The sequence below is a fragment of the Maylandia zebra genome, linkage group LG1 (genome assembly GCF_041146795.1).
Source record: "Maylandia zebra isolate NMK-2024a linkage group LG1, Mzebra_GT3a, whole genome shotgun sequence".
In the NCBI taxonomy this organism is placed as follows: Eukaryota; Metazoa; Chordata; class Actinopteri; order Cichliformes; family Cichlidae; genus Maylandia; species Maylandia zebra.
In genome coordinates this window covers 44,775,749-44,847,837 of record NC_135167.1, presented here as the reverse complement: position 1 = coordinate 44,847,837, position 72,089 = coordinate 44,775,749, and the positions used below count along the sequence as shown (strand labels likewise).

The 72,089-nt window shown below is 42.0% G+C and overlaps 3 protein-coding genes across 3 annotated transcripts in view; 1 reads left to right on the top strand and 2 right to left on the bottom strand.

Moving 5' to 3' along the window:
- Window positions 1–25,892: 25,892 nt before the first annotated feature.
- snrpa1 (small nuclear ribonucleoprotein polypeptide A') lies at window positions 25,893–36,882 on the bottom strand. Its single transcript, XM_004568700.3, has 9 exons — window positions 36,682–36,882; window positions 34,695–34,842; window positions 31,872–31,950; window positions 31,494–31,540; window positions 31,302–31,404; window positions 28,108–28,187; window positions 27,850–27,922; window positions 26,608–26,701; window positions 25,893–26,256 (listed from the first exon to the last, which is right to left on the bottom strand). Exons 1-9 carry the CDS (start codon window positions 36,761–36,763, stop codon window positions 26,096–26,098), a joined length of 867 nt encoding a protein of 288 aa, XP_004568757.1. The 5' UTR covers window positions 36,764–36,882; the 3' UTR covers window positions 25,893–26,095.
- A 16,094-nt stretch (window positions 36,883–52,976) lies between these two features.
- selenos (selenoprotein S) lies at window positions 52,977–68,105 on the bottom strand. The gene is made up of 6 exons (XM_014411405.3): window positions 67,823–68,105; window positions 67,431–67,556; window positions 65,139–65,245; window positions 64,960–65,049; window positions 62,507–62,579; window positions 52,977–53,624 (listed from the first exon to the last, which is right to left on the bottom strand). Exons 1-6 carry the CDS (start codon window positions 67,914–67,916, stop codon window positions 53,545–53,547), a joined length of 570 nt encoding a protein of 189 aa, XP_014266891.1. The 5' UTR covers window positions 67,917–68,105; the 3' UTR covers window positions 52,977–53,544.
- Window positions 68,106–70,742: 2,637 nt separating this feature from the next.
- chsy1 (chondroitin sulfate synthase 1) overlaps window positions 70,743–72,089 on the top strand; it is a 30,013-nt gene continuing 28,666 nt past the window's right edge. The window contains exon 1 of the mRNA XM_004568699.4: window positions 70,743–71,483. Within this exon, the coding sequence (XP_004568756.1) occupies window positions 71,161–71,483 (323 nt within the window). The 5' untranslated portion in view covers window positions 70,743–71,160. The remainder of the gene's footprint in view (window positions 71,484–72,089) is intronic.

Here is a 72,089-nt window from a genome sequence, read left to right as displayed (position 1 = left end):
ATAAAAGCATGGATTACTATTTCAAAATGCGGCCTAAAAACTGGACTTGACAGTAGCCCTAATATGACTGTCCAATTAAAATCAGTGTCCGTCTTGGTCAGGTGCAGCTTCTTTTTCTAAACACATTTCTTAGTGTGGGCTATGAAATGTCACTTCAATGTTGACAGTTTCTGCAGACAGCTTCAAGCTTTACTCAGCTTGTTTCCCCCTTTCAGTCTCATATTTCAAACACTTTATGAGCCAGAGAAAAGTTTCTCTTGGTGCTTCTTGACTGCTGGATCTTGCATAGCTCCGAAGAATACTAGCGACAACTTGGTCCTGCTCTTGATTTAGCTCAGTGTCTGCGATGGATAGCAGTTGATCTTGCACATTCCATCATTTAGGAGCAGGTTTTGGCACTGGATCGCTCCACATGGGCTGTAGGATCTGCACTAGATTCAAGGGCTGTTGGATGTGTCGTTGTTTGGCTGTCTGGAACAGTCTGTTTCACTTCGTTGTCCCCTCACACCCGTGATCAGATTGCCGGCAGCTGCTCCAGGACCTCTGCATCTCCGCCTGTTATTCAGATGCTGTTTCTACCTGTAGAAAAATACCCTTGCAGACTGCATTAGTTGTGTTCACAGTTCCCACTGTACCTTTACAGGCACTTTATGAGGGCTTATCTATGGACCTCTGTGAGTATCCCATGCAGTGTTGCTTTAGTCCTGTTAGTTCGTGACTGCATGCACCTTAGTACCAAAGTTAGTATTTGTACCCAATCGACCTACTCATCACTCTGCTTAGCAACGTCACCAACTGCTTTATTTGGTGAAGGCCTTTGAAATGTTTGTCCCAAAAGCTGTTATAGATAGAAAACTTTACTAGATACCTCCTAAACTGATAGCTACGTAAAGAAAAGTAAAGCTGCCACAAGAGTACCTGGAGTAGCTCACTTAGCTAGCTTGTCTTTATTTAGCTGTTAAGCTGTCAGTTTCCTGGTGACCTGGACATTTAATCACAGTCACAGCACTAGGGAGCTTTAGGGCAACTACTTGCTGAGTACTTGTCTCTTTGTTCCTAAATACTATTAAGGCACATGTCACATATACAGTGGGGCAAAAAAGTATTTAGTCAGCCACCGATTGTGCAAGTTCCCCCACTTAAAATGATGACAGAGGTCAGTAATTTGCACAAGAGGTACACTTCAACTGTGAGAGACAGAATGTGAAAAAAAAATCCATGAATCCACATGGTAGGATTTGTAAAGAATTTATTGGTAAATCAGGGTGGAAAATAAGTATTTGGTCACCTCAAACAAGGAAAATCTCTGGCTCTCACAGACCTGTAACGTCTTCTGTAAGAAGCTTTTCTGTCCCCCACTCGTTACCTGTATGAATGGCACCTGTTTGAACTCATCATCTGTATAAAAGACACCTGTCCACAGCCTCAAACAGTCAGACTCCAAACTCCGCCATGGCCAAGACCAAAGAGCTTTCGAAGGACACCAGGAAAAGTATTGTAGACCTGCACCAGACTGGGAAGAGTGAATCTACAATAGGCAAGCAGCTTGGTGTGAAAAAATCAACTGTGGGAGCAATCATCAGAAAATGGAAGACATACAAGACCACTGATAATCTCCCTCGATCTGGGGCTCCACGCAAGATCTCATCCCGTGGGGTCAAAATGATCATGAGAACGGTGAGCAAAGATCCCAGAACCACACGGGGGGACCTGGTGAATGACCTGCAGAGAGCTGGGACCAAAGTAACAAAGGTCACCATCAGTAACACACTACAACGGCAGGGAATCAAATCCCGCAGTGCCAGACGTGTTCCGCTGCTGAAGCCAGTGCATGTCCAGGCCCGTCTGAAGTTTGCCAGAGAGCACATGGATGATACAGCAGAGGATTGGGAGAATGTCATGTGGTCAGATGAAACCAAAGTAGAACTTTTTGGTATAAACTCAACTCGTCGTGTTTGGAGGAAGAAGAATACTGAGTTGCATCCCAAGAACACCATACCTACTGTGAAGCATGGGGGTGGAAACATCATGCTATGGGGCTGTTTTTCTGCCAAGGGGACAGGACGACTGATCCGTGTTAAGGACAGAATGAATGGGGCCATGTATCGTGAGATTTTGAGCCAAAACCTCCTTCCATCAGTGAGAACTTTGAAGATGAAACGAGGCTGGGTCTTCCAACATGACAATGATCCAAAACACACCGCCCGGGCAACAAAGGAGTGGCTCCGTAAGAAGCATTTGAAAGTCCTGGAGTGGCCTAGCCAGTCTCCAGACCTCAACCCCATAGAAAATCTGTGGCGGGAGTTGAAAGTCCGTGTTGCTCGGCGACAGCCCCAAAACATCACTGCTCTCGAGAAGATCTGCATGGAGGAATGGGCCAAAATACCAGCTACTGTGTGTGCAAACCTGGTAAAGACCTATAGTAAACGTTTGACCTCTGTTATTGCCAACAAAGGTTATGTTACAAAGTATTGAGTTGTATTTTTGTTGTTGACCAAATACTTATTTTCCACCCTGATTTACGAATAAATTCTTTACAAATCCTACCATGTGGATTCATGGATTTTTTTTTCACATTCTGTCTCTCACAGTTGAAGTGTACCTCTGGTGCAAATTACTGACCTCTGTCATCATTTTAGGTGGGGGAACTTGCACAATCGGTGGCTGACTAAATACTTTTTTGCCCCACTGTATATGCTGAATCTGGATAAACATTAAATCTGTTACATGCTGCTAATTCATAATTCATCATTAGTACTTTTAGCTCTAGATGTTGTGTTGCTGGCTGAATGGCTGATCAAACTCCCACTCCTCTATAACAGCAGAATCTGACTTTTCAAAGTTAGACAATGCCACATAGACCTCACAGTTCTTCAAGTTGGCAGTAGTTAAACCATCACTCAAAAACCATCTCCTGACCAGTGGTCCTAGCCAACTATAGGCCAATCTCCAACATTCTTTTTATCTCAAAAATCTCAACTGGAGCAGTTGTATAAAAAAAACGTAAACATCTGCAAAGGAAATGCTTAATTTAAAGATATTCAGTCAGGTTTCAGAGCTCATCACAGCACAGAAACAGCTTTGGTGAAAGTTAAAAATTATCTTCTTAAGGCTTCTGACCATGGATTCATCCCTATGTTCGATACTGTTGACCATAATATGTTATTAGAGTGATCAGAGCATCCTGCAGGCATTACAGATACTGCCCTGCAGTGGTTCAAATCAGACTCCAGTTTGTTAATGCAAACACAGAATCCCCTCACACACACATGACTAGCCATTGAGCTTCACAAGGTCCTACTCCAGGACCAGTTCTGTTTACATTACACATGCCTCCTTTAGGTAACACCACATAAGGCACAACATACCTCTGCAATACTGATGACACCCTCCATCTCATCTATGCATGAGAGGTTCACTGACAACACACACCAGTCAGTCAACCTGCAGGAATGCCTCCAGAAAACAAAGATATGGATGACCACCTTTTGCTCCTAAACGTAGATAACACTGAGTTTATTGTACGCTGTCCTAAAAAATCTTAGACATATATGGTAACTAACCAGATACTCTGGATGGCATTACATTGGCCTCCAGTAACACTGTGAGGTTTCTTGGAGTCATTTAAACCACAGTATGGACTCCAATGCACATATTGATGATTGCCTTCTTCCAATTCTGCACAAGATAAGATAAGATAAGATAAGATAAGATAAGATAAGATAAGATAAGATAAGATAAGATAAGATAGAACTTTATTAATCCCTCGGGTGGGTTCCTCTGCACTATCACTACACTTAGAAACATCCTGTCCCAGAGTGGCGTTGAAACATGAGTTCATGCATTTATTACTTCTAGGCTGACCAACTGTCCTTTGTTATTATCTGGATGTCATACAAACTCCTTGAAAAGCATTTAATTGATTTCATTTGTTATAGCATAAACATTGATAGGAACTAGAACAATAGAGTATATTTCTGCTATTGGCTTCTATTCACTGACTCCTTGTTAAATCTGTAATTTAATTTCAACATCCTGCTCCTATAGTACTATATCTCTCCATTATAACACTTCACCCTCAAACTTCAGGCTTACTAGAATATTTAAAAGTAGAATGGGAAGATGGGCCTCTAGTTTTTAGGTATCTCTTTGGGGTTATTATTAGTTATTATCAATCTCTGGTTCTCTTCCACAGCATCTCCTTCTCATTCTCTTCGTTTGCAGCAGATGGCCACTCCCCCCTGTGCCTAGTTCTGCTGGATGTTTCTTCCTGTTAAAATGGAGTTCCTTCTTCCCCCGTTCTCCAAAGTTAATGCTAATAGGGGGTCAGAAAATTGATTGTGGTTTTTTAATGTTTTATTATTGTAGTTAACCCTTGCATTATAAAGCGCCTAGAGATGACAGGTGTTGTGACTTTGTGCTGTTTAACCTTGAGTTGAATACAATACAACATGACACCCTTTGTTTTTAAAGTAAAGTAGCCATAGAAAAGCTAAAATAGCTGTGTTGCACTAATCATACAAATGTTCTCAGTCATTTCAGTTTATAGAAAATAATCATGGACCTTGTTATATATTTGGGCGGTGGACTCCAAGGCAGACAAATTACTTCACACCCCATTTTCCTCAACTTGAAATAATACATGTAATTGCTTTTATGTTTATAATACACCTGGATGGCCATGATAAACACTGAGACCTCCTGACAAACAAATAGTACAAATAGCAGGGTAAAAAGTCTACTTCAGCAGTTTTTGTATTGTAATAGGTCAATAGCCGCTCACTTATAGAGGTTTAATCATGCTACATTAACCCTGCCTTACCTTAATCTTCTCAGTTTGCCCCATACCAATGAAATGTTCTCCCTTTCCTCTTGATTGCCGAGTGCCCGGTCAGACTTCATGTCCCTCAGTGGTTCAAACTCTACCTCTGCACACTGTAACTAGAATAGAGTTATTTAATCAAGCAGATTTTGATACAATATGCATTTGGGCAATTTATGAAATTTCCGCTTGTGGGACTAATAAAGGTATATCAAATCAAATCAGTCCACAGACAACTGGACCCTGCAACATACGGGAAAGAAAATTTAGGCCCTGTTTTTCTAATTTGGGGATTGCTCACAGTTTTTATATGGGAGGAGCTTTTGGCCTCTTTCCCTCCAAATTGTCTGAATTTAGATTTTATCCTAAATTGTTTTGTTGGTTTATTTGTTGGCAGAGTTATCAGTTTAGCTCTGGTAAGCTTGATGTATCCCCCATTTGCTAATACAGTTAAGATAATGACAATATGCTTCTCAGTTTCTTTCACCTCCACACTGCATTCATTGATCTTTTTTCTTCCTTTTGAAAGGAACTACAAATTGCTCACACACTGAATTACAGCACTGTGGATGGTTTAGTGCTGCAAGTAGCATCCTATTAACTAATGCTTTCTATTAGCATCAATACATGAGCAGAGGTAGCTGCCACTACTCTAAATGTAGCAGCACTGAAAAAGATAAAAGATAGATTATTTGACATATCTGTATACAGATTCATACCTTTGCACACATTTACACCCACCCCCAAGAGAGACATACCTGGGTCAGAAAGAGCAGATGTCTAAATTTCCCATTTCTTTAGAAAGTATGGTGCTACTGGGGGTCCTGAGTTTCATCAGTACCCCAGCTTTTAGTAAATCCCCATGTGTACGTCTCATCCCTTCAATAATGCGATGTTCATTAGGTGTCATTTCTGGATTAATACTTTCTTTAAGTTTAGTTTATACAACTATACTAATTTACCTGCCCCGTGTCTAACTGGGGTTTAATCCTGTCTGTGTATTTGTTCTAGTGTCAATAAGAGGCATGTCTGTGCCTTTTACCTATTGAACTGTTCCTAAACCTTCAATAATATTTTAATGTAAGAGTGTTAGTAATGAATATGTCTTTAATGATCTCCTGTCTAATGTTTACATCTGGCCTAATTCCTATTATTTGTGTTCTTTTCCTATTGGGAGAGTAACACAAGGGGTGGAGCCCAGGGATTTAAACGCATTCGTTTGTTGGGAGCATTACTGATGTAGTTGTTTCATTTGGTCAACTGCAGATATCACACATAGTTAGGTGATAGTTCTTCCCCCTTTAGTCTGCAACTTATTTGTCCATGCTGACTTCAGAGCATGTTGATCCTTTTTCTGAGCAAGAATCCTGACATTCCTTCACTGTCCAAATGTGTTTAACTTTTTTTGGCAGCAATAAACATGACAGTTTACTTCTTTTAATTTAAGACATGTTTTATTTTAATTAAGTGTAAAACTTTTTTATTTAATGCAAAATTATATTTTGTTTTAATTTACTTTCAAATTCTTCAGTTGCTGAAGGGGCTGCATAGTTTTCATATTGCATAGTTCAGAATAGCTATAATTGTACCAGATGGTTGCATTCAGTTAAGTTGGACTAGACTGTAATACAAACCGTTCAGTTTGTCAACAATAAAACTGAAATGAGAGAAAGACTGAGTGTGAGACTTTGATATTAGATAAAATGAATATTGATAAAGTTTACCTTTATGGACAGAATCTGAATGTCGCAAAATATTTTTTAAAAATTGCAATAATATCGTATTGTGTGTTAAGTATTGTGATAATATCGTATCGTGGGATGTATGGTGATTCCCACCTCTACCGAAGTCCATGTACTGAAGATTTCTCTTGACAGTTGTTATCGTGCTGCCCACATTCAGAGGTAGACTGTGCTGGCTCTTAGAGGACACAAAACGTTGCTCCGCAGCTGGTTAATGAATACGTCAGCTAACTAAAAGTGTGTTTTCATACACTTTTCCAGCCCTCGGCCGTTACAGTCTTTCATTAGCCTCAAGGAGATGGAGCAGCCTCTATCTCAGCTTTATGTGGATCTTCCCTTGGACGTCCCCTTACTGCATGAAAGCCCAGGAACTCTCTGAAATTCCTAGGCTTTCCTGCATGACAACCATTGGATGTCGTCATCTGGCTAACTCCTCCACTCCACCTTTCCACAGGCCTTATTGGTGGCATAGGCCTTCAGAGTGCCAGTGTTGCTCCTTTCCACAGGCTTTTGGCCTGCTGTCTTTCACTGGTGATCTGTGTTTCTCCCCCTCAGTTGGTGAGCTCCTTCATCTGTGAGGAGTTATTTCTTTTTCTTCATAACAGGAGAGTCATTGTTTTGAGTGTGTGCATACATCAGTTCGTAAGTAACTGTTTCATTTGTTCCAGTTTTTCTTTTCTGAGCTTGACCTCATGTTACTGTCTTTAATCTTATCCTCTTCTTTGAATTCGCCTATATAGCTTACTATATAGCTAGCTCTCACTTACAGTTTTCCCTCTTTCACCCACAGCTTTCTTTGTCCCACACACTTAACAGCTCCTTAAACTGACTTCCTACATCTCTGACTTTCTCATGTTTTACTTTCTTCTTGTCTAAGCCATAATCACTTTTCTGATATCATTTTACTTCCAAAGGCTCAACTTTAGATTTTTGCATTTTTGATCCATGTGTTTTATTTTTAATTACCAGCTTTTAGTGGAAAAAAGGCTATGTCATCCCCTCCAAACGCTGTTCTTGTGTACCTCCACCAACTGCACGATGCACACTGCTTATTCAGGGAACTTTGTGTGTTTTTTACTGGCAGCATGATTTATACCATATCTGCTGAATTTAATTTTTCGTTTAGGATCAAACAAGATGGTAGGGGCTTTATTATTATAAATAATGTTCTGCTTTTCTGCTGAACTTTCTCGTAAAGTGACAAGATGCAGCTGACCCTGTAACCATTCAAAACCCTGATTCCTGAAATAATTGCAGAAGAATTGCCATAATACGTATTGAACTTGACAAATTAAAAGAAATAATCATTCAATAGTAATTTTGCATATGTGAGTTTTAATTGCATTGGATTTGCTAAAGACAGCATTTCACAAATTAGTCCTTAAACATATAAAGTGCTATTTTTTTATTCTTTTACTTTCTTGGCCATTAAAAGTCACTCTGATATTGCTGGACTCAAAAATTAAACACTTCCTCCTTCATTCGCACTCAAATAGATCAGCTAGCAACATGGGGTTAGTATCTTGCCCAAGGATACTTGGCATGTAGATTAGAGCCAACCGGGCTCAAACCACCAACCCTGGTTGGTAGGTGACCTGCTCTACCACCTGAGCTACAGCCACTGTTAAGTCTAATTGTTGAATGTTGCCATTGTGTTTCTTAAATTTGTACAGTCTTAGTTCAAGCAGTAGGATCAAAGCCATTCCTTTGATCCTGACCACCTCTCCAACCACTCTGTGCTGGGGGAGGTTTTATTGTAGATACATCCTATCTGAAAGATCTGTTTCTTTTGATGTAAACTTCCTGGGTTTACGACCCTTTGGTCAGCAGGAGGTCTGACACACACACACACACACACACACACACATTCTCACATAACACACACACACACATTCTCACATAACACACACACACACACTCTTACAGAGGTTCACACATATACATACAAATGCTTTGTCTCAGAACCAAGGGGGCGTGGCTTTGTTCTGACGTGTTTTGTGTGAACTGTGTCTCAATAAAAAGGGCAGCAAGGGAGGTCGTGGTCGAGGTCATTTTCGTGGTGGACACAGGCAAGTGTTTGATCGATCGACTGTCTTGTTTTCTTCATGATGAATAAGTCTCTAGAATTAGCGGGGCTTGTGGAAACACAGACCCAACACCACCCACTTTGGCAAAAAAATGTCGGCTTTCATTCATCTAGACTGTCTTTGCCGGTGGACCCTCAGATTCCCACTGGGAATCCCAAGTCCCCGCGTTACTTGCTAGGAATTTATCACCATATATCCCAAAGGCCTAAACAGCCCATCTACCTTGTAATTCATTTGGTTAACCTAGTTATCCTTTGTCAATTTATCAACCTGAATGAATGACTAGGTCTCCAGCCATATCCACCTAAAGGGGCCTACGTATACCTTACTTTTTGTCACTTCATCACTTCAACTTCCTCTACTTCACAATGCCTATTCTTCAGCCTTGACACTTTAGAATAGCGGGAAAATAAAAAACAAACTCCCCCAACACAGCCCTGGAGTCCAACTCAAGCACAGGGCAGAGCAACCTTTACACAGATACCCACATTCACACACACAGCGCTCACCCGCACTCCTCAGCGGTTCACACAAGAGCTAGTTACAGGAAACACACACACACACATATGAAGCAGCATTAAACTTTGCTCATTCAGTTTCTGCAACTAACATTATTTATTACAGTGTAACACTTTTTTTTAAAATAACAGTGACCCTTTGATTAAAGTCCTTTTCAAGGGTAGGTGTAATCTACTTGGTGCCTAGGTGGGAATCCCCCTTCTGCACTCAGACAACACCAACATTCTGCAGAAAAAAACTTTGCTTACGTTACGTAACGGCCACGTGGTGTCCTTTGATGCGCAAAAGCTTTTGACGTTCCAAAAGGCTCCCAGCAATCACCTTAATTCCTTGTCCCTTCGTGGTCGCCAATTTTTGTTGCAAATTTTAAAGCCAACATGACAACCTCATCCCACCAACGATGTGGAGATCCAGCTTTTTTAGATCCAACTGAAATCCTTCACTCAAAAAGAAACTCTGGAAAAGAGTAGAATTCTTGGAATAGAGTTTAATACACTGAATCGTATGGACAGCAAGAAAGTACATACAAAGAATAGCAAGACAACACTTAGCAAAGCAAGCAAAGTAAACCCCAGGTTGTAGGGCCTTAAGCACAGACAGCAGAGGCCTACAGAGAGAGATGGAAAGAGAAAAGCCCTGGGGTGTCCTCTGGTCCCTTAATATAGGGACCAATAACCCTGCCCCCTGCTGCTGGGTAACTTTACACTTGTCCTCCAGCCAAAAAAAGGAGGTGCAGGGTCAGGTACCAGCAAAAGGTCCTGGCCCGGGGCCGGTCAGGACTCTGGCTAATGGCCATGCGTAGAGGGGCACCCTTTGATTAAACCCTTGCGTTGGCTTATCACAATATGTAATGACACGGGCAAACGTTGCATTGTGTTAGTCCCTGGAGCGAAGTGAATTATTCAGGAGAACTCACCCCAGCATTAACTGCCCTGTTACTGTACCATCTTAATAAAGCATGGTGAAGGCAAAATGTCTTGTGCTACATGAAAGTTACAGTATATATGTTTAGTGCAAATCTATAGATTATAGTCTATATAGTTAGTGTATATAATGCATGTAGTTATATAGGTATACATGTCATCCAAAAATCCACAACAGAAAGCAGTGCCAATGACAGTTAAGCTAGATTAAATTAAGTTAATCAACATTTGGACAGTGACAATACTTTTGTCTCTGTACATCCCCAAATAAATATTTGAAATAATAGTACAAAAAATATGATATCACTTTTTTTAAAACAAATTACAGCCATTGTTGATATATGAACTTCCTCAAGTCTGCATGCCATGGACTTCACCAGAGCAGAGATTCTTTCATGAAGGTCCTTCATGGCTTAAGTACTGCTGCCTTGTTGAAGCTCGGTTGTTGATTTTTCTGCTCTCTGTTGGGTATTCTTCTAGTAAGACACATGCTCAGTTGCAATTGAGTCAGTTAATTTATGACTTACAACCAGTGTTGGTCAAGTTACTTGAAAAACGTAATCAGGAACTAATTACTGATTACTTCCCCAAGAAAGTAATCCAGTTACTTTACTGATTACTTATTTTCAAAAATAATTAATTACTTAGTTACTTAGTTACTTTTTAAAAACACGATTTACACCCTGAATATGTGATAAAGCGATAGATCTTTCAGCCCAATTCTATTTTTTCTGCATAATCCATCATCAAATGTAATCAAATGGAAAAATCTCTTTTTAAAACTTGTTTTATTAGTTTTAATCTTTTAACTTTATGCATCAAGCAAAGATTAAATTATCTGCAACATTCTCTGACTGGAAGAAATTAGTTTAACATTTAAACCTATTTTCTGCACATTCCAGCACATAAAATAAAATATTTTTTGTGTTTACACTCAGTCTTTCAAATAGATGCAAGTAAAACACAGCAGAAAATAAATAAAGTCAAAGACTCAGCGGTCCTGTTGCTCTATTTTCACCTGTAAAGCAGGAGTGGGGTAGGCGGAGCTTTACCCTGGTGCAGGTGTGCCGCAGCGGTCAGTGGAAGAATCCGCGAGTTTCTCTGTGAGTTTCCCATTACGTCGTAGCTACTCGGTGCTTGTTTAGGGGTTTTGTTCGCTGTAAAAAGAAGTTTTCTTCCCACGCACGATGGGGAAGTAACGCGTTACTGCCCATCTCTGCTTACAACAAGCAAACAAGTACTGAACAGGTAGTAAGTGGGGTGCAATGGGATGTCAGGGGCAGGGTGGTCTCAAACCGAGCAAAGAAGGTATTCAGCTCCTCTGCTAGTGTCAGGCTGACCTTTGAAGCTGGAGAGGGCTTGGATGCCTCTCCACACCTGGTGGGGGTTGTTGTGTGTGTATAAGCTCTCTATCTTCCTCCTGTAGGCCTCCTTGTACACTGTACACATGATCCGGTGTCCTGTCCCTACTTGTAGGAAACCTAACATGTTGGTGGAATTTGGGGAGTACAGATGTCAAACGTGCCTTATTGAAGTCCTCAGCAACAACATGGATACCCTTTGGGTGTTCTTGCTGCTGTTTGCTGATGACAAGTTGGAGGTGGTTGAGGGCTGAGCTAACATTAGCATCAATGGGGATGTAAACAACAATAACTACGACTACCATTAGCTCGCCAGGTAGATAAAAGGACCTTCAGTCAATGGACATGGCTTCTACTGTCTATAATTCTGTGGTTATGGCACCAGTTCTGAAGAACATAGGCACATAGCCCCTCGCCTCTTCCCCTACCAGAGTCTTTGTAAATGGCCTAGTAAATGGCCTGTATTTGTATAACGCTCTACTTGGTCCCTAAGGACCCCAAAGCGCTTTACACATTCAGTCATCCACCCAGTCACACACACATTCACACACTGGTGATGGCAGCTACATTGAAGCCACAGCCGCCCTGGGGCACTGACAGAGGCGAGGCTTTGTCCTGCTGGTCCCTGTCCTGGTGGTGTAGAGTCTAGCCTGGTAACTCCAGTGTGGCATCTCAGAATTGTGGATGGTAGAATGTAGCTCCTTCATTTTGTTTTTGAGGGATCTGACATTGGTGAGGAAGATCAATGTCCATGATGCACTTTATTTTAACATTCATGTTTTTATTAAGTAAACTGACTGATCCTTATATAGTGCTTTTCTACTCTACGTGAGCACTCAGATTCCCATTCAACCATTCATACAAGCACTTCTTGTACACCTAAGTGCTTTTTATCCCACAATTTCATAATCCATTGAACACAATGAAGAGCAACTTGGGGTTCATTATCTTGACCAGGATACTCTGGGCTGCAGAGAGGGATCAAACTACCAACCTTGTGATTAGTAGATGACCTACTCGACCTTCTGAGCTAAAGCCTCCCCTGTGGCCGAAAGATTATTATTATTTTATTTGATAGAAACAGGACATTGTGGAGACAAAGCGTAAGGATGACATGCAACAAGTAGTTAACTATGAGCTAGTACAGAATTAAGAAGAAGATCAGACTTGGGCTACTTCTACACAAATCCGGATAAATATGAAAACAGCGATTTATGGCGCCGCGTCCACACTATTGTTTTTAAGTGTTTCCAAACAGTTGTTCATCCACACTGAAACGATCGAAAACAATATGTTCCTGTATTGCGCATGGATGAAACATAAGACGATTCGACCTGCATTATTTCTGTCTGCCGCTTATTTATTTCCCAGCTCTTTGAAACGTCACGGCAAAATGTAGAGGAAAAGCACCGTGTTTTTTAAATGGTGGAGTTGTTGCTGCAAGTAACACAAAAGTACAAAGTTGCAAAAGCGAGTGAGAATTAAAGAATTTGAAGGAAATCTATCTGGAGCATGTACAAACTGATATTAATCTTTAACAGGGCTGTCATAACTGAGAGCAAACAAAACAACTGCTGTATAATGCCTGTCATCGTTTTAAAAAGTCTCCATTTACGCAGTCTACACTGCACCGCGAAAACAGCTTTTTCAAATGTATCTGCTTTGGAGAGCGTTTTCAAAAAGCTCCATTTTCCTTGACCAAAAACGCCGTCTCATTGTGGACGGAAGGCCAAAAAGAAAAAAATGGGTTTTCAAACGAAGACGTATTAGTGTGCACATGGCCTTGCTAAACATTCCTAGGTAGGTGTGGTGATATACCGTAAACGCAGACACTTCTAAAAAGAGAACAGGAGCTTAGCTAATAAGTGCTGGATTTAAGTCTGGAATGGCTTTTACAATATTGTTTGATTGGATCTATTGCAGCTCTTCTTGTAATTGTTTTTTTTTTTTGTTGCATATTTAATTTCTTCACCATGAGACAAAATTATCCTAAAGGTCATCTTTTTGATATATGATCTTCGGCATACGCCCACAACACCAGCAGAATTTCATTGGCAACATGACAAATGACACTGATAATTTAGGTAACATCACCTTCAAATTATTCCTTTATAGAAGACGGCTTTAAAAAGTCGCAAAGTAGTTTAAAATATAAGATCATTAAATAATTATTGACGAAGCCTTTTACAGATGCCCTTTGGTTGCATCTTAGTATAGTCAGTCACGATAATTTGCCTTCACTGACGTATCAAGTTGGGTAAATGTTAAACTGAGTAAACATCCTTATTTACCAAGACTATGAATACCTTCCTTTTCCACCCTGGCTGTGAAAGATCTAACTTGGGGGGGGTGTCTGGTACTGGCTTGCCTCACCTTGGTTTTTCCACTAGGACTATTGATGAGGATTTATGTGTTCTTAGCAACACTGTGTACCTCTCTCTGCTTCCAGAGACTGTGTTTGGTTTGCTGTTATTACATTGTATTTCACAAGTCCTGCTCAAATACTCCAAATCAGGAAATGAATGGAAAGCAGGATGTGGCCTGTGCACAAACACACACACAGAAACACACACGTTGTTTTATATACTTGAATAACAAGTACAAAAGATGATTTTGTCCTCATAAATGTCATAGACACTCTACTCTCTTACAAGAAGAATGAGACATTACACTTTGCAAACAGTACAAACCACACTCTGTGGGGAAGAATTTTCTTTAGAATGTTGTGGTAGCCATCCTGGTAAAAATTAAAATTATTCAGAAAACTTTAGAGCTCCCTAAAGGGGGAGTAGAACTTTAATGGGATTTTGAATTTATCAGAGGAGAAAATTGTAAATAGTAAATTAATTGGTTCTTATATAGTGATTTTCTACTCTACCTGACCAATTCAAATCGCTTTCCTCATTCACCCATTCACACCCATTCATACAAGCACTTTTATCTATGCTTTTTCAAAATGGAAAGGCAACCTAACAAAAATTTTGACACAGATTTACAATCACTGGTATTTCTTGACGTCTAGTGTTGGTTGAAAAACAGCTCCAAAATGAAATCTGTGCTAACTGGGTACATCGCTCGAGTTGAGGATTTTGCATGTTCAAATCAACTTGAGTATCAGTACCCAGTGTTAATTTTGTCAGTACCTATTTTGAAATAGTAGCTTCAAATGATCAAATCTTACCAAAAAACTGAAACTAAAAACATTTCTTATTTTACTGAATTTTACACACCACACTATGGGATCAGAACGATGCCACCTTGAAACGAAACCGAAAAAAATATTGAAACCGAAAAAAAATATTGTAACTGAAATAAATGTACTGAAAAATCTTCTATTGAAACTGAAAAAAAATGTGATAGTGAAAAACAATTAATTGAAACTTCAATTTTTTTTGTTTTCGCTTACAACTTTTTTTTCAGTTTCAATAAAAAAATTTTCGGTTTCAAACCGTTTTTCAGTTTCAAACCATTTTTCGATTTCAATCCATATTTCGGTTTCAAACCATTTTTCAGTTTTTTGGGGTTTTTTGGGTTTTTTTTGCCTGTCCCATTTGGTTCTTTAGCCGTCAGAATTGTTGTCTGAAGACCAACAAGGAGACCCAATGGATTTACTTTGCCAAATGGATCATCGTGGCATTGCCGTATTGGTCCATTTGATCGACCTTTGTTTTTATTATTTATTATATTTTATTTTCAGATGTTACAGACGGGACAGACATGAGTGAGGGATAGGAAAGGGAGAAAGAAAGAGGAAGGAAAAGAAAAACAGAAGGGGAGAGGGACAGTGAGAAAGGGGGGGAGAAAAAAAATAAAAAATCTCCTGGATCACCTGTTGAGAGAAGAAGAATAGAAAACAAGCAAAAAAAAAAAACCAAAGCAACATGCTAAACACAACACCATCACATTAATCTAGCTAAGTGTAAACAGCAGTAAATACTAAATATTCAATGTTGTTGTGTAGCACGCAGGACAGACAGCGCACAATGTGCTTTGAAGTAGCAGCCAAGAAAGGTGTAATTTAAGTCTACGAGCAGTGAACAATTTACTCACAATTCGAAGTTCTTAACTCCGGATCCGAGCTGGCCGAGTGAGATCTTGAGGGAGAACAAAGGGCAGTAGCGGCGGCCTAGAGGGAAGCGAGCCGGCATCAGGAACAGGCTGAGAGCTCGTGCACACCGCACACCTCTGCCTAGCATCCTGCTCGCCAACGTCCAGTCACTGGAGAACAAGCTTGACGACCTCAGGGCCAGGGTAAAGTTCCAGAGAGACATTCGGGACTGCAATCTCCTCTGCTTCACCGAGACATGGCTGAACCCAGCGGTGCCGGACCACGCCATCCAGCCGGCCGAGTTCTTCTCGGTTCACCGCATGGACAGGACACGGGACTCGGGGAAGTCAAGGGGAGGCGGCGTGTGTTTAATGGTGAACAACAACTGGTGCAACAGTGCGAACGTTGTTCCTCTCACACACTCCTGCACACCAAATCTGGAACTACTGTCCATCATGTGTCGTCCTTTTTATCTACCTCGGGAATTTACATCGGTCATTGTAAGTGCCGTTTATATTCCACCACAAGCGGACACGGTCACCGCCTTATGTGAGCTGCATGAGGCACTCACACAGCACCAGACACAACACCGGGACGCTGCGCTTATTGTGACGGGGGACTTTAATAGCGCCAACCTCAAACGCGCAGCGCCGAACTTTTATCAACACATCACCTGCCCCACCAGAGGTGAAAGGACACTGGACCACTGCTACACTACGGTCAAGGACGGCTACAAGGCACAATCCCGCCCTCCGTTTGGCAAATCTGATCACGCCGCCATCTTCCTCATGCCAAAATACAAACAAAGGCTGAAACAGGAAATTCCGGTTCAGAGGAAGGTCGCGCGCTGGACGGATCAATCGGTGGCCGCGTTACAGGACGCACTCGATGACGCAGACTGGGGCATGTTCAGAAACAGCTCCGACGATGATGTCAACGTGTTTACAGAAGCGGTTGTGGGATTCATCGGGAAACTAGCGGATGATACCGTGGAGACAAAGACTATCACAACGTTTCCCAACCAGAAGCCGTGGGTGGATAAAACCATCCGCGACGCTCTGAGATCCCGCACCGCTGCCTACAACACGGGACTCATGACGGGGGACATGGACCCGTACAAAGCCGCGTCATATAACGTGCGGAGTGCGGTGAAAGAGGCGAAGCAGCGCTACGGGAGGAAACTAGAGTCACAACTCCAACAGAGTGACTCTAGGAGCCTGTGGCGGGGACTAAGGACAATAACGGACTATAAAGCACCAACAACCGGTATGACGAACGCGGCCGTGACTCTGGCAGACGAGCTGAACACTTTCTATGCTCGCTTCGAGGCTGCAGCTAAGGTCTCCAACAATGCTAGTGTTAGCGGCGCTAACAGCTGCAGACAGGAAGATACTGCCAGCACCAGAAACGTGCTCGTCATCTCCGAGCATGAAGTAAGGAGAGCCTTCAAGAGAGTGAACACCAGGAAAGCAGCAGGACCAGACGGCATCCCAGGTCGTATCCTCAGAGACTGCGCATACCAGCTAGCTCCTGTGTTCACTGAGATATTCAACATCTCTTTATCTCAGTCGGTGATCCCCACATGCTTCAAAGAGTCCATCATTGTTCCTGTCCCGAAGAAACCCCACCCTGCTTCTCTCAATGACTATCGCCCTGTAGCCCTCACCTCAGTAGTGATGAAGTGCTTTGAACGCCTGGTCAGAGACTTCATCATTTCTTCACTACCAGACACACTGGACCCACTACAGTTCGCTTACCGTCCAAATCGTTCCACAGACGATGCCATCTCTCATCTCCTCCACACATCACTCACTCACTTGGACACTAGAAGGGGGAATTATGTTAAAATGCTCTTCATAGACTACAGCTCTGCATTTAACACCATAATTCCCTCCACACTCACCACCAAGCTGGAGCATCTGGGACTCAGCTCATCTATGTGTCAGTGGATCTCCAACTTCCTAACTGGCAGACCACAGGCAGTAAGGATGGGCGGACATGTCTCAGCCTCCACCACTCTCAGCACTGGAGCCCCCCAGGGGTGTGTTCTGAGCCCCCTGCTGTACTCTTTGTACACATATGACTGTGTGGCCACTACCAGCTCCACCACCATCATCAAGTTTGCTGACGACACCGTCGTGGTGGGCCTGATCTCTGATAACAACGAGACGGCCTACCTGAAGGAGATTAGGAATCTGGAGAACTGGTGCCAGAGGAACAACCTCCTTCTAAACGTCAGTAAGACAAAGGAGCTGATAGTGGACTTCAGCACTAAGCAGGAGAGGAACTACCAGACCCCCGTCATCAACGAGTGCCCAGTGGAGAGAGTGGACAGCTTCAAATACCTCGGAGTTCACATCACGCAGGACCTGTCATGGTCCTGTCACATCAACACCGTGGTGAAAAAGGCCCGACAGCGTCTCTACCACCTCAGACGCTTGAGAGACTTCCAACTGCCCTCCAAGGTGCTCAGGAACTTTTACTCGTGCACCATAGAGAGCATCCTGGCGGGAAACATCTTAACCTGGTTCGGGAACAGCACCATGCAGGACAGACGAGCTCTACAGAGGGTTGTGCGGTCAGCTGAGCGTACCATCCGCTCCGAGCTCCCTGACCTGCACTCAATCTACAGCAGGCGGTGCTGGACCAAGGCCAGGAAGATCGTGAAGGACCTCAGCCATCCCAACAACAGACTGTTCTCTCTGCTGAGGTCAGGAAAGCGATTCCGCTCCCTGAAGACCAACACAGAGAGACTGAGGAGGAGCTTCTTCCCGCAGGCGATACGGTCTCTCAATCACACCACCACACAGTACTGACCCACACATATGGTTCTTACACACACACTGGACTTTCTGGACATTGTTTTCACTTCATCACTTAAATCACTTTAAGCATATTTGCACTGCACAAGACATAATGTGGATCGCACAACACTGGACATTATATTCTTCATTTCCAGTTAATACTTGTACAGCTGCTGTTATTGTGTATATATTTATTTATATTTCTTCATACATTCTTATATAGTTCTATATTGTGTATTTTGTTGTACAGTTATTTTATTTTCAACTTTAATTTATATATTTTATCTTATTCTTTCCCAGTTAAATTTACCCTTCATTCTAATTTGTGTTGTACAGTTATTTCATTTTTAACCTTAATTTATATTTTATTCCTTCCTAGTTAAATTTACCCTTTTTAATTTTTTATATTTATTTCCTATCTTATTCATAGCCTTTTCCTTTTTTTTTCTTTAGGTCACGAGCAGTTGTCTAAGCATTTCACTGCATATCGTACTGTGTATGACTGTGTACGTGACAAATAAAATTTGAATTTGAATTTGAATTTGAACACCCGTGTGCACACCTGTGTGGATCAGCGCGCTTGTATTCTAATGGTTTCCACATGTAATGGTCTGCTAGAGGATGTAGCGAGCCATAGCCCCGTCCCCCAGGGCATGAAGCAGGCATGGAGGAGATCCAGGCCCCAGACATCCAGAGGCCCCAGAGTGCGAGAGCCCAAGGAGGACCACCGGAGGGGCATCCGTGCCACCCTCATGGGAAGGGCTGAGGATCCCCAGACGAGGCGTCACCCAGTAGCCACCGAGCAGAAGCTAGAGGGGGCTGCACCGGTGTGCCCGCCGACTCTGCTGGCAGCCAGCTGTGCCGGAGTGAACCGAGCTGCAGGCCAAGAGGGCGGAGGCCCGAGGGCCCCCTTTGCCCCAGCAGAGGCCTGACCGAGCAACAGGCGCCAGGCCCCGCCAGGTAGCCACCGGGAGTGAGCTGGTACATGCCTGAGTGCCCAGCCCCGGACACCAAGAACCACCAATGCACCGACCCCTGAGGGCATCAGTCACCGGCAGGGAGTGTGGTGAGGGGAGACAGGCCTTGGAGGGCCTGGGAGTTCCCAGAGAGGTGGAGTCTAAGACCCGACCTGACATATAGACACAGACAAACAGGCACACACAGACACAAACATGCATTCCCACCCTCATGCACACATATACAAACACTCAGCATTCACCCAACATAAGGATTGACATAAATGGACATGTACACACAATCACACTCCCCAAACATACTCTATACCCCGGGTCCAGGTACCCTCGCCCCCAGAGGGGGAAACAGAACCCAGACCCAAGAGATGTTACCCTTCCCCCCGGGGTGGAGGCATTTTTCAGTTTCAACCTGCTGGCACTGTTTTGGCGTCCGGGGACGCGCTGGGGGGGCGGGGATTCCGGCCCGCATGTATTTGCATATATTATAGAGGCCACTAGTGCTGACCAAGCTGCCATCTTTCTCTCTTCCCGTCTTTCAATGGCTGCTTCAATTTCAGCTTGACCCTCCAAACCGCAAGTAAGTAATCATTTTTGTCATCTTTCATTGCTGTCCCACTGGGCTGGACATTAGTTTAGTTTGTTTTAGCTACATCTGGTGAAGTTGAGGTAAAATGCTGGTATTAGCCTATTCGCCATAGCAAGCTAGCCTGAAGCTAATATTAGCTAAATTTAGGGACACCCGTGTCTCTTTAGGAGTTGGAGGCCGGTGTTTTAGGAGCGGCACAAGATCTCATCAACAGGCAGTGTTGGGGAGTATTTAAAATACAAAATATGAGTAAATGTATCCGTTACAGTTACCGTTCAATAGGTGATATTGAGAATACAGTTAGTTTGTTGAAATAAATGGATTACATGGCGGTATTTTCCTGTTTCATATGTTAGGTTATGGTCTTTCTATTTTTGGTAATTCCACACTGGTGGAAACCCAAACAAAACACGCAATAAGAGCCTCTAAAAATTATTATACAAAAATGATTTAATATGAAGGCAACAGGCAGAGTGTTACAGGAAAGAAACTATATCATTCGGATTGTCTACATTCAAAGGAACTACTTCCTCTTCCGCCTTTCATAAGGAACTGTGCGAAATACGTCTGTATAAATGTCTCACAGCCCCTTGGCGTGCGCACTCACAACAATGGCTGAGCGTAGTTGAGTCATGTGTGGACTTGTTTTACCTCTACAAAAAGCTGAGACGTGGTTTGCGATACATGTGGCAAAAAAGTGAGGTGTTGCCAACCTTGAGACCTCAGAATTAGGGAGACATTCAGAGGGGCTGTTTGGGGGGGATAAATATATTTTACAGTGTTTATTTATCAGATAAAATACGTTAAATGTCACCATTATTATTGGTCGGCCCGGAAACAGCGCGGGTGTCCAAATTCAGAGGCTGCTTCCACCTGAGGACCGGCCTTCGTGGTCTAAAGAAAGCCGGGTAGTACGGCACGAGCTCCCTCGGTGGAGTGAAACTCTGCCGTCTGCTCTTTGCTATCTAAAATATAACCGGGCACTAACGCAAACTCTCGACCGTCTCACACTTTGTTTAATCAGTTTTCTGTTTGTCATTTATTCAGCTGTGTGAAAACCCCGGAGGAACCCTCCCGAGGGATTAATAAAGTTAAATTTAATTTAATCTAATCTAATAACTTTAATCTCAGCCAAACCGATTTACTCACGAACAAATAAAACACTGAAAAAGCCAAACAAGAACATTTTTAGGTTATCAAAGTGACTTATATATCATGTTTAACGACCGCGGGGGTTTGAAGACGATGTGTCGGCTCAGATATTTGAAGTTCACACAGCTACATTCTCACCTGACAACATGTTAAAAGTTTTTTGCGACCCAGAAAGAGAAATAAGAGTGATATTAAAACTAAGTCGCTGCTGCCATTGTTGGAGACTGGAATTGGCTGGGCCGCCGTATGAATTCTGCGATATGGTTTTTCAAATTTGTTGTCCTGGAAAATCGGGAGAAATTCGGGAGAATGGTGGCTCCGGGAGATTTTCGGGAGGGGCACTGTAATTCGGGATTCTCCCGGAAAAATCGGGAGGGTTGGCATGTATGGTTGTGGCAACATCACTAACCTCGTCAAACACCTCAGAGTAAATCATATCAGAGAATATGACGAGCGTATGTTGAGACTGAAGAGGAGGACAGGGACAGGTGCTGCTAGGGCGAGACAGACGTCTCTCACGGAGTCCTTTAGTGCTGCAGGCAGGCAACGTGTTCAAATAGCACAACTTCAGGTTTTTTATTTCTACATGATGAACTCTGCATTATTAAGTGATAAGAACAAGTAATCTGATGTCCTGTAATCATTATGACGCTATAATTTGAGATACAATAAATAAAATAAGTTTTTGTTAAAGTATCGGTATCGGATCAGTATCGTCGATACCACCCTGAATATTACTTGGTATCAGATCGGAAAGGAAATCAGTGGTATCGCACCCGTTATGTGTCTGTGAGCGAGGGAGGGAGAGAAAGGAAAAGTACGAGCTGTCATGGAGCAGAAACGGGAGCTGGAAGCATGTAAATATAATAATAACCACTGCAGCCAAGAAGAGTGCCTGACGAGCCCAGTTGTAAGTAAGCTATCAAGACTCGACTGTACGCTGTGTTCGTGTTTTCCTCTGAAACAATAAGTTCTGTTGCAGCCTTTCAACGCCTCTCTCTGTCTCTCACTAGCAAAGTTGACCCAGACAGCGAGTGGTCAGACAGCGAGTGGGGGACGTTGACTATGAAGAGGAGGAGCCATGCAGATTTAACACCTCAACCTCCTTAGATCCTGGAGGGAGGCTGAAAGCGCTTCTCTGGTGAACCTGGTTAAGGAGAGAGATGAGTTTGACCCGGAGGTGCCAAAGTCCACCATTCCTGCCTCCCTCCATTGTGATAACCATCTCACACAGGCCCAGAGAGCAGATGTTGCCAGGTTGCCACAGCGCTTTGCGGACGATTTCTCCCCCTTGCCAAGCCGAACGTCTCTCATCGAGCATCGCATTAAAACACAGCCAGGCATGACAGTGTATTTTCAGCCGACATGCTGAAGATGGGAGTAATAGAAGAGTCGCAAAGTGCCTGGTTTAGCCCCATAGTTCTCGTGGTGAAGAAGGATGGGTCTATATGGTTCTGTGTCGATTATCGTAGGGTGAATGATGTGTCACAGTTTGATGCGTACCCAATGCACCTTCACCTCTGTGAAGGTGCAATAAACCATGAGGTGCACTGTGATAACATCCTACATGCCTACAGCTGGTGACAGGAGTGATTTTGCTATTACTAAAGTGTTATGGTTACAATATGTGATCAATACATAGAGATTTTCCACTACATCTTGGAGGTTCCCACTTCCCTTGTTATCCTCCTGTGTCTTTATGTCAACGTCTCCCTCGGTTCGGTGTCTTGATCTTCCTCATGGTTGTGTGTTTCTCCAAGTGCTTCCCTGTGTGTTTTATTCTTATAATTTCCGAGTCTAGTTTTCTATTGTTTTGCCATTCAGCAAAAAAGCTGGTTTTTTAAGTTACTTTTGCCTCCGTGAGTCTGCGTTTGGATCCTTTCCTGAGTGCTGCACAGCCATTTCACGACACATCATTGTTACAGTGTAACCTCATTCTATCCATCTAGCCATCAATTTTCTTCCAGTTATCTGGGGCGCTTCCCAGAGGCAGCAGCCTAAGCACAGAAGGCCAGACCTTCCTCACCCTAGTCACCTCCTTGAGCTTGTCTGGGGGTACACAAAATCTTCCCAGGCCAGCCAAAAGATGTAGCCTCAACGTGTCCTTGGTCTGCCCCGGCATCTCCTCCCAGTGGTACATCTCGGAATACCTCACCCAGAAGGAGCCCAGTAGCTATCCTTGTCAGATGCTCCTGGATGATCGAACTCCTCACCCTACTTCTAAGGGAGAGACCAGCCACCCTTCTGAGAAAGCTCGTTTTCATAGCTTGTATCTGCAATTTCACATTTCTGTCACTTATCATAAATCTCATCTCTCCTCTCCTTCTTTTTAGTGGAATGACAATACCCAGAAAGCCCTTTTCAACCCTCCAAAATCTGTTTGTATCAGTGTCTGTCCGGAGTTCAACCCCACCACCTGGCCGGGGCCTCTCCGTGTTTGCATGGGTTGTCTCCGGGTACTCCGGCTTTCTCCCAAAGACATGCAGGTTAATTGGTCATTCTGCCCAGAGGTGTGAATGTGGGTGTGACTCCGAGTGTGAATGGTTGTTTATCTATATATAGGGATAAGCAGATGAGAATGGATGGATTAATGGATCTCTCAGTAAACTATAAATCAATAACTATTAAAGAACAATGATCAATGACAAATGATCAGGCGATTCACACAGAATTGGTGAATGGCTGCAATCAGAGAGTTGTACCCTTAGGCTTCCTCAATAGTGCCGACCCTTGTTTGTGAAATGGGTGGAATCAAGATAGTTCCAAGAGCAAATACACTCGGTTGGTGCTAATAGTTATCCTGTAATCTTTTAAAACTATGTCTACTGCTTCAGTGACTGGGAAACAAATGAAGTGAGATGTAACATCATACAAAATCATTGTTTCATCTGCCTCCATAAGGACATCTCTTACCTTCTAAACAAAATCTGTAGTATTCTGGATGTGGTGTTCAGAGCTGCCTACTAATGGGTTGAGGATCGAAGCCAGAAACTTTGAGATGTTATAGGTGACCGAGTGGATCATACAGACAATTGATCTTGAAGGTGCACCCTGTTTATGTATCTTTGGTAAACTATACAGACTTGGTGAACCTTCCCCCGGTGGTGTGAGGTCGGGTCAAGAGCATTGTCTTGTTCTGTCTCAGACAATCTATCACCCTCTTTCTGTAACCACTACCTCTCCCCCATGCTGATGTTGAATGCTGGAGGCCATTTACGTGAAAAGGGAAAGACCATCTCTAAATAGAGGAGGGGGTCTAAGTCACATCTTTCACCAGCTTACAGCGCTGTGGCTGTGCTAAGATTGCAACCCCAACTCTCTGTAAATGGTACTAATGGCCACTGGTCAATGGTCATGACAATTTGCATATGGTAAATGTCCTGTATTTGTATAGCGCTTTACTTAGTCCCTAAGGACCCCAAAGCGCTTTACACTACATTCAGTCATTCACCCATTCACACACACACTGGCAATGGCAAGCTACATTGTAGCCTCAGCTGCCCTGGGGCGCACTGACAGAGGCATATAACTGGAACAAGAAACTGACCTCACTAGTTTCAGTGAATATGCAGATTTATTATTTTTAAGTTTGGGGAAACCAACCTCAGTCACTGGGACGAGTGATGAAACGTTTCTCCCACTAAAATGTTACGCAGGCTGAAGAGAATCAACTTTTTGGAAGACAAGTGATAATAGCTTTAATTTCTCTATCTACTGTAAATCAATGACATTTCAATATAATTTCCTGGTCAACTCAGGGGCTTTTCAATAGTGGACAGATGGGATGTACCACTTTGAGAGGGGTGTGCCATGAAACAGTCCAAATTGATCATAGCTTTAATTTCAGGTCAACTACAAATAGATCAATCAATTATAACAGGAGAACTTTGGATCAGTGTTATTCCATTGTCATCACTATTACTCTGTCATGGGTGTTTTAACATTGATTCAACATTTATTTAGCATTGACTGAGATAATTCAGATGAAAAATCAAATTGATGTCATCTTGCTATCTGGGACAGACAGATGCTGCTAGCATGAGAAAGACATTGCTTGCGACGTCAGTTGGTGCTGTGCTATGGTGCTATCCAGGGACAGAAAGAAAATGTCAAACTGTTGCTGAATTTTGGAAAGTGACTTGTGTCTAGGCTTAGGTTTTTGTATTGATGAGCAGACAATGGGAATTCCCCGCATCCTTAAAAGTAAGTAATGAACCTGTCCCAAATGCTCTGGACCCCAGACTGGGACAAAAGAGGTTTCTTCCACGAGGACCTGAAGCGCAAGTCAAGCCAAGACAAGGGACTGGCTTTGGGGCCACTGCGGTGTCTGCCGCAGCCCAGATTTGAACCCGATTTAACAACTCAGGACAGATTTGAAAATAGCTATGCAGACACAAGCTCCATCAAGCTGAATGGGATGAGAGGTTCTGCAAAGATTGGAATAAACTGTCAAAAAAAAAAAAAAAAAAACCCAAAAAAAACAAATAGGTGAGGCAAGCTTGTAGCAGAATACTTAAATATAAAAAAACAAAAACAAAGATTGAGGCTGTAATTGCTGCCAAAGGTACTTCATAGTACTGAGCAAAGAGTGGGAGTACTTTCTTTTTAACAAATATGGATGAATTTGAAGCATACCTTTATTCTCTGCACTGTCACTTTGTGTGTAAAATTTTGAGATGAAAATTGAATAACCAATTTTGGAATAAGACTGTTACACAATGAAATGTGGAACAAGTGGAGTGCTGCGAATACTTTCCGGACGCACTGTATGAATCAACAGTGGTACTGAATCTTTGTCCCCTTTTGTGTGTGGTACAGTGTAAACATTGGTATTGGATATATACAACACATAAAAAAGACCTTAAAGGTCTGTAAACATGGGGATTTCTTTAATGATAAAACAGACAAACAAAAAATATTCCAATTCAAATCAGAAGAAATCACTTTAATGAAAGTCATTTTATACAATTTAAAAAAAAAAAAAAAAAAAAAAAAAAAAAAACAACAACAAACACACACAGCCATGGTAAACATATCCAACACAAGAACTCTAAGGAAAAAAATGTTTTCAGCAAACTCAGGATCCATTAACATGTGACCCTGTCTCCATATTTTTATCATCCTCTCCTTGATCCATGTTCATGATTTCCTCTTCAGAAGTGCCACCCATGTGCGCCTCCGTTTGTGCAGGGCCAACCTCTTCCTCTTCTTCCTCCTCCTCTTCTACCACAACTGAACCTAATTTTATACATGAATATATCCATTCATACATATAAATCACCAAATACCATGACGTTATACCAATCAAACTTCATGAATCTTTTGTTAATAGACATTTTAAACAACATTTGTCTTTAGTTTTTGTTTCTTTAAAACAAACTATTAAAAAGTGTGTTAACAAATCTATAAAACACAAAAGATGGCTATACTTTTTAGACATAATGCTACTTAGCAGAATTAATTTTGGGGTCTGGTGTTTTTCCATTATACAGCGCCTGTGTGAGTGGCTTCCAATACCACTGCCCCAGTGCACATTTCCCCACCATTTTCTCAAGAATTGAATTCTTATAAGTCTTAGTTCGTACTGACCTTGTTTGAGATCACGACCAGGAATCTGACCGGCCTGGAGCATCCCTTTTAATCTCTCTACCTCTGCCAATGATGAAGCATTAGCAATGGCATTCTGAAATACAAGCAAAGATGGAACACTTAGCTACTATACTCTGAACACATTCTGTTATCACTAGCCCTGAATGCTCTTCACCAAATTTATTTTAGTACATCATTTGTTTTGATTATTTTATAAACCCATAGTAGCGTCCCCAGCTACTATAGGACAAGAAGCAGCAGGTAAATGTGATTTCTTGCTGGTATACAGACACGGTCTTCTCCCTTTTTGCTGGAAGTGAGGAATAAACTTTCCAGCATGTCTCCTGTCTGCAGAGAAGCAGTTCTGCTCTTCTGTCTGAGCCACCAAACATTAAGCAGTAAGCATTATAGCAGGTAGAAAGCCCTCCACAAATCAAGTGCAACATACCCGGCAAAAATGCTGGTTAACACATGCAATTAACTCGAGTGATAGTGGCTCAGAGAAACATGAAGCTAGGCAGCTGAAAACGAAATCTCTATTATATAAATACACCCCCCCCTCCCAAAAAAAAAAAAAAAAAAGAGTCATGCATGCCTGCATAACCTCTAAGATCTCATTGACATACTGTGTCCATCGCTCCATGCACATTTTAAGGTTCAGCTTAGAAACCTTAACAAAAACAAAACATTGCTATGTTTTCATTTCCCTTCTATTAGTGAATTGTTACAGTGCAAATAATGCAGCATTTACATTACTAGTCAGGCTGCAACAACAAATCGGTGACAAAAAGAGCCCAGCAGCGGCTTGACTTCCTGAGATGACTGATGAGGTGCGCCTCCCCCTTAACACCTACAGAGGCACCTGTAGCGTCCTAACCAGCTGCATCAGTCTGGTATGGAAACTGCCACACGTCTGAACACAGAGCAGAGGATTGTGCGGAGCGCTTGAGTGCTCCTCAACACCATGCTGCCCTCCTCCATACACGTCTTGGACTACATGACACTCTCCTCTAACTTCTAGTACTTCTGTATTGCACCATTCCACTCTGTATATGCACTATTGTATTATTATTCATTATTAATGAGAACAGGACAGCATCCTTTCTTCTCTGGCCCCATATGAGGAATTGATAATCACTACTTTAGGAGTAAAAGTGGACCCTTCTCTAAAGTTTGATTCTCATGTGAACACAGTGGTAAAATCCTGCTTCTTTACAATTGAGGCGACTGTAAAAACTGAACCTTGATGGCTTCCACATCAGCTTGAGAGGGCCCCATCCTCTTCTCCAGCTGTACTGCCACTCCAGGAGTAAATCTGAAAGGGACACACTACATTGAGACCTTTTCCACTTGTAGGGATGTTTCAATATAGAACAAAGATGTTCACTCTTTAACACACAGCAATAGTGTGCATTCCTTATTTCTATGCAGTACAAAATCTGTTTTTTCAGCTAGGATCCAGTGATGGTGAGGAAGTGCTGTCAAGATACTTCATCTTACGTTTTTGTTCGCCTGCCAATATCCTTTGCAAGTTGAGCACCCAGTTTGCCTTTGAACATTTTCTCCGCTTCCTGCCGTTCCTGCAGCAATATCAAACAATGAAAGTCAAAACCTTATTTACCCAACATATTTACAAACTATTACTACTTTAGTGAATAAGAAGGTTTTAAAATACCTCTAATAATTTACAAGTTAATTATGGTAGAAGATGAGCATTATGAAAAAGTTACATGATAAAGTGTGGACTTAGTTATTCTGAAATTTAAAAGGAAAAAAAATAAAAAATAAGCACTCAACGGGAGAGACTGAACCGTCACTGCCAGGTCATCCATCACAAATGTTCTGATTCGCCTAAAAATCTTATGCTCAAAAGTTTGGACACAGAATGATTGTTGTGAAATTTTAGCTTTATATATCAAATACTTTAAAGTACATTTTAAAAAGAGAGTTGGTGATTTTTGTACATATTCAACAGAAAATTTATATTGTGCTTGGAAGAATATATAAACTAGTATGTAACTGAAGCTCACACAAACTGAACACTCTCAAACTTATAATGACTCTTAAAAATACACAGAGGCTGCTTTGTAATTATCTGGAGGTGCCACATTCCCTTACTATATTTGAATATAGAACGGTAACGTTATGCACCAAACTCGCTCAAGCATGTCTTTATATTGTACAGTAATATTAGAACAGGAAGATGCCATGTCCACACTGTTTCCACAAAGTTGGGAGCATCAAGTTGTCCAAAATGTCTTGGTATACTGAAGGGTTACGATTTCTTTTCCCTGGACTAATGGGCTGTGCCCACCTCAGGAAAAACAACCCCACACCATAATGTTCAAACTTTACGCAGTGCAGTAAGTTTGAACATTCTCGTTGCAACCGCCAAACCCAAACAGAGAAGCATGATTTGTCTAAGAACATGTCTTTACTGCTCTAGAGTCCAGTGGTGGCGTGGTGAAGAGACACTTTGGTAAAGTAAGGCTTGGATGCAGCTGCTTAGCCATGCAAACCCATTCTGTGAAGCCCTCGACTGCACTGTTGTTGAGATACATAAAATTTGTAGCCACTGACTTTACAGAGAGTTGCCTACCTCCGTGCCCGATTTGTCTTTTGGATTGTTTTTATTTGTGGCAGAGTTGCTGTTCTTCCCAATCACTTCCACTTCATTATACCACTAACAGCTGACTCTGAAACATTTAGTATGGAGGAAATTTCACAATCAAACTTTTTGCACAGGAGCCATCCTATCATCAGTCTACACTCTGGAATTCACCAAGCTCCTGAGAACGACCAATTCGTCATGTCATCCTTGTTGTGAAAATCAGCTACAAGAACCCCTCCCTCCTAAGCCTCCTTTCCACCAGTACCAACTCGGCTCATCTTGCCCCAACTCGAGTCAGTTTTGGCCATTTTCAATTACAACTTAGTAACACTTCATGTGGGTGGGGTCATTTTAGCAAAGCATTGTGTTGTGATTTTTGTGAAGGAATCACTTTCATGACTCATGGAGAGATGCCATTGACTGGACAATCGGTAGCATGCAATCTGTTCAAATGTAGTGATGAGAATAACGGTGTTACAAGTAACGGCGTTACTTTTTTCAGTAACGAGTAAACTAATTACTATTTCTATCGTTACAACGCCGTTACCGTTAACAAGAAAATGCGGTGCGGTCGCGTTACTATTCTTCAACAAACAGACGGTTGAAGCCCTCTTCAGCTTACAGCATCTTATATCAGTTACACGGAAGTAGCTGTAAGTAATCTGGGCGCTACAGCTTTAAGCAGCTGCACGCTCCCGCGGACGACAATCACTTTCTGCCCGACGATCACTTTTTGGCAACACACCTGGAGCTCAGGGGGCAAAACAATCGCATGAGTGCTGCTGTTTGGCTGAGGAAGAATAAAGTAGTCGTGGTAAGCCTATCACATGACCACTTCAAGATGACAAAGCAACAAGGTGATATATACCCGTCTTTGTGTTGATAGGCCACGCAAAACTAGAGTCATGATAAACAATACATGTTTTTTTTTCCTGAATACTTTCGTCCCTTTTACTGTCTAAGGACAGCGCAGCGAGCACTCTCTGCTTATGAACAAAAAATAAATAAATAAAATCCAAACGAACAAACAAAAAACAGCCCTTTCATGTTGGTGGGGAAATGCACCACGTCTACCAATTAAAAATGATATGGCAACATGACATCTGGTTGTTTAGGAAGAGGGGGACGTTTCAGGAGTGATGGCGAGAGAAGGCGAGAGCGTGCACGCGTTTGGAGTGTGTAGTTAGTGTGTAGAGTTGTGGATAGTTTTGTGTCTGAACAATGAGGTGACTGCTGTCTGCAGGTATCAGGCTGTGATCTTCTCCTTTATAGTGGACAGAAATTTTTTGAGTGGCACAAATAATTTGTGTGGCATCTTACTGAATGCAGAACAGCTGATTGTTACGTAAATAGTTTGAAATGGTTATTTTAAAAGGTAAATGGCTGCAAATAACTTTGTTGTTTGCAAAACTTCTGCGTATGATCTTAAAATTGACAATTTATATTTGCATTTAAAGTTATGAAATATGATTCATTAAACATGTTTGTGGTTGTTACAGTAAAACATAACTTTTTCTACTCTGATTTTATGTTTTCTGTCTGATTTTAGATCAATTGTGTTAATACAGTACATCAAAATGAAAACATAACTGTAAATTCAGACACGTGAGGTTGTGCTGAAAAGAATGAGACCAAACAAGGCAAAGGAAACAGTTTTTAAAGGTGAAATGTGGAGGAAACAGAAGTATTGAAAAATGGTCAATTATACCCTGGACCCCAGACCGTTAAACTTTTTTTTTTTTCTTTTTTTTTTTTTTAAACTAACGCAATAGTTACTTTTCAAGTAATTAATTACTTTTAGAATCTTGTAACTCAGTTACTTTTTTGAAGAAGTAACAAAGTAACTTGCCCAACACTGTTCATATCACATTTTCGCATCAGCTCAGGTCAGAACCCCAGAGCAGGGAGTAAAGGAGGTACCTGCAGAAACCCATTGTAAAGTCCATAACGTTATTCTAATTTCTTTCTTATATAAACTGCAGGCATGGTGTTAGTCGTGGCTACAAACACTGTACAGTTCCATTGAGGACACTATTGCACAATAATTATGTTTAAATGAGATTTTTAACTTGTCATGACTTACCTTGAGCTTTACCTTCTGAAAGTCTAGTACTCTGATCTGTGGGATTTTGTTGATGACATAGAGCCTGTAATGCTTCTTGTTTGTCACTGGATTTCTCAACAAGCTGGAATGTCAGGAATTGTTGAAACACATATGAAAGACTTGTGGTGAAGAACACCGTTCAATAATCAGAATGTGTTTGTTTATTCAGACCTGAGAAGGGTCAATGTCTTCACTGAGGCCAGTGGGTCCAGATCACCCTGCAGGAGAAGAACAATGTTAAAATGAGAGGCTAAGCTTCCAAAGAGATTAACGGGACATTTCCATCTGTAAAGTTAATTTGTGCAGCTAAATATACTAAAATAATACATTAAAATAAAAATGCAATTCAAATAAACATTCAATTATTTAGCTCATCTTACTCAGTTTTTTTTTTTTTTGATGACGATGGCAGAAATGTATATAGTTAAATCCGTTTATTTGTGTACAATTCATCTAAATGATTCTCTTATTAGTCAAAGACAGGAATTCTGAGAGGGCAGTAAAGAAAGCAAAGAACCCCCGGTCCCATTGTTCCTGAGATGCACTCACCAGCTCCTGAATGTTGTTGCTTGTGAGGATCAGCTCTGTGAGACTGGGCAGAGATTGCTCCAAGTTCTCACCTATCCGACTGCAAGGAACATGTCATAAGGTTACCAGCACACCAATGTTAGCAAAGGCAGCTTTTGTGTATGAAAGTTAAATACCAAAGACTTTCCACACTTCTTACAGCTTCAGCAGATAGAACAGAGTTGAGAGAATGGCACACTGCATTTATACACCATTTTTAAACTTTGGATTTGGTATATTCACACAGGCACATATAGTCACATGTCTGTATATATCTTCAGCCCTTGGTACTTCTCGATCATCTTGTGTTCCTTCTTCCTGATGTTGCCAGGCAACCAAACACCTTTGGTTGAGTTTCCCTGGAGACTCAGATGTTCCAGTATACCATCCCAGCCACTTGCTTGTGCCTGTCAGTATATACTGCCCCAGCTTGCATTTTGCATCCGGCTACTGTCTGCTGGACAGCCTCTGGGGCACCTTTGCCTACTCTACAACTTGGATCCTATCTCTGCTGTGGTCCTCTCCTGCCTCTGTGGATCTGGTGCTTTGGGACTGTTCATGTGCTATGATGATCAGAGCCTCTGTGCTGTCCTTCAAGCCAGCCTTTTTTGTGGCCACTGGTAGCCACTTCCTCTGTCAGTGGTACATCCTATGCAGGGGCCAGGTTGTTCATGACGTTTCCTCCTTGTGTTCCTCATCTGTCTTCAGCTTAGGGCTGGGCGATATTGCCTAAAATCCATATCACGGTATAATTTAAAGCATGTGCGGTAACGATATATTCTTTTCTTCTGTATAACGTATTTTGCACACTATAAGGCTCACTTAGAATCCTTTAATTTTCTCAAAAATCGACACTGTGCCTTATGTATGAATTCCGGTTGTGCTTACTGACCTCGAACCAATTTTATGTGGTACACCGCGCTAAAAAAAAAAAAAAAAAAAAAAAAAAAAAAAAAAAACTGTCAAAAATGTTTTAATATGACTTTGCTAAGCTACGAAGCCGCGCCGCTTGATGGATTGTTGGAGCATTACGGCTACCGAGGAGCCTCGGAGTGATACGTACTGTGCTTCAACGTAATATTACCGTACTGTGTGTGTATAAGGACCACAAATGGCACCTGTTCAGAGACACGGTTACAAAGAGGATTTCAAACTCAAGGCTGTCAGTCACGCAGTAGAACTTGGGAACAGAGGAGCTGCGAAATCTGTCTTTGTTATTGTGCTCAGCGTCTGTTAGTTTACATTTTGACTGCACAATTGTGAGCTTTTTGTTATGCACAAAAAGAACATTTTATTTATAGAGCATTATTATAAAAAATGCTGATAATTTATAATAATAAGAATATCGAGATATGAATTTTGGGTCATATCGCCCAGTCCTAGTTAGGAACAAATGCAGTCGCATGGCAGGATGCTGTAAACGGACCAAACTTCAGTCAGGAGAACAACTGAGATAATCATTAATATACTGGAACAACATGGGAACAGAGCAGCTGCCAGAGAATTCGGCATTAATGAGTCAAGTGGAGGAAGCGCAGTTTTCACCTTTACCCATACTCAAAAAGTGCTTCGTCTCTTTGCTATGACTGTCGCCCGGCATAATTTGCAGCTGATTGTTTGGCTGACTGTTTGCAGCCGCTGCAATACTTTTGACTACTTTTTTCTATCCACAAAGATTCACACTCCAATAGGTTAGTCGCCATGGCCGAGTGCTATCCCAGGTATAAATAAAAATAAATACATTTATTTATATAGCACCTTTCAAGACGGAATCACAAAGTGCTGCACATAAGATTACAAGTCATAAAAAGATTTAAAAAGAGAAAATAAAACAGGCAAAAAATTAACCAAAAGCAGTTTTAAAAAGGTGAGTTTTGAGTTGTTTTTTTTTTTTTTAAAAACAGCGACTGAGTCCACAATTCTTAATGTTTGGTGGGGAGAGTCCACAGTCTCGGGGCCACAGTGGCAAAAGCTCTGTCACCCTGAGTCTTCCTCTTAGTATTTTTAAAGCAAGTAAGCCCTGATCAGACGACCTCAAAGACCTGCTGGGGACATCAGGCTGTAGCAGATCAGAGATGTAGGCTGGTGCCAGTCCGTGCACAGCTCTGTAGGTCAAGACCAGGATCTTAAAATTGACCCTAAATTTAACAGGAAGCCAGTGTAACTGAGATAACAACGGTGTCACATGTGAGTACTTGCAGGATTTTGTCAAAAGCCTCGCTGCAGCGTTTTTGCGTATTTGGTTATGGTGTTCCACTTATGCCCTTGGATTACGTCAGGGGAATCTCTACACAGCCTGCACCCGAGGTCTTTCCTGACGTGGTGAATGCCTCAGTCAGTCTTATGCTTAGAGCATGTTCCTGTACTCCCATGATTAGTGCCTTCATACTGTGTTTCACCCCACCTTTGTCTAGCCACTAGTAGGATTTCCCAGTAGCAATGGTACATGACATGCAGGAGCCTGTCCTTCCTCGGGTTACACAAGGAGCTTTGTTGATTCGCCCTGGATAGTGGTTCTGACACTCAGGCTTCAGCCATCTTTCGGCTAGCATATTTTTGCAGAGTGCTGGATTTGAGATGGTAAGGAGTTTTCTTGTCTTTATGGCAATATCTCCTCCTTTGAGCACCTTATAATCCAACCAGGGTATCATCTACGTGTTTCACAGCCGACTCCTCAGAGTGTAATCACACCAACATCAATAAGAAGGAACACAAGAAGCTTGAGAAAAGAGGGTGAAGACAACAGTGGTCGCAAAACAATCACTCTCACACTCACACTCACACACACACACACCTCTAACTTACCAAATCCTGTTGTTGTTCATTAGCAAGGTTTTCAGTCTTTTGAGCAAAGGGAAGCCGTCCAGTTTTCTGACTTCATTATCAGAGAAATCTATAGTGTCAAACTGATCCAGAGTAGCTCCAAGATTTTCAAGCACTGGGATTTTATAACCTGGGCGAAAACAAAAAAAGAAAATAATTAAAATACAGATAGCATCTTCCCTCTCTTTGGTACCATCTGACTACACATCTCTGTTCAAATTGACATTCTGAGATCATTGTTGTAGATCAGTGACCTGATGTCACTCTCACTCCTGGCATAAGGCTCGATGCTCTACCAGTAGCCGATCTTTTTCCCCTGTGGTGTTTCTGTCAGTTCCCTTCAGGACCTTACTCATGTTTTGAGCCTGCTCATCTTGCCTGCTATGATGCATGACAGGAGTTTCCATGCTAAAGGCACATTATTGGCCTGTAATTAGCCAATAACCTTCTCCAAAGGGTGCATCAGCTCTCTCTCAGCATAGTATGAGGAGTTCGGTCATTTGGGAGGGGCTTAAAGTAGAGCTGCTACATCAAAAGGAGCCATTGAGCCTGTTGCCTCCTGGGTAAGGTGTTCTGGCTGGGCATGTCCTACTGGGAGGAGGCCCCAGGGTAGATCCAGGACATGGTGGCTTTCTTGGCTGGCCTGGAAACGCCTCAGTGTTTTCCCTGGATAAGCTAGAGAGAGCGATTTGCAACAGAGAGGTCTGGGCTTCACTGCTTAGGCCCCGCGACCTGATTTCAGATAAGCAGATGGATGAATTATTTTATTTTAGATTTTAACTTTTATTAAAATGGTTGCCATGAATTGTAGAATAATGTGCATTACTCACAATGCACAAGACAAGGCACCACACCTTTCAGTCGCAATTTATTTGTTTTTTGGATGTTAATTTGTCGTATTTTAATAATACAGGAACATCTCTTGAACTAACATGTTTTGTTTGTAATGTTATAATCGTTGCATTGAACTGAGGGTAACTTGTGTTTCTAAAACAAACTAGACAAAACATCAATGCCCTGTACTTTTCAAATAACTATTTGATTTTAATAGATCAGATTCATGGTTAAGTTGAAATGAAAGTACTTCAACTGCTGTTAAAAAGCATATGTAAAAAATAAATAAATAAAACAAGAAAACCTTGTGTGTAAACAAAACATCCTGATACTACTAAAATACAATACACAACTTTTTAACTCATTGTGAGATTATGCATATAATGCGATTAATAGCAGGAAGTCATCACGTCTCCTCACTAACACACACATAATGTGTGCAGATAACTATGTCAGCTCTGACAACAATCATCTACAATCATTTTGCATATCCAGTTATTTTACTGTGGGTTTTCTCTTTCTATGAATGCAAACATTGGCTTGCTATCAGAATGCAGCTTGGTAATGATGTAACCTGAATTAACAGATATTATTCAAATATAATCAGGAATGTTTTTAATAATTAATGTTTTTTGTCTGTTATGATGGGATTTGTAGTCCATACTAGCTGACCACAATTAGCCTTTTTGGTGAGAAAACACAAAAAGTTTATCTTCAGAGATATTTATGTTCAAACATATTCTCAGATTTCAATTCACCTAAAATGAAACAAAACTTACAGAAAGTCTTCATATATGGAAACAAAATGTAATCGCAATTATTACAAACGTTTTAAAACATACAATTTTCAGGTAAATCCGAGTTGGCTGAGCAGAAGATGTTAAGGGTTTTTATTTGCTCTAAGATTTCAGATGGAATGACTCAACGTACCCTTTTAATAAGCAGCATATTATGGTGAAATCAGCCTTGCTGTGTCTAGACATACGCCAGCATTATCTTTGCAGCAGTTCGCATGAAACTGAACACTACCCGGTTACGTTTTTGAATCAGGCTCACGTTAAGGCCCGCGTAAAATGTGCGTAAGCTAATGAGCACAGGCCTTTCTGTGTATGCTGTAATAAGGACAGTTTCTCACCTCGTAAGTCCAACTCTCTGTCTCTCACGGGATTTGTATATTGAGCAGCCTGCTCAATAAGTTCCGCGGACAACTTCACCATCTCAGCGAACAAAAAGGAACCTTATCACGTCTCGAAACTCACAGCAAAACGTCCCAGAGCGTACACCGCTACACCAAGCAGCCCGGAACAAAAGCTTTAGGTCTTTCCTATCACGTGGCGACAACGTTTGCTTTGTTTTTTATAGCGCCTCCCGCGGAGGGAGGCTGGTGTTGCATGCACATTTCGGTTTTTGATCCTTCCACTTTGCTTAGGAGTGGTCCTAACTGAGGGCGTGACCCCGTAGATTATAATAAGAGCTGTTTGTTCGTTTGTTTTTAAGCGCTTTACTAACAGTGATGGATAGATGACGCCTGGTGGAGTGTGTGGCACAAGTGTGTCGACAATAGTTGATTACGCAAGTCCGTACTTGCCTTTTGTGTTCAGTGTTTTTACTGCCCCTCGTAATTTTACTGTGCATTTTTTTCAATTAACATTTGTATTTTTCAGCACAAATGACTGGCTAGAAAAAGATCATCAACGTGAAACAGTTGCAAAAGGTTGCAGAGAAGACTGCCTGCCTTTAGTATTCATGGCCATTGTAAACATCCAGAGATTTATATGATCTGTCTAATTAGCTAAATACAGTTAAACACTCATAGTTAGCCTACTACATGACTAAAACACTAAACGATAATAAATACATTACACATGTGTACACAACTCATGCTACCTATTGAATTAAAAAAAAACGGATCTGATGTTAGGATTCTTTTATTTTTATTTTAGTAGATGCCCAAAATGTACAGCTGGTATTTGCAAGAGAAAACACGTCATTTGGTCATTTCTGGAGCAGTGACATAACGTTTCTACAACATTTCTGTCAGCTCAAAAAACATCAACAAACACACAAACTGTTCCTGTTAGTGCTGTGTGATACTACAAATTTTGGTATCAGTCCGGTACAAAGTAAATTAAGGAAAGTATTGCCAATACCAATACTTTCCTTAATTTAGTGATACCGATTGTTTTAACCTATAAAGGGAGCTTGTGTAGGTCAGTGAAGAGAAAATCTCCGTCCCGGTTTCCCTCCAAGGCGTGAGCACCGATAAGCAGAGTTTTGTCCTTTCCTTATAAGATTCCTAATTATTCAAAGTAACGCTCAAGTATGCCGTTCAGCTGGGTTAGTTACAGCGCCGGGAGTAGCTTGGGAGAACAAGGAAACACAGACTGCTTCAGGTTGCCTTCCCAAACCAACTCAAAGGTTTATTCAGTACAAAACAGCTTATATAGAGGAAAAAAAGGTTCGTGTGTCAGCAGGTTCTCAGTTCAAACCGGTACAGACCAAATAAGGAAGCGTCTTCCTGCCTTGTGAGCAAAGAAGTATCCTTTGTGTAGTTTATCTCTTCAGTTACAATTTATGATCATCCCAGCAAAATACACTCCTAGACATAGAATACAGAGTTCTTTCATTAGTGAATTCTGAAACAAACCACCTGGCTTTTTAACAAGCTCTTTTCTAAAAGATAAGGAAGGGAGGATGGGAATAAGGAAGTGGTCTCGTCTCTGTGGTATTTTCGACCTTGGGGTATCAGCCTGTGAGTCTTACACATCAATTCTTGGGTCAGAGAGAAAGAGAAAAACAACTAGTAAATGGGCCTTATTGAGTAACTCTTTTCTGTATAATATCACTACAAAACAATATCCTGTAAATGCTACCATGGTATCAAAATATCACAACAGTCAGAGCAGTGTGTCATGATTGATGAGCTAAATCAGCTTACATTTGCCAATTCTGAAGATATTTTAAAGAACACCAAACGGCAGTGTTGTGATTTTTACTATTCACAATAATTCGCTAACACAGTAAAATAATACCTTTCAGCTTTTCTTATAAATTGATACTGTGTTTTTTAGACACCTTTAATGTAAATTTGCATGTCTTTAAAAGACTTTGGGTCAGCTTCGGTTGTTTAAATGTGCTATAGAGTAGTTTGTGCTACATTTGTGCTAATTTGAGCTATATTTTTTCATTAAAAAATATTTTTAAAAATATACTAAAAATGTATTTAACACAGTTCAGTGGGATTCATACTGAAAACAGAGGATAGAAAAAAAGTATCAATCCAATTGCATTAGCATCAGTCTGATACTGATACCAGTGTTGGTATCGATACTGTCTATATGTGGATCAATCTGCCCACCTCTAGTTCCTGTGTAATTTGTTGCACAGTGTGTTGCTAGATAAAGGTCCAGCTGCTGTATTTCCAGGGAGAGGAAAGAATGAGAGCTAACTTCTGTCAGAGATGGAGAACGATTACGTACTTTGAGTAGTTACACTTCAAGGACTATACTATTTCACTTTTGAGTAAAGATACTAAATCAGTACCTTTACTGGAGTATGTTTTTAACAAAAATATCTCTTCTTCCGCTTAAGTGGAGAATGTCTGTACTTTTACTACCTCTGACGGAGTCAGGTGTTCTTCTCGGTTCTGGTGAGCTTTGTGCTCTCAGTCAAATTGGTGACCCTGTGGTAGACTTGCTTTTCAGGAGCCACTACGGACTAACCAGGAAATAAACACTGTAGATTTCAACATTGACATTTTGTGACATAATCTAAACACAGTTCGCCATTCTTATTACTCTTGACCAATAAAATATTTAAAACTTTCTCAAGTTTGCCTGGTAATATTCCCATCTATGAGGTAACTGCAGAAACAGCAATTAAATACAGGTCACTACATCGATGCTCACAAGACCGCAAGAATTAACTATCTGGAAAACCTTTTCCTCATTGTTATTCTAGAGATCTCCACTCCTATTGTTCATGATGATTTTAGAATTTATTTTATTCCATAACAAAGAAATATGCCTTAAACAAATATAACACAGTAATATTTGACTAGTGCTGTAGCATCAAGTGTTTTAGCATAGTCTGTCTTTGTCTTTTCTTGTTTTTGTTTTTTTCTTGGTTCTGTCTTTGTTAATTTAATATGTTTTTTGACTTAGCAGGAGGAGGAAGCATCTGCGACAACACTGCACACTCATTGTAACCGTGGAAAGTTTAAATTACAGTTTCCTTTTGCAGAAGGTGCATAACTATCTCTGAACTGAGAACGTTCACAGATAGTTTGTGTTGATGTTTTATTTTTCTCAATATTCGGCACAAAAAAAGCAAATGTACCTCGTTTCCTCAGCACAAAGCTGCTGGAGTTTGTTTGTTGTCTGATCTGGGTTAAAGATGCCAAACAGGATTTAAAAGGAGCAGTGGCCATATTTACCCATAACATTTCCCATAACACCTGGGATTGATTATTTAAAGATGATTTGCTTTTCACAATAACCATCAACTGTCTGTGACTATCACTAGTTAACCTAGGCGAGTTTCCTGAATATATTCTTATTTTGAGAGGTTGATATTTAGTCATCTGAGGAGATTGGTACACGGGTACCAATCCAATTAATGTGCATCATTATATCTATTTATTTGAACTGCAAATTGCCCAAAGTCTCATTAAAGCAACAGGTTCATTTATAAAGTGCACTGTAGTTTTCCCAGTGTCCAGTCACCACTGCTCCTCTTAAATCCTGTTTGAGTTATTTAAAAATTAAAATAATGTCACTGTTGTCTGACGATGATATTGATATGTGTATGCATTTGCAGAGACATATCAGATAAGATAAGACACTTTTGTGAAAATGACGAATCTGGATTCAACATCTGGAAAATAAAAACCAAATAGAATAACCTTATGTCTTATGTTTTATTTTACCCCAAGTCAAAAACATACATAAGAAACAGACTATACATATAAGCTATAATATATTCTATATAAATGTACCTGTCCACTGATCAATTACATAGCAATTACACAGCACATGCATACAACCTATCAGAAGAGTCTGTTGTTATGTGTTTTTATCTTATTTATCTTTATTTTTAGAAGTTTCAAACAATCACAAGCAAAGGGAGAACACACCATGACACATGTTTAAACAAGGAAGGTTTATTTATCAAAATTAATCATAAATTTATTTATGATAATTTTTTCATCCCCCAAAAACACATGTGGGTGGGACTCATTCTGAGTCCCCACCTCTGGCTTGACATTAATGAAGACTCCAAGAGGCTCGACATTAATCTTTTAATCACCCACCTGTCTCCATTGTGTTCATCAGGCCACACTAAAGGTAGTGGCCAGCATGCATTCTTTGGATCATGTGTAATAATCCATCATTACGTTACATAGTTTCCTTCCCCAATTTCTGGTGATTCTTAATTGAGTCAAGAGTTGAGCTAGCTTTCTGCACAACCATGATACCAATCTTGCATTCCACTACATCCCAAAAGTGGTCAGACCTGGTGGCTATGGAGACCATTTCAATACAAGACCTCATTGTTATGTTTAACAAACTATTCAGAGATGATTTGCTCTTGCATTTGTGTGTGCCATTGTTAATGTCTAAGAACCCGATAGCTCAAATTTTTTTAAATGTCTGTCTGAACACCAACAAAGACACCCAACGGATTTACTTTACCAAACGAATCGTAACGGTCCATTTGATCGACCTGTTGTTGTTATTTTATTTTATTTTCAGTTGTTACAGACGTGACAGACATGGCTGTGGGATAGGACAGAGAGAAAGAAAGAGAGGAAGGAAAAGAAAAACAGAGGGGAGAGGGGACAGTGAGAAAGGGCACTTAAAAAGAAAAATCTCCTGGATTTTTCCGGAGGAAAAAGAAAAAAGAGAAAACAAGCAAGAAAAGAGAGCAACATAATAAACACAGCATCGTCACATTAATCTTGCTAACAGTAAATAACAGTAGAACATGTAACGATCTGCTAGAGGGTGTGGGGAGCCATAGCCCCGTCCCCCAGGGCATGAAGCAGGCATGGAGGAGATCCAGGCCCCAGACATCCAGAGGCCCCAGAGTGCGAGAGCCCAAGGAGGACCACCGGAGGGGCATCTGTGCCACCCTCCTGGGAAGAGCTGAGGAGAGCCCCAGAGTATAGTAGACATTCAAAACAAGGTATAAAAGAACAGATGACCAGGAACACTGAATAAAGACATATTTGTTCTTTTAACTTGATTCAATGATAAAATTCTATAAACTGCTATTTTCGTTTATTTACTTTAAAAATAGCTTATATATAATACTTTACGTGTCATTTGTAATTCTGTATCCTCATTTAAATATGTACACTTCAACCATCAAAATGGGCTACACAACATCAAAATGGGCTACAGGGCCAGACCTTTGCCACATCTGGGTCAGTCTGACCACTTGTCACTGTTTCTAATCCCTGCATATGCCCCCCTCAAGAAAACTGCTCTTACCATCACAAAGAATATTACCATATGGCCAGAGGGTGCCTCTCAGCAGCTGCAGGACTGTTTTGACAGGACTAACTGGGATATCTTTGAACATCAGGACTTGGAAATGTTCACAGACGGTGTCCTCTGCTATATAAAACACTGCATAGACACTGTTACAGCAGTCAAACGGATCCGGGCTTATCCCAACCAAAAGCCCTGGATGACCCGGGAGGTCAGGCAGCTGCTGCAGGAGAGGAACATTGCGTTCAGGTCTGGCAACAGGGATTACTACACCACAGCCCGATCCAACCTGAAGAGAGGCATCAGAGAGGCAAAGGGGGACTATAGGAGGAGGATCGAGGACCATTTGAAGAGTAATACCAGCCGGCAGGTGTGGCAAGGCATCCAGCACCTAACCAACTATAAGATCAATCTCGGAGCTGCGGACGGTGACCTGGAGCTGGCAGAGGAGCTGAATATCTTCTTTGCCCGCTTTGAGACCAGGGTACCGGAGGTATTGGAGCCACAGCAGCAACACGCCACCCATAGCAGCACCACCCTCACCCTGGAAGAGCACGAGGTGAGGCGCATGCTGCAGGCTGTTAACCCGAGGAAGGCGGCGGGTCCTGATGGTGTGCCAGGTCGAATATTGAGGCATTGTGCAGGACAGCTGGCTGGGATCTTCACCAGGATTTTCAACAAATCCCTCGCACAGGCGACTGTCCCACTCTGCCTGAAGTCCTCCACCATAGTCCCCTTGCCTAAGAAGCCCCACATCACCGGCCTGAATGACTACAGACCGGTGGCACTCACCCCAGTGGTAATGAAATGCTTTGAGAAGCTGGTCCGCAGACACATCACAGCAGCCCTGCCCCGCAGCCTGGATCCACACCAGTTTGCCTACAGAGCAAACCGATCCACGGAAGACGCTGTAGCCACAGCACTCCATGCTGCATTAACTCACCTGGAAGAGCATGGTAGCTATGTGCGGATGCTCTTCGTGGATTACTGCTCAGCTTTTAACACCATCCTTCCACACAAACTGGTGGCCAAGCTACAAGACCTGGGGCTTCCATACAGCACCTGCATGTGGATCAACAGCTTCCTCTCGGGCCGTAGACAGAGAGTCAGAGTTGGCCATCACACATCCTCAGCCCTGAGTCTCAGCACTGGCTCACCCCAGGGCTGTGTGCTCAGTCCACTGCTCTACTCTCTCTACACACACGACTGCACTCCTCGCCACCACAGCAACATCTTTGTGAAATTTGCAGATGACACCACAGTGGTGGGGCTCATTTCCAAGGGAGACGAGTCTACGTACAGAGACGAGGTGGAGCAGCTGACGTCATGGTGTAAGGCCAATAACCTCCTCCTCAACACTTCAAAAACCAAAGAACTCATAATAGACTTCAGAAGGAAAAAGGCAGAGATCCAACCACTATTCATAAATGGGGACTGTGTAGAAAGGGTGGCAAGCTTCCGCTTCCTGGGAGTCAATATAGAGGAGAACCTTTCCTGGAGTGTGAACACCTCCGAGCTGCTGAAAAAGGCCCAACAGAGACTGTACTTCCTGAGAATTCTCAGGAGGAATAACATCACACAGAGACTGCTGGTGTCCTTCTACAGAGCCACCATTGAGAGTGTTCTAACTTACTGCATATGCATCTGGTACACTAGCTGCACAGGGGCTCAGAGGAAAGCACTCCAAGGGATCATTAACACCGCCCAAAAGATCACTGGCTGCCCTCTCCCCACACTGGAAGTTCTACACAACGCCCACTGTTTTAAAAAGGCCCAAAACATCATAAAAGACACCTCACATCCTGGCCACTCCCTGTTCGAACTGTTGCCCTCAGGCAGACGGTACAGGGCAATCAGAGCAAGGACTAATAGACTCAAACACAGCTGTTATCCAACTGCAATAACACATCTGAATACTACAAAAAAATGTCCATCACGCCACTCTTGTGTTAATCTATGCACGGTCTGAAGCATGTGTGTGGGAATGTATGTGAATGTTTTACTGTTACATCTTATTAGTATTTTAAGTATTCTATCTATTTTATTTATTGAATTTTATTGTTTTATTTATATTTTGATATTGCTAGGGATGATGCAATGATCGGGGACCATTCTTAATTTCGTTGTTCTCATGACAATGACAATAAAGTTAGGAAAAAAAAAAAAAAAAAAAAAAAAAAACCAGGTATTATTAACTGCTGAACCAACTATCAGTTACAGCCAGACAAAAGCAAGTAAAGTATAACCAGGCACTTGGAAAAGCTCGATAAATAAAGTTAGTAGTATGATCCCAAGCAAAACATGACTTAGTATTTGCACACATCTCAGGATGGATTTTGGTACAGTCCTCTTTACAGAAACTGGACGCAGCTCAGTATCATTTTCAGGGCTAACAAGGTCGAAGTGTTCTTTCTGTAGTTGGCCTCAGCCTGAGTCACTAAGGAAGGCGGGTCCACTGAGCTATGTAGAATGACACAGGTGTTAAGAGGGCAATGCTCGTGTGACATGGACAGCTGGGTTTAGCTGTGTGGGCACATAATGCCATTGCTGGGTCTATGGTTATGCACATACACATAAAAGTCTCTTTTCATCAAAAATGTATCCAAGGACTACCTTAGAGTTTGTGTAGAAGTTCACTTCATCTATTGCAGAGTCAAGCTCCTGCTGGACCATTTCAGCCACTACTGTGGCATGGTAAGTGGTATGTCATCCAGATATGGGCCAGGCCTAGCGTAGATGGCACTGTTTATAGATGGCTCAGTTGTGGTTTGGTTTGTGTGGCCCAGGTTCATGGAAAACAGGTCTGGTCCAGATCCGGCATCAAGCTGGCACTTTTGACTGACTGGTGTCATGGCAGGGTGTATGTCAACCAGATGTGTACCAGGTCTGGCAATGATGGCCCTGTTTATATTCCTATTTTCCTATTTTAGTTAGAAGACCTAAATGCCATGTTGCTATACTGTATTGCTATAGTAGCCAACCTTTCAAATGCAGGTTTGACAGGTTTGTGAGTGTACACTTTATCCAAAACCCAGTGAGGGTTTACTCATGCTTCCTACAGGGTGGCTGTAGCTCAGGAGACAGAGCAGGTTCCCTACTGATCGGAAGGTTACTGTTTTGATCCTTCAGTTCCTTCAGTCTGCATGTCAAGAGTGTGAATGTATATGAATGGGTGAATGTGGCATGTTGTATAGAGCACTTTGAGAAATCCGGGAGAATAGAAAAGCACTAAGTCCATCTTTCTTTTGCCCTATTATGTTCTGGCACATGTTGTTATTGCATGGCTTGATTAAGGTACACATTAGGCTGACATCTGGGGCTGGAGCTGAATCTGTTCTGGGCCAGCACAGGACCACCAGTGTGTCTGCAACTGGCCCATGGCTGCACACAACTTACACATGGCCCGTGGCACCAAAGGGCTGTCATTCTTTTACGGTATGTGGGCCATGTGTAAGCACATTGTGTGGACCAGATCCAGGCCATACCAATATTGCTATGTGGGAATCTGGGAATGGTGATGTCTGGTTTTGGAGCCAGGCTGACTTTCCCAAAGAGAAAACCAACATCACTGAGACCATTAGCGGCTGTGAGTTTTGTAATAATGTGAATTATTGTAAACAGGCTGAGTTGTGTTCCACAGTAGGCTGTGTTGCTACACGGACGTTTTAGAGTGTGACACAAGGAAATGAGTGTGTGGGCCAGAACGTTGTGCTGTATGTTGTTGTGTATCGCAGCAGAGTCAATTGGAGTCACGTGACTTGTTAATAAATCTTACTACCCCATTGGGTAGGAAACAGATATTCTGGAGTCTGTCATAAATGAGACCAGAATATAACATGGTGGCAGCAGTGTAGCGGAGCAAGCTGAGCGGGGAGAGTGAACCTCTCGGAGAAGACTGTCGGTACAGTGAGCAACTAGTGGCTAATCGAGTTAGCACTGCTGCAAAGAATGGAGGGCCTTAAAGCACTGCCGATGCTGGTATTGGACTCCAGTAACCTGTCGAGGACATGGAAGACCTTGAGGGAAGAGTTTATGTTCTATGTGGAGCTGACCGGGGACCCAGATGGCGAACAGAAAAAAGTAAGCCTGTTCAGTTACCTCGTCGGTAGGAGTGGCAGGGAGCTGCTAGACACGCTAATGATCGACATGGCAAGAGATCAGTGGACAGTTAAGGACATTATTAAGGAGTTTGATGATCACTGCAATCCCACAGTTAATGAAACTGGGGAGCGTTATCGGTTCTTCATGAGAAACCAAGGCGGCAGTGAGACAATCGACAGTTATGTGACGGAGTTGAAGCTGCTGACCAAAAACTTGCGATTCTGGAGTATCAAGGGACTCACTGAATTGTGACAGGATTTTATGTGGATTTAACAACCCGAGCTTGAGGGAGAGGATGCTACGTGAGAAAAACACGATGCTGGATGCGTGCATACAGCACCGGAGAGCTGCAGAGCTTTTGCGGGAGCACAGCAAAGTCATTTCAGGAGCTGCAGTGGAAGACATACATGCAGGGTGGGGAGCTGTGTGCCAGAAACAGATCGGCGACACAGTGGACTGAAAGTTTTGGGGCAGAACACATGAAAAGAAGAAAGAAAAATTTCTGGCATACAGACAAAAAATTCAAAAAGTGTGGCAGAGAAACCCACTTTGCAGTTAAATGCAAGGCCCATTCAGAGCAGAAGAGAAGAACAGCGTGACAGTATGTGAGAGTGATGAGTACGAGGACCTCCTCTGTGTTACAGAGGCAGACACACAGAATACAATAAACACAGAGAAAGTGAGAGCCACTAAAGTCTTTGCAGGCATGCTGATTGGCAAAGAGATTGTAAATTTTTAGATGGACTGTAATGTAATGGCAATTCACATGCTAAGCCTGCACACACAGTTAAAGGACACACAGACAGTGTTGAGGATGTCCAACAAAAGTAAGATAAAGCTGTTGGAAAAGTGCAAAGTTAAGATACGCAACCCGAGAAATCAGAAACTATTGGTTGGAGTTTCAAGTGGTTGACAAAGAGTGTGAAGTACCACTGCTGGGCAAGATCCAAAACCCTCAAATAAAGCTCTACAACGGAGCCATTTTCCATTGCCTACCATTGAGGACATTTTGCCTGATCTGTCGAAGACTAAAGTGTTCACTGTCTGCAACGTGAAGAGTGGATTCTGGCATGTCAAATTGGAGGAGGAGTCAAGCTCCTTGACGACAATTCAATTCAATTCAATTTTATTTATAGAGCACCAAATCACAACAACAGTCACCTCGAGGTGCTGTATATTATAAGGTAGACCCTACAATAAGAAATACAGAGAAAAACCCAACAATGACCCCCTGTGAGCAAGCACTTTGGCGAGAGTGGGAAGAAAAAACTCCTTTTAACAGGAAGGAACCTCCAGCAGAACCAGGCTGATAGTGTCCTCTGTGTTCTTTCTTATACTTGAACCCTTGTTTAATCCATGACTACTGCAAAGCATGAGGAAACTTTTCCACATTTGGGTTTATTCCTCTTGGACTGTCGAAAAGTCTGAGGCTGGCAGATATCCATCGATTTTTTATTGCTCCCGAGTTCTAAAAGGAGATCTGCAAGCTCCTGAAAGAGCTGTCTCTCGGAGCAACTCTGGGAAAGCTCTGTAGGCATTTGAACATAGAAGCTTTAATTACTTTAGATGAGCCATAATACCTGTGTAGCCTTTGCCATAAACGCTGAAGACCCGCTTCTAGATTATTATGAACAGCCCTAATTCTCAGAGAAGGCTGGAGAGACTCACCGCCAAGCCACTTTGTGAGTAAATCAAGCTCTTCACTGCATTTTAGATATAAAAATCTTCAGTGGCACTGTGGAACATAGATCTCCATGATATATGAGTCTCAGGCTAATTATCAAACACTGTCAGTCCTGGTATCAGTAGGCCATGACGTGAGAGGAGGGCAGAGAGGTCTGATACCTCCCCTTGTCGCTGTAGTGTGGCCGCTTCAACGTGGTTGGGCCAATGGGGAGCTGGAAATTTGGGCTGCCACACAAGCGGAGAGCTAGCGGGGTACTCATGTGAATATGCAGCCGCTGTTGATATGTCTGGCCTTGCGTTGTCCGTCTTCCGTATTAGTGTCGTTGTAGAAGTGGGTATCTACATACGCGTGCGACCGATGCCCATGGCTATAATGGCAGGAAAGTCTGGCGGGCTTCACAGACTCCACTTAGTCCTGAACCGCATCCTCTAGCACCCTTCCTGCTGAGAGCGCTGCTTTGCTGCCTCCATTCGGGCCTTTTCGGCCTCCTTGTCTATTTGGTTTTTAGCGCATTCTCCTCTGGCTCAAGCAGCTTCACCATTGGCTCGTGCTTGTGCTCCACTTAGGCTCGCTGCTGAGCCACCTGACCGGCATGATCTGCACTCTGCCCTAACTTCCAGTTGGGAAAACCACAAGGTGTCTCCTTGGTTGGACATGTCTGCTGTTGCTGGAGGGGAGTGTCTATGGATCTTGGCAATCTGCTTGATGTGAGGACAATCTTTTTACTCTTCTTCCCTCAGCTGAATGCTTCTATTCAGCTTGTGCACCAAGCTAAACATAAATGGCTTCAGTGACCACTCAGGAGACCAAGAGTAAGGTCCATTTAGTGTACATAAAAAATACATAAATGCTACATTCAATACTGCTACCATATGTAAAAAAAACAAACAATACGAGGTCACAACATAAGAATAAAAAAGCATGGCAAGTAGTGTAGCAAATCCCATATGCCGTATGGCGTGTTTTTTCCATGCTAACAGGCAAAACAAAGCATGAACAGCTAACTTACACCAGTAAATGTAACAAACTCCATAAACACAAAAGAAGGTCATCACTTCACTGGACAAGGTACTAATAAGCTGTACAATAAATCATTCCGCCAGATTATGCCATCTCAAGTGAAACAGAAGCAGGAACCATCAGAAGCACGAAACACCGGACCTCCCTGCTGAGTGCTAGGAGCAAAAACTGCCTTAATATGAACTTCTGGGATCTTCTGCTGTTGACCCACTAGATGGCAAGCTTTTGCCAGGAGCATCCCAGGAATAAACACGTTCGTTGACAGATCTATTCAATTACTTACAGCACAAATGACTATGACCCGTCCTATAACTAACTCATAACATATCTCAGAAATCATCCGAGGGACAGAATACATTACAATAACAGTTTTATTTTTGTCAAAAATAGCCAAGGTCCCCAAACTTTAAAATGAAAAACCAAAGGGTTTTTTGTTTGTTTTAAATATTAACAAAAAAGCAAGACAGGACTGTCGAAAGATCTAAGGATGTACAACTACGAACTATTAACTCATAAGGCAAGCCTAATAAAGGTTCTGAGAATTCTGAAAACATTTTTATGAAGACCAACACAACAGTATTGTGATTTTAAATACCTACAGGGTAGTCTAGGGTGTAACCCACTTAAACCCAAGACAGCTGGGATAGGCTCCAGCTCCTTCCCCTACATACTAGACTTAGAGGGAGGGCTCTAGACTAACTATTTGCCACGGTTGCACTGGTGCGCCTAACGTTGTTTTCTTAGGTGCACCAGCGCAAAAGTTTAACATCGTTTAACACCGCAGTTTTACATGTGCACTTTTTGGGAGTGGGGGGAATTGCTGTCCATACAGACAGTATTGATTTGGAGCACCATTCTACAAGAAAGATAAGTTACTGAAAAGTGCTTGTGCTTAAAGTGCTTTGGCACTTATTGGCAATATTGTAGGCAATGTTAAACCTAATCATCATCTCGGCCTCCTCTGACAGCCTGTTTACTGCTGCCTACCACTGAACAGCAGTGGGGAGAGGGGACACTTGGGCAATGCATTTATCACAGCATAATGTGTTTTCTGGTTACACTGTACTTTTTCAGTGTTTCAATTCGAAAAGTATTAGCACCAGTCACAAATGCAGTATTGCCGGCCAGGGTCTTTCCACATCATGACAGTAAATACAGTGCATCATGTTGTCAGCTTTACTGTATCTTAGCCAGTGAAACTGGTCAAGCCACTCTCTTCCAAATGTATAACCTTTCGACCTTTTGCTTTCAGTGGGCTCTGGCTCGGAGTCAATCATACAGTGGGGCAAAAAAGTATTTAGTCAGCCACTGATTGTGCAAGTTCCCCCACTTAAAATGATGACAGAGGTCAGTAATTTGCACCAGAGGTACACTTCAACTGTGAGAGACAGAATGTGAAAAAAAAATCCATGAATCCACATGGTAGGATTTGTAAAGAATTTATTCGTAAATCAGGGTGGAAAATAAGTATTTGGTCACCTCAAACAAGGAAAATCTCTGGCTCTCACAGATCTGTAACGTCTTCTGTAAGAAGCTTTTCTGTCCCCCACTCGTTACCTGTATGAATGGCACCTGTTTGAACTCATCATCTGTATAAAAGACACCTGTCCACAGCCTCAAACAGTCAGACTCCAAACTCCGCCATGGCCAAGACCAAAGAGCTTTCGAAGGACACCAGGAAAAGTATTGTAGACCTGCACCAGACTGGGAAGAGTGAATCTACAATAGGCAAGCAGCTTGGTGTGAAAAAATCAACTGTGGGAGCAATCATCAGAAAATGGAAGACATACAAGACCACTGATAATCTCCCTCGATCTGGGGCTCCACGCAAGATCTCATCCCGTGGGGTCAAAATGATGATGAGAACGGTGAGCAAAGATCCCAGAACCACACGGGGGGACCTGGTGAATGACCTGCAGAGAGCTGGGACCAAAGTAACAAAGGTCACCATCAGTAACACACTACAACGGCAGGGAATCAAATCCCGCAGTGCCAGACGTGTTCCGCTGCTGAAGCCAGTGCATGTCCAGGCCCGTCTGAAGTTTGCCAGAGAGCACATGGATGATACAGCAGAGGATTGGGAGAATGTCATGTGGTCAGATGAAACCAAAGTAGAACTTTTTGGTATAAACTCAACTCGTCGTGTTTGGAGGAAGAAGAATACTGAGTTGCATCCCAAGAACACCATACCTACTGTGAAGCATGGGGGTGGAAACATCATGCTATGGGGCTGTTTTTCTGCCAAGGGGACAGGACGACTGATCCGTGTTAAGGACAGAATGAATGGGGCCATGTATCGTGAGATTTTGAGCCAAAACCTCCTTCCATCAGTGAGAACTTTGAAGATGAAACGAGGCTGGGTCTTCCAACATGACAATGATCCAAAACACACCGCCCGGGCAACAAAGGAGTGGCTCCGTAAGAAGCATTTGAAAGTCCTGGAGTGGCCTAGCCAGTCTCCAGACCTCAACCCCATAGAAAATCTGTGGCGGGAGTTGAAAGTCCGTGTTGCTCGGCGACAGCCCCAAAACATCACTGCTCTCGAGAAGATCTGCATGGAGGAATGGGCCAAAATACCAGCTACTGTGTGTGCAAACCTGGTAAAGACCTATAGTAAACGTTTGACCTCTGTTATTGCCAACAAAGGTTATGTTACAAAGTATTGAGTTGTATTTTTGTTATTGACCAAATACTTATTTTCCACCCTGATTTACCAATAAATTCTTTACAAATCCTACCATGTGGATTCATGGATTTTTTTTCACATTCTGTCTCTCACAGTTGAAGTGTACCTCTGGTGCAAATTACTGACCTCTGTCATCATTTTAGGTGGGGGAACTTGCACAATCGGTAGCTGACTAAATATTTTTTTGCCCCACTGTATGTGGCTCATTATGTGATGCGGTCTCCGAACCAGTGGTAGACATAACCTGAGAGGTCAATGGCTCAGTGTCAGTGCACTGGCTACGAATTTGCAGATGGAAAATGTCACAGAGGAGCTGACAGCTTATCACTGCATAATACACCAGGAGTCATTATGTGACATGTAATGACCATCATAACGCGCGCAGTTAACTTCATCAGAAGTTTAAATCACCGCCAGTTCAGGGCATTTCTGGGAGCGTTAGATACAGAGCATGGTGACTTGCCCTATCACACAGATGTGCGATGGCTAAGCCAGGGAAAGGTGCTGCAAAGATGTTTCGAGCTTCGTCAGGAGATCTGTCTGTTCATGGAAAGCAAAAGGAAAGACACAACAGAGCTTTGAGATGAAACATTTATGTGTGAAATGGCGTTTCTGTGCGACATCACAAGCCATCTGAACGTGATGAACCTGCAACTGCAGGGACGGGGGCGTGTCATCTCTGATATGTGCAGTACGGTGACGGCGTTTCAAACCAAGCTGAGTCTGTGGGAGACGCAGAAAGAAACCTTGAGCCACTTCCCCAGCTGCCAGACCACGAAAGAGAAGCGCTCTACCGCTCAACATACTTGCCGCCGAGTTCCGACGCCGATCTGCTGACTTTGAAGCTCAAAGAAGCAGGTTTGAACTACTTGCCAATCCTTTTGGAGTTGATGTGGAAAGCGCACCACCGAACCTCCAGATGGAGTCGATTGAGCTCCAGTGCAATGACACACTGAGGGGAAAATATGAGAGAGCGGGTGCCGCCGAGTTTGCACGTTTCATCCCCGACACAATGCCGCAGCTGCGCATCCAAGCTGCTCAGACGCTCTCCATGTTTGGCAGCACACACCTGTGTGAACAGTTGTTCTCTTTGATGAAGCTAAAAACATCACACCGGAGCCGTCTTACTGATAAACACCTTGACTCAATCCTGAGGACTTCCTCAGCTCAGAGCCCGACCCCGAACATTGATGAACTTTTGTCTGTGTGAAATGAAAAAGCTCAAGGTCATTTCCTAAATGGCTGTTTTACTTTTCACACTACAGTGTTTAGACTCCACACAGCCATTTGTCTTTAAGAACACTGTGGTGTTACTGCTGCTTCAGTAACAACAACATTCAGTTCTTCAAAGATATGCTGTGGAGTGTCTGAGAAGCACAATGTACTGGTTTCCACATTACACACAATGTAAATAATACAGTAACTGTTAATAAGACAACACATTTAAAATCCTGCAGACTGTATTCTTTATTGTATAATGCAAATGAGCACAACAATGTACAGAACCTCCTTCCATTTTTATATATCAATTTTTTCAACTATATAATCCGAAAGTTCAATTTCATTCTGTTTTATCCACCAGCTAGAGTCCTGGAGTAATATAAACTATTCAGCTATAGTGGCACACTTAGGTATAAACAAAATAAAATATATAAGGAGACCCCCCCCACACACGCACACACACACATACACTGGTTGTGTGAAAATCATCAGCCAACCCTACTGGTTATAACCGTTTATAGGAATGGCTTCATGACAAGCAAATAATTTTCAGTTCAGTTATCTACTAAAAGCATACAATGGGTTGAAAGTGAACACCGAAGAGAAATAAAACATGGTGCAGGTACATGTCATCAATTATGCCAACTGATCAACAACTATGAAGTATTCTCAACTCTAATAAAGCATGGGATAGGTGACATTATCAGCTTAATTTCCACAGCCAGTGTGTACATCAGGATGTCAGAGGTCAAAGGTCCAGCAGTCCAGCGCCTCCAACCTTTTTTAACCTCATCCACCAGATGAGGGTCCTCTCCTGCCAGGTCTCCAGGAACAAGAACCTCCTCCCTGTCCAGTGAGGGGATTGTAATCTGTAAAACATGCAAAGAAGAAAGGAAGCAGACAAAAGAAACATTTAACACATTAAAACAAAATTAAGCTTTTTGTTCTAAAACGCAGAGAGTTGAGGTTTTTTGAGTTTTTGCTTTGTAATAAACTTCAAATCAGTGTTTCAGCTGATCTGTTCTTAAAGCCAATATTCCAGTAGGGAAAAACTATTTGATCATTTGTTCACTTTCAAACTTCTTTTCAAGTGTGCTCACCTCCAAAGGAAAAAAAAAAGAAAAAAAGAGTCTAATTTTTGATGGTAATTCCATTCATTTAATTTCTTAATGATATAGAGAGAATATCAACGAGAAATGTCTCGATGCAGTTAACTACGATGACCTGGATGACTGAGAACCTTCACAGACTTGATGCAGTTAAGGAAATTCCAAGTTGACTCGGTTCCTCTGGATATAACGTTATCACTGGGAGAAACGTTTCGTCATCATCCAACTGCCTTCTTCAGTCTCAGCTGACTGCAGGTTCCCCCGCTCAAACTCAATGTGTATATTGTCATCATTGAAAAAGTTTCCACAACGTCACATGATACAGTCAGACTGAGCGGACGGTCTTTCCTCAGCTCCCACTGGTACATGTTCATGTTTAATGATTCCTACTTTCTGTACAACCTCGAAAAAGACGCCTCCCACAAGAGCTGCAAAATCTGTATCCAACAAATCTCCTGAAAAGTCAGAAGTGAATGAGGGCTAAGGAGGTCTATCTGATCATTCATTAGTAAGCATAACTATTTACCTGCCTGATTTTGACCCTTATTCACACCAGCGGAGGATGACTGCATATTTAACAAACAGTCCTGTATTTATTGAGTACATCACTAAACAGTGGAATGTTTTTATATAAGTCCATCGACAAGAAGCTTGGTGACAACTGTGATTATTCAGAAACAGAAGAAACATCAATAACCCAAGGTCTGGAGCTACATGCACCCTTGCTCATGGTGTGAGGACGATCATGAAAAAGGAGGTGGATCAGCCCTGAACTGCACAAGAGGAGCTTGTTAATGATCTAAAAGCAGTTGGGACCGAAGTCACCAAGAACACCACTGGTAACACATTATGCCATATTAGACTTATCTTGCAGCACCCACAAGATCCCCCTGTGGTGTCGCATATACGCATATATTTTTAAGACTATGAGTTCTTTTCTAAATGTACCACAGTCGACCACCCTGAAAGCCTTTGCTGACGTATGTAATCAATTCCTTTCTTTGTAAACAAGGTTGAGTCTATCAGGTCAGGAATAGTATTTTCTACACAATCATTTCTTGGGATTGAAGTGTTTTGAGAAACTGGTCCGACGCCACATGATGTCCTGGCTGCCACCCAACACTCTACCCACTCCAGATCGCATACAGCAAACAGATCAACTGAAGGCACCACTGTTACTACGATCCACACCACAATCTCCCAGCTAGAACAACAAAGGGCGTTACACCAGGCTGCACTTTGTTTTTGTTTTTTTTTTAAGTATGTTTATTGAGATTTTTTGATATAAGGGAAAAAAAAGACAAAAAAGCAACAGACAACACAGCAGCAAGGGCAAAAACACACAAATAAGGCAAAAGATTACACTGCAACGACAAAAATACTACTTCAACACTGGCAATAAACAGAAATAAAACGCTAAGGTGGTAGGCTGAGTTATTGGTGATCGATCAAACAGGACTTTGTTTTAATACATGGTCTAAAAATGGCTGCCACACATCAAAGAAATTACTACTAATCCTCTCCATGGGCAGTAGAGCAGTCAGTTCTGTCAGCCACATTTTGAATTGAGGTACAATATACGGCTTCCACAGAGTCAAGATAGTTTTCTTAGCAATTACCATTCTGAACAAAACTGTAGTTTGTGCAGCAGAGCTGAGGTGTAAAAGGGAAGAGGAAGATCCAAACAATGCAGTTATTGGGTCCGGCTCTAATGTGCGATTATAGATACCAGAAAAACATTTAAAAATGTCCAACCAATAGTTATGCAATTTGGGACAAGTCCAAAATAAACGAGTGAGAGAGCCTTCTCCAAGTTTACAACGATCACATATCGGACTGATAGAAGGAAAAATCCTGTGCAGTTTAGTTTTTGAATAATGACGTCTGTGAAGCACTTTGAATTGAATCAACCGATGCCTGCATTTATAGAGCAACAATGGATCCTACACAGACTCCTCTCCCACACCTCATCTCCTATTTGCAAACCAAGCTCCTCCTCCCATGCCATCTTCAAAAAGTCAGATTTAAAATTTAAATACTCAGAAAAAGCTTTCACAAAACCAGAAACCAACTTTTTAGAATCCGGGGAGCTCAGAAGGAGAGCAAAAATTGACCCCTCTCCCAGAAGAGATGGAAAATTTAGGATACTCTGACGAACATAGTTTCTTATCTGTAAATAATGAAAAAAATGTGACGCAGGGAGAGAGAACTTGTTCTGCAACTGAGTAAATGATGCAAACTGCCTGTCAATATATAAATCTTTGAGAGTAATAATACCTTTCTGTGTCCAGACCTCAAATAAGGCGTCTAAACATGAGGGTGGAAATGCATGATTACAATATGCTGGAGTATGGATCGAAGTGTCCGGTAGAGCACAACCTTTTTTGATCTGACGGAAGATTTTAACGCAGTTCGAAACTATAAAATTATTGACCTTGGTTCGCGGATTAGAGGACGAAAAAAGAAGAGCAGGGAGGGAACGATTCTCCACCCCACCACTCTCTGTGACCACCCGGGGTGGGGTCTCGGCAGACATGACCTTTCTGTACCCTTCCTGCCAGTGAGCAGGAGTTCTGGCGTTTGCAGCCCAATAATAAAACTGAAACAGTGGCAGAGCAAATCCACCCGTAAGTTTAGACTTACATAGATGAACTTTTGGTATCCTGTGAGCTTTAAAGCCCCAAACACATGGTAATACTACTGAGTCGACCACTTTAAAAAGTTGCTTATTCAAAAAGATAGGTGAGTTTAAAAATAAATATAGAAATTTAGGAAGGGAAACCATTTTGATTACATTAATGCGACCTACCATGGGAATAGGGAGAGCCCTCCATTTCTCAATGTCCTTTTTCAATTTTTCAACTTGTTCAAGATAATTCAACTTAAAGATCAATTTAGGATCCTTAGGCAAAATAACACCAAGTATTTCAATCTGTCTGTAATTTTAAAAGGCAAAATTTTCAAAAGACACCACAGACTGGGATGTGCTCCTGAGCCCACATGGTGAGGACATAGAGGGGGCGACACACTGTCTTACAGACTACCTCAACTTTTGTGTGGACACGGTCGCCCCTGCTAAGACGGTACGGTGTTATCCTAATAACAAACCGTGGGTAACACAGGAAGTCAAAGCTGTCCTCAACATGAAGAAGAAGGCTTTCAGGAGCAAAGTGAAGGAGGAGATGAAGGCAGCACAGCGGGAGGTGAAACGCTGCCTGAGGGAAGCAAAGGACACCTACAGGAGGAAGGTGGAGCAGAAGTTGGAGAGGAACAATATGAGGGAGGTCTGGAATGGTGTGAAAACCATCACAGGCCACAACACCAAGAAAAGCACAGTGGGGGGGACTGTGGAGAAGGCAAACGAACTCAACAACTTCTTCAACAGGTTTGACCAGCCCACAACCCCCCCACCCTCACCCTCACTACAGAGTCCAATCCCCACTCTCCTACCTCCCTCGCTTCCCCCCCTTCCTGACACCATGACACCCCCCTCCTCCAATCCCTCTCTCAGCAGCAAGACATCTCCCCCCCTCCCCTCCTCCCAAACATCTCCCAGTGTCACAGTGGATCAGGTCAGGAGGCAACTGAGGAAGCTTCGCCCCAGAAAGGCAGCAGGCCCAGACAAGGTGTGTCCTAGGATGCTAAAGGCGTGTGCTGCTGAACTTGGGGAGCCGCTACAACGAGTCTTCAACCTCAGTCTGCGACTGGGGAGAGTGCCCGCCCTATGGAAGACATCCTGCATCGTCCCGGTCCCCAAAAAGAACCGGCCCAATGAGCTGAATGACTTCCGACCGGTGGCACTGACGTCACATCTTATGAAGAGTCTAGAGCGGCTCTTCCTCAACTTCCTCCGACCACAGGTACAACATGCCCAGGACCCACTACAGTTTGCATACAAGGCGGGTGTCGGAGTGGAGGATGCCATCCTGTACCTCCTACACAGAGCCCACTCACACCTGGATGGGGGAAAAGGCACGGTCAGGATCCTGTTTCTTGACTTTTCCAGTGCCTTTAATACCATCCGGCCCTGTATGCTTCAGGAAAAACTGAACAGGATGGAGGTGGACCCCTGCCTGGTGGCTTGGATCTCCGACTACCTCACCGACAGACCACAGTACGTCAGGCTGAAGGACATCACGTCTGACACTGTGGTCAGCAGCACAGGAGCACCACAGGGAACTGTGCTGTCCCCTCTTCTCTTCACCCTGTACACCTCTGACTTCTGCTACAACTCTGAATTATGCCACATTCAGAAGTTTGCAGACGACACAGCCATCATGGGGTGTATCTGGGATGATCAGGAAGAGGAGTACAGAAGTCTGGTGAGGAACTTTGTCGCATGGAGTCACACAAACCACCTGCAACTCAACACCTCAAAGACTAAGGAACTGGTTGTGGACTTCGGGAGGTCCAGAGAAGGTCCACTGCCGGTTCAGATAGAGGGGGAGGAGGTGGAGGTGGTCAACAAGTACAAGTACCTCGGGCTGTGGGTGGACAATAAACTGGACTGGTCATGCAACACAGAGCACCTGTATAAAAAAGCCCAAAGCCGACTGTACTTCCTCAGGAGGCTGAGGTCTTTTAACATCTGCAGGAAGCTCCTGAGGATGTTTTACCAGTCGGTGGTTGCTGGAGTACTTTTCTATGCTGTGGTGTGCTGGGGGAGCAGCACAGCAAAGAAGGACTCATCCAGGCTGGAGAAACTGATCAGGAGGGCTAGCTCTGTGGTCGGCATGAAGCTGGACACTCTGGTGACAGTGGCAGAGAAAAGGACATTAAAGAAACTGATGGACATTATGAACAATGCTGGGCATCCTCTGCACACGGCCTTAAACAACCAGAAGAGTCTGTTCAGTGACAGGTTGCTTCTCCCCAAGACAAGAACTAACAGACTTAAAAACTCCTTTGTCCCACACGCCATCAGACTGTTTAACTCCTCTCTGGAGGGGAGAGGGAGGGGAGACAGGGGGACAAAGGAGGGGGGGAACAACTAAGCTGTAGTGCCTCTTCACCTCACTGTACAATACCTTTTGTAAATAGTCAACAGTGCAATAGACTCAATACTTGAAATGTGCAATTCACTTGTATTTTTATTTTTTATTCCTATTTATTCTATTTATCCCCTTTGTATATTTTATTTATATTTGTCTCTGTATTTATGTGTGTGTGTGTGTGTGTGTGTGTGTGTGTGTGTGTGTGTGTGTGTATTATATATATATATATATATATATATATATATATATATAACAATTCTGTAACTGTAACTTCGGTCGTTGCTGTGCTTTTTGGAAGTCGAATTTCCCAGAGGAACCCACCCGAGGGATTAATAAAGTTCTATCTTATCTTATCTTAAGATCAACATCCAAGTTAAAGCCACAAACTCACTCTTCTGCCAATTAATTGTATAACCTGAGATTTCCCCAAACGACCTCACCACATCTAAGAGTACAGGAACAGATCGCTCAGGGTTTGACAAGAACAAAACAACATCATCTGCATATGAAGAACAAGCTGCTCTTTGTTGACTTTAGTTCTACGTTAACTGATACAGACGGACAGTAAAACTGCTGCATATTGGACTTCCTTTTATCAGAAACTTCTCTTGGCCTGTGTACAGAGAGTTAGAGTGGGACCTCAGCTTTCATCAGCCTTTACACCGGCTCTCCACAAGGCTGTTTACTAAGTCCCCTCCTGAACACTCCGTACACACATGACTCTGTCAGTACCCAACCAAGACAATGCAGTCATTAAGTTCACAGATGACACCACCGCTGTGGGGCTCATCTCTGAGGGAGACGAAACAGCGTACAGAGCTGAGGCTCAGATGCTATTGGATTGGTGCGCAGACAACAACCTGGTATTGGACTTCAGAAGGACGAAGTCAGTGCTACAGCCCATCAGCATCAACAGGAAGTGTTTGGAAAGCGTGTCCAGTTTCAAGTTCCTGGGTGTGCACATAGACACCGACCTCCAATTGAGCTCAAATACCTGAGAGGTTTTAAAGAAGGCCCAACAGCGTCTCCAATTTCTGAGAATCCTCCAAAAATGGACCTGAAGAGGGAGCTGCTCATCGTCTTCTACTGTTGTGCCATTGAAAGTGTGCTGACATACTGTACTGTATCTCCAGCTGCACCATGGCACACAAAAAGGCACTTGAGATGGTCATTAATATGGCCCAAAAAAATCACTGGACAGCCTCTGCCCTCCCTAAAGGACCTATGCAGCGCTTGCTGCGCTTGCAACATCCTACAGGACTGCACACACCCAGGACACCGGGTGTTTAAGTTGCTGCTGTCTGGATTCAGGCTGCTGAGGTCACAGACTCAAGGACAGCCTTTACAACAAGGCAATAGCCCTAACCAATGCTAACAGCTGACCTGATTAGCTACCTCCCTGGGCTTTTCTGGTAGGAAATAATGTGCAATAAACATTCATTCTTTAATATATTAGGCCATACCTATTTGCACTTTTTATCCAATCTAAAGTTTACTGTGCTCTGTTTTGTTGACGTGGGACAATTGTCCCATTTCGTTATACTACTGTACTAAGCATGAATGTGCAATGATAATAAAGAGTTATCTTATCTTATTGTGCAATCAAAGCTTCATTATGATCACACCCCCTTAACCTGAATGTAGGGAATAACCAAGCAAACATTTATGGGAAAGAATCGTCTGAATCCTGACGATGAATAAATAAACACTTTAATAACACAACTTGTTAAATGTATTACGTAGAAGAATAGAATAGAATAGAATAGAATAGAATAATCCTAAAAAACAAGGGGAAATTTGGTACATCTTAACAGTAGTTTTACTAATAATGTGTGGATTACATACATGGATTTAAATTCAGTGAAGTGCCTGCTGTAAACCACTTGAATTTTTTTTAACCCTTCTGCACCCCTCTGATAAATAGCTGCAGTAGGAGACCGTTAAGAGAGCGCAGAGTGTCATTACCATCACAGCAGATTCTTTTGTCACACATCTGGTGATCGTTCGAACAGCTCTCCAACACCCATAGAAGGCCACCGACTCCACATGTAGACCATATTCCATGAATCATTGACAGGAAGTATTTACAGAACACTGTTATAAAACCAGTCCTTTTCTTTGTATTCTCCCGAACTTCCCGACGTTCAAATTAGAGATGGCACAATACCACTTTTTTATGTCCGATGCCGATATCCTAAATTTGGATATCTGCCGATACCGATATGAATCAGATATAGTGTAATTTTTAATATCTTGCTGCATTGTGTATAAGTTCATAGTCAAGTTTTAAAAAACAAACAAACACTAAAGCTATTCTGCTATACCTGTATTCAAAAAATACACTGCACCCAAAATGTTTCATAGTTAGCAACACTCATCAATCTAATAAACTTAAACCTGCACCATCCTCCCTATTCTGGTGTTTTAAAGAGTAGTTAGCAGGAATATTAAACAACCTAACTAATAGGGTTGCAAACTCCCAGCAAAAAAAAAAAAAAAAAAAAAAAAAAAAAAATAGGGAACCACCCCTCACCTCATGATGCTTAATCGATGTAATCAACTTTACTTTAATGCATGTGTAAAAAAAAAAAAAATGCACAGAAATAAATTATTTTTCTACAATAATTAAATAGATATAACATCTTTCTTCTACAGAACTGCAGACTGCACTGATTATATCTTCCCAAAAGTACTATGGCTTACTAGAGTGTATTAGACTTAACAGTTACTATATACAGTAATTGACTTCTATATATTTTACATCAGGTAAAAACTTTGGGTGTAAGATTCAGATAATTATTTATTAAAAGCTCGACATTTTAAATGAGAATAAGAAAGAAAAGTATGTCTTTGTGCCCCCTTTTCCCTGTTCATGCCCTATCGGCCCCCCTGGCTAAACTTTGCTAGATTCGCCCCTGCACAGTTATGTCAGCTGTAGAAAAAGATCTTGGTGTAGAATTTATTTAATATTACTTTCTAACAACAGCTTATCAAGCTTAAACGTGCTGCTGTTGTTCAGCCGCTGGTTTCCTCTTTCTGGTGCAAAGTGGGCCAAAAACAAACCAGAGAGACGATCAGCTGATCACTGATCAGTTTCATGATTGAAGTAGCAGCAAGAAGAGGCAGTCGCTCCATATATCGCTTGTTAAGCTTAACGTGGGAATGCTTTACAAACATTCAGAGATGAACTTACACACTTGCTTTACTTCTCTCTGGGAAACCTTTCTCGGAGATGAAATGCCGGGTTGGTAGCGAGGCTACAAATGCTAAACCAGACCGCCAACAGGTCTTGCACGCCACAGCCGCTCTATCACGTGAGCACACTGCTCTGACGTGCAAAGGTTATCAGCTGAGTTACGGCGTGTTGCAAGTTTTGTGAGGTGCTTTCGTGATATTTAATGGATCGATTACATTTTTTATTTCTCTCCGATATCCGATCCAGTAATTTAGGTCAGTATCGGACCGATACCGATACGTAATATCGGATCGGTCCATCTCTAGTTCAAATGAGGGATTTTTGTTTTTCTTATTTTAGTGCCTGTTGTTCAGCTGCCGTGCTTCATTTGCATATGGGGGGGTTGTAACTGTGTTGCCTCCTCAGCACATATGTCAGTCATATAAACAAACCCTACCTCATCTACTACGTACCTGCATTGCGAAAAGGCCTCTTGTCCTTCTTTGGTTTCAGCATCGTCTGGGATGAGCTGGTCTCCTCAGTAGTCTGCAGTGACACATATTAGAATAAAATCTTTATTGTCACTGTTACAAGAACAATAAAAGGCAGTTTGGCATCTCTCCATGTGTGTGAGGAACACAATAGCGTAAGTATTAACTAGGGGTGCAACGATACACAAAATTCACGGTTCGGTTCGATACTTTGGTGTCACGGTTTGATATTTTTTCGATACAAAAAAATGTTCATGCCTTTTTAATTTGTTATTTATTAAAATTATAAATATATATTTTAACTCAAAAGTACAGTTTTTAAATTTAATGTTGCTGAAACAACAAAGTAATAAAAAAATAAATCTGATGGAGAAATCCCTCATCTTTGGAAAAGAGTCCATTACAGAGAAATGGCTCTTTCCAAAATAAAAGCTATACTATACGCTTCTTCTGGGCTATATTCTCAGCAGCATATTAAACATAGCAAGGCAAGGCAAGGCAAGTTTATTTGTATAGCACAATTCAACAACAAGGTGATTCAAAGTATATCAGGTTTTCACATGAAAACCAAAATAGTTCCAAACGCCAGATTTTATTTTTAGTATTTTTAGTATTTATTTATTTATTGTCATTGTCAAGAACAATGAAATTGCGTTTGGGGCTTCCATACAACCCAAAAAAAAGAAGAAAATAATAAATACCCCTTAAAACCCAAGTGTACATATTTAACCCAGTGTGACTCCAATGCAATAAGACAATCCTTAGCAATAATGTTCGTAGAAATTCAGACAAAGACCTGAGAAACATGACAAAATACAACAATGCAACCCATTCAATATTATTGTACTGTGTCTGATCTGAATGAGGGTGGGGGAGGTTCAATTTCGGCTAGCGTTGAGGCAGTTGCCATGTTGCAAGGAGCTTAACTTCTGTTCCTGTCACTACCCGATCCGGACCGTAACGATAGTTACGGGTCAGAGTATCTGTTGAGATGTTAAGAATAACAAGCATCTCTTAAAATGTTTCCAATAATGAAACATTGTAATACAATGTAGACAAAAACGATAAATAAAAAGATAGTGACAGATCAGGACTCCTCGATCCTTACTGCGCATGTGCAAAGTCGGACCGTACAAATCGGGTCTACCCGATCTGTACCGCGCATGTGCAGGGGTTTTCTTCTTCTTCTGTTCGTTTAATGGCAGTTTACTCCCCAGTGTACGAGGATACTGCCACCTGCTGACCGAGCGGTCTAACCCTATTGTAAACTGAATTAGCGTCATTACAAACATGTGTTAAATTTGATTTAGTGATAATCGAGTGTGTTTATGCTTGTCTGTGTGGAGAGGATTGTTGGAATAGTGATGATGATGTCTGCTGTCACTGTCAGTTGTCAGTAAACACTTCATCTGGCTGCTGAATTGTCACGTGACATGTTACAAAGTCTGTATTATTAACTCTGTAATTAGGCGCCATTCTTCTTATTTTACGGCGCTGTTGCTCAATCGGGGGACGCTCTCTGTTGAGGAGAAAAGCATGAATTTCTTTGTATACTGATTATCCATTGTTTAAATGTCCCGGGCAGTCGAAAAGGAGGCAGAGCTGTTGAGAAATGCTAGGAGCTAACTGGGCGCTAACCGTATCATTCAAATATATTGAATGTCGCAATGTTGGCAAAGAGAGGAAGTGACGTAAGATTTGCGCATGCGGGGTACCGATCGGGTTTCCGGTACGGATCGGGTAGTGACAGTCCCGCTAGCTTGCGCTGCGCTCAGTGGATCTGCGCTCGACAGTGCAGCCTTGGCGAAGTAGTCGAGCGCAGATCCACTGAGCGCTCAACACAGACAGCATCGTCAGAAGAAAAGTTGATAAAATAAATTAAAAATGTTGTATTGTTCGATACATATGCGTACCGAACCGAAAGCACTGTATCGAACGGTTCAATATCGATACGAATATCGTTGCACCCCTAGTATTTACACAATAACAGACACATTTACATTTACACTAGAACGATATGTACAAGTTATACATACACCTGCACCTGCAGTTGTGCATGTAGCTAAACAGGAAAAACCTTCTAAAATCATGAGTTCGAGGAAACTGTAAGTGTAGCTTACATTACGAGGTGAAATACTAGGGAATCGATCTGGAACAAGAAGTAGAAGCCAGAGATGACACCTGGCTATACCCCTTCAACAAACTAATTACATTGTGATGTATGGCTGCGTGGAAACTGCGGGAAATCAGATCGCTTCTTTATTTCAATGTGAGGCCACGTCAACAGCTACATGAGTAAATATACTTTAACTTCACAAGCTTTACTGAAATTGTCTAAATAACTTGTTAAATGAACGAGTATCATAACAGCCGTACTTGAGGACACACCCTTTCACAGAGCAGCACAAATACAAATGTTTCAGATGAAAAATTACCTGAGAGAGTTTTGGAGCTCCTTTATAACTCTTTCCCTGCTGCATACTCTCCCACATCTCTATTTTCTGCCTCCTCTTCTCCTCTTCTTGCTGTCCACAAATTAAATAAAAACAGTGTGTTGACATCTGATATTGACAGAAAATCATCCTTCTTTGATTTTCTTTTTTACAAACTCTACCAATTTCTGTTTCTCTCTAAAGATGGACGCTTTGGCATCAAGCTCTTCTTGCATCTTCATCCTGGCTGCTGCCATAGCCTCTTCTCTCCTTTCCACCAGTGTTGGATCTTTATGTAACAAACAGAAATCGAAAGTTAAATCAGGACGATGCAATAACATATCTAATAACATATCTTCAAGAGAAATACAGGTTACCAAGGGCAGATTTTTCTATATACCTACAGATCAGACACTTCGTAAAGACAGATGTAGTAACCGAAAAATCAGACTTGTGTCTAAGGACTTCCAAGTCAAATAATATTGCGTGACGTTCTAGCTATAGTACATATAGTACATATAGTACATATAGTACATATAGTACATATAGTACATATAGTACATTACAAGGACAGAGACAAACAAACATGGAAAGAGAACTGAGAACAGAAAAATTCAGAAATATGTGGAAAAGGTTTTTAAACGTCATGTGTCCCAAATTTGTTTTCAAAGACTTACAAAATGCATATAACACCAGATCCCCTTTAATTACATAGAGAACACAGCATCAACTCCTTCCCTACAGCCACCTGTGTGCAAACAAAATGTGCACCTCATCCCCCCTTCTTCTCCCACATGTTTGCACTGAGTTGGAGATGCTCTGGATCTCATTGTACATCTGTATAGTGACAACAAGTGCATTCTATTCTATTCCTCTCTAAGAAAAAGCTGTTGTAACCCTTGAAGCCTGGATAACAACAGTGACCGATACCCACAACCTAAACGGGATTCGATACATCAAAAAGAGAACGGACTGGAGAACTTTGAATGGGCCTGTGATCCATTACTGTTGTAAATGATTTAACTGATTAAGGACAAGACATTCTAACACACCTGAGCCAGTGTGACAATGTAATTGCCCCCTAACCTAATTAATGGTTGTGCAACTCTTGCCAGCAAGAACCCCAGTGGATCGTTTTCAGTGACAGCAATGCATATTTGACATCGCCTGGGGGGGATTTTTTTCTTTTTTCTTTTAAATTAGCTACACTGTAGAGTTTGAGGATGAATAGTCTGTTTAAGGTCATGTTGAAACATTTTAATCTGACTTTGATCAGGCCACTTCAAAAACACATTTGTTTCCTAAATTAATCATTTAGAGGTGGTCTTGTGAGCGCGTTTCAGGTCATTGCCAATAACCCAAGTGTGCTCAAGGGTACAAACTAATTGCTGGATGTTTTTCTGCAGGATTTTCTGGTACAGAATAGAATCCACAGTTTAATCAGCTATGATGTTCAGGTTCGCCTGTTCCACTCTGCATGTCAAATATCCTTGAGCAAGATCCAACGTCAAATTGCTCTCAGGCAGGCTGCATAAAGCACTTTGAGTGCTCAGTTAGAGTAGAAAGCACTATATAAGAACCAGTCCACATCATGTCATCAGCACAGGAAGTCACTGCAGGGTTCTACTGAACGATAGGCATTACCGCCACATACACGCTCTTATAGGAAGAGAAGAAGTCAAAATAGGAAGCGAAGTCTTTGAGGAGTGCTTTTTGCAAAGAGTTTTCCACAAAGCCTCGTGGTTTAAAAAGTCTTTCTACATCTCTAAATGTATACATTTGTATATCCCCAAGTTTCTGTAGTGGAATTTAATTAAAATGGCAGTAAAACCATTACAGTCAGGGAAAAAATATTTGAAGCCTAATTCATTTTGTAAGGTTGTCCACTAACAAAGGATCTGCCTATAATTTCACTGGTAAGGTTATTTAGACAGAGAGATTCAGGACAATCACAAAAAACTCGGAAAAAATTCGCGTTCAATGGATGTGGCGCAACACACCGGGTTACAAAAATCACTGAAGCGCCACACAGTGTGACGTCAAACTCAGAGCACGAACCAGTTAAAGGTGGTCAGCACCATACCTCCCTTGTGGGAAGAAAACAAATTTCCACCGCTTGGATCCGAGATCTCGTTCTTTTGATGACGACCCAGAGTTTGTGACCATACATGAGGACAAGAATGTAGATCAACCAGTAAATTATCCAGCTGGAGGTAACAACTTGTTCCTTTCATCACTTTATCTGGCTGAAGACTCAAACGTAGAGGTGCTACGTCACACTCAGCTGTTAATTGCCACAGAGCGTCCTACACCCACGAGGAACAAGCCTGACTTGTTGCTGAAAACGTTGAACAAGCTCTCACTGTCCTGCTGCAGCATAACATTGGATACGAGAAGCTGCACTTCGTGCTGATATAATTCTTATCTTTGTAATACTGTGGTTGCTGCACGAATATAAAGTGAGTTGTGCTGACCTTGTGAGGCTTGTGGCGTTGGGCTGCGCTGGCTTGATCTCCTCTTGTTCAAGTGCAGAATGAGCAGGTAGAACATCACAGCTCCAAACACCAGGTACCAGCCATAATGGGCCACGAACTCCTCAACTACAGCAATTCAGTTACAACAGAAATAAACAATAATCTAAGTAGCTGTGACATTTTAACAACGAAACGATGGAAACAACATTTTTTCAATAAATACAATCTTAAAAGAATAAAATACTAAATGTTTGCGGGTTTATGTACAGCTCAACATGTCGCCTTCATCCCACCTTAACATGAGCTACAGACAGATACGTCTTACGAACGTTAGTAACTGTATTCCTATATTCTTTATCATTTAAGCTGGTTAATTAAACGTACACGCTTACCAGTCAGGCTCAGGGAACTCAAGTCTTGGTTTTTTAAGGGTGGCTTCTTCACATGGAAAGTGGAATCATCGTCTTCGATCGTTACATCATCCATTCCACACTCAGACGAGCTGACCGTCTCAGACAGCGTCGCGTACAGGCTTCTGTTAGCTCGTAACTGCTTTCTTTTCCAAAGAGCTTCTTTAAAACTTGCTACACAAAATGTAGATGGTTATTTACGATGACGTGTTGGCGGAAGCCAGATGAATCATTCGAGCACGCGACCGTGTCGCGCAAAAGAGGTCACTTCCTCTTCATACCTTTCATAATAAAAGTTAGAGACACAGATCATCAAACAAATTTAAATATTGGAAAAAGATAACACAAGTAAACACAAAGTGCAGTTTCTAAATTATTAAGGTTACCAACGAGCTCAGAACAACACCAAAGAATATGATCGTCATCAGGAGGGGACAATGCAAAGCAAAAGAAGTCCCTGTTTTACCTCATGGGGTTCAGTGTTGCTGTTGATGGGTTGTTGCTGATGGTGCTGGGGGGCTGAGACTGTAGACGTTAAAATCTCCAAAGGAGAGCTGGTAGCTGATTAAACAAGTGTTATGGGATAATAATTAAATGCAAAGATCTGTGACAGCGCTTGGATCCACGAGGCAACAGATTTTTAAAAAAGTGGGAAATAAACGAGGCTCTGCCTGTGACTCGCTCTTTGCCTCTCTTCCTCCTTCACTCTCCTCATCTCATCTACCACTGTCCGTTTGCTGTCCATCTGAGAACAAAGCACAATTTGTTATTGCATTAATCTGTTATTTTATTATCCACACTTAACAACTCTGCACCATTAATCCATAATAAAGTAATGATAGAAAAGTGTTATAGAACCAAAACATTGTAGTTGTGTTTATTGTTGTTTTTCTACTTGAACACTCCTGCAATGCAACAACTGGTACGTGTGTTATTGTTACCTGTGCTCTTTGTGATCCAGCTGGTGAGAGATCCACTGTAGCTCATGTATTCACTGTTTCCTCCTCCTGTCCTTACAGGGCCGGTCTGGACAGTGTTATATCATGCGTGATCATTTTAAAATATCTATACACATAAAACACGCACACCCACATGCATGTACAGTGACATATTATACCTTCTCCAGAATACTTTACATACTACAGCAACAGGTTTCGATCATGGTGCTGATCCGGAATCATTTCCTTGTTATTTATCTCCAGTGCTATAACAATAAAGTAATAAGATTTTTTTTTTGAAAAGTAATAAATATAAAATAATGTATTTATAATGATTCAGTTTGTTTGACTATCCACTCGGTGCAAGGCTTTCCGCCTTATTAGATGCTTAAACTTTAAAGATAATAATTTTGCTGCTATAAAATCAGCACTTGTCATATTTGAAATATAAATCTAATATAATCTGTTTCTTGATGTATTTTCTTTAAAATAAATGGGGGCAGCACGGTGGCACGGTGGTTAGCACTGTTGCCGCACACCAAGAAGGTCCTGAGTTCAATTCCACCATCAGGCCGGGGTCTTTCTGTGTGGAGTTTGCATGTTCTCCCCGTGTTTGCGTGGGTTCCCTCCGGGTACTCCAGCTTCCTCCCACCGTCCAAAGACATGCAGCTTGTGGGGATAGGTTAATTGGATAATCCAAATTGTCACTAGGTGTGAATGTGAGTGTGAATGGTTGTCTGTCCCTGTGTGTTGGCCCTGCGACAGACTGTGATTTCTGAGGCTGGTGACTTGGATGAATTTATCCTCAGCAGCAGAGGTGACTCTTGGTCTTCCTCTTCAGGGGCGGTCCTCATGTGAGCCAGTTTTGTTGTAGCGCCTGGTGGTTGTTACGACTGCATCCTTTTAACAGGAAGAAAAACCCAGACGATAAGGCTTTTCCTTACCACTTTTGGCAAACATGTGATCATTGGGGGGCGTCTGATTTTTGTTATTTTCTCCCTATTATTGCAGGGTCTTTACCTTATAATATAAAGTGCGACTTGCACTATAGAAATAAAATTGAATTGAAATGACATGTATATGGGAGGTGTACTTTTGGAGAATTAAAAGTAAACATGGTGATATTTTGTGCTCAGTATTTTTTATTATCTCAATTGAAAACACAAACAAGAAAAATCTTGAAAATAAATCTTCTTAATTTTTTTAAACTGTTAATAACAAAGGATTTTTGTCATTTACTTTCAGAATGTTCAGTTTGACATTTTTGATAAATAGGGAAACCATTGTTTCTTAAGAGGGTGGTGTGTGTCAAAAAAAGAGTGCCAGGAGTCTTTCATGACGACTTTCATGAGGTTTTCCGAGCAGAACGTTGCAGTTCACAGAGATCGTCAATTTAATACACGCCAGAAGCGCTTTTTATTGTCACTTATTGACGTGGCCTAAAAAGAAACATGCTGTAAAATCTTCCACAATGAAGACAAGGCACAGTTTTCGACGTGGTGACGAACGCCACCACAAGCACTTGGGGGCGCTAGAGTTCAGAGAACAAGCATGCTGCATTTAAGGACGTTAGACTTTCAAAACTTTATTGTGACTCGTTCTTTTATCGGCCACAGATCTTAATAAATGACGGCGTAATAAAATGACATACTGATACAAATTTTTGTCTTGGAAAAACGATTTTATGTTAATAGGCTTTTACACGTCACACTCAGCATTATCAGCATGTGTGTACACAATCAAGCAATGTGACTTTTGTTAGAACAGTTTCACGCAATAGCTCGTGCATTAGTGACACTTATAGTCACTAACTATATAACTACTACTGCTTTAATGTAAAGTGTTATTAACTATGGCAGAAAGAAGCTACGCTTTGGCTACATTTACACAGCAGATGAATTTAGACGTGTGAGTATGGTTTCACACGCAGCTTAAAGGCAGCACCGTCGGGCCCACGGGGGTGGAGGCGATTAGAAGATTTCTACGGAGCTGCCGTTGGGTCAAACCACTGTTAAACCCTTCGCGATCATTCTTCTCGACAGACATTCTTGCCATGTCTAGATAATGGTGAGAGTCGGACCACTACTGAACGCTAAGTGATAAAAAGCTACTGCGCTTTTCGATCGCTGTGAAATTCGTCCATGATCGACAGCGGGGGACGGCTTGATCGCCCGAAGGACCAACGACAGAGAATTGTTCAAGTGACGGCTTCAGTAAGACTGTTGCGATGCTACGTAGGCATCTGGAAGAAAAGGGCTTTTCTACCATGAGAGATTGCGCGTGAGCCCGGTTTTCTGGCGGAAAACGAGCTCTATCGACCCAGTCTTCAGTGTTTGTATCGAGACGATCGAGTCTTGCTTATCGCTTTTACCGACAGAGCTAATGAAGTTTGGGGGAATGGCAGGTCGAAGTCGAAGAGCCTGGTTTAGTGTTCTGTTGGGACTGGTTGTTGGGTTCACACTGGCTTCCAGGCTGATTTTACCCAAGGCGAGTGAGTTGAAGAAAGCTGGACAGAAAAGAAAAGCCAACTCTGCCGGGTGTGGGCTCAACGGGGGTCTCGGGAAAGAATACGGGGGAGTCTTGTGGCCTGAAGTTAACGGTTCACCGCCGACTGAGAAATCTGCTTCCAGATCGAACAATTTCCTATTTGTTGGCGTCATGACTGCCCAGAAGTACCTGAACAACCGTGCCGTGGCAGCACACAGGTATGTGACGCCACTTACAGAACAATGCCCGAACCTATCAATTTAATATAAAAGAACTAAACTTGGAAACGCACGGGCCTCTTGTACAGTAGCCTCTCCAGTTAACCGGCTATACGTATTATAACGTGAAACATAATGATATTTATATGTTAGCACACAAATATGCCACATTATGTGACACGTATAGCAATGTTCTGTCCGCTACCAGCTCGTATGGAGAGTAAAACTGCTTTAACTTCGACTGGTCGTGGCTGAGGAGGTAGACGAGATCGTCAGCTGTAGATAATCAAACTGGATCACGACGAAGTTCATCACAATTTCTTCTTTTCGTTTTGTTTTAACATATTAGCAAACAGTTGACCCTTTTAAGCAGACATACCTGATGGCAAACAGACAGGAAAAACCTTAAACTTTTAAAAATATATTTCTAACAAAAACATCAAAAATCAGTCTCTGTTATAGGCTTGAAAAGTGTGACCAGTTTTCTGAGAGCTTTACTTGCATGTAGTGCCCACTTCAAATTTCAATTGGATTCAAGTCTGGACATGTACAAGGTAATACCATAAACCCAGTTTTTGCTTTTTCGCTTTTCAAGCCATATTTTGC

Coding starts and splice junctions, on each gene's coding strand:
- snrpa1 (XM_004568700.3), bottom strand. CDS start 36,763: ATGGTGAAGTTGTCCGCGGAACTTATTGAGCAGGCTGCTCAATATACA. Junction 31,951..34,694: donor ATGAACAACAACAGGATTTG/GTAAGTTAGAGG, acceptor TGTTCCTTGCAG/TCGGATAGGTGAGAACTTGG. Junction 31,541..31,871: donor GCAACAACATTCAGGAGCTG/GTGAGTGCATCT, acceptor CTTCTCCTGCAG/GGTGATCTGGACCCACTGGC.
- selenos (XM_014411405.3), bottom strand. CDS start 67,916: ATGGATGATGTAACGATCGAAGACGATGATTCCACTTTCCATGTGAAG. Junction 65,050..65,138: donor TTAGAGAGAAACAGAAATTG/GTAGAGTTTGTA, acceptor ATTTGTGGACAG/CAAGAAGAGGAGAAGAGGAG. Junction 53,625..62,506: donor GAGGCCTTTTCGCAATGCAG/GTACGTAGTAGA, acceptor CATGTTTTACAG/ATTACAATCCCCTCACTGGA.